The sequence below is a fragment of the Zeus faber genome, assembly GCF_960531495.2.
Source record: "Zeus faber genome assembly, chromosome: 22".
Lineage (NCBI taxonomy): Eukaryota > Metazoa > Chordata > Actinopteri > Zeiformes > Zeidae > Zeus > Zeus faber.
This window is the reverse complement of record NC_137209.1, coordinates 16,875,290-16,944,428: the sequence shown is the minus strand read 5'-3', so window position 1 is coordinate 16,944,428 and position 69,139 is coordinate 16,875,290. Positions and strand designations below refer to the sequence as shown.

At 44.9% G+C, this 69,139-nt stretch overlaps 6 protein-coding genes across 11 annotated transcripts; 4 read left to right on the top strand and 2 right to left on the bottom strand.

Moving 5' to 3' along the window:
- Window positions 1-2,616: 2,616 nt before the first annotated feature.
- On the top strand, window positions 2,617-4,518 carry LOC307247247 (anaphase-promoting complex subunit 10-like). The gene is made up of 3 exons (XM_080023353.1): window positions 2,617-2,736; window positions 3,307-3,435; window positions 4,184-4,518. Exons 2-3 carry the CDS (start codon window positions 3,321-3,323, stop codon window positions 4,276-4,278), a joined length of 210 nt encoding a protein of 69 aa, XP_079879479.1. The 5' UTR covers window positions 2,617-2,736; window positions 3,307-3,320; the 3' UTR covers window positions 4,279-4,518.
- Window positions 4,519-7,077: 2,559 nt separating this feature from the next.
- LOC307247237 (ATP-binding cassette sub-family E member 1-like) lies at window positions 7,078-14,907 on the bottom strand. 3 transcript variants are annotated; one of them, XM_080023339.1, is made up of 19 exons: window positions 14,779-14,907; window positions 14,398-14,521; window positions 13,811-13,896; window positions 12,820-12,917; window positions 12,295-12,412; window positions 11,321-11,458; window positions 11,099-11,168; window positions 10,851-10,947; window positions 10,420-10,509; window positions 10,094-10,215; window positions 9,726-9,850; window positions 9,519-9,615; window positions 9,279-9,338; window positions 8,847-8,905; window positions 8,633-8,743; window positions 8,405-8,547; window positions 8,083-8,205; window positions 7,812-7,923; window positions 7,078-7,709 (listed from the first exon to the last, which is right to left on the bottom strand). In XM_080023339.1, the coding sequence occupies exons 2-19, from the start codon at window positions 14,498-14,500 to the stop codon at window positions 7,662-7,664; spliced, it is 1,800 nt and encodes a 599-aa protein (XP_079879465.1). In that variant the 5' UTR covers window positions 14,501-14,521; window positions 14,779-14,907; the 3' UTR covers window positions 7,078-7,661. The 3 variants fall into 3 exon arrangements, 2 of the variants coding, with proteins under 2 accessions (XP_079879465.1, XP_079879466.1); XM_080023340.1 differs by having other exon boundaries at window positions 14,408-14,521; XR_013844734.1 differs by lacking the exon at window positions 7,078-7,709 and having other exon boundaries at window positions 7,909-7,923; window positions 8,368-8,547.
- A 1,914-nt stretch (window positions 14,908-16,821) lies between these two features.
- On the top strand, window positions 16,822-24,302 carry anapc10 (anaphase promoting complex subunit 10). 2 transcript variants are annotated; one of them, XM_080023352.1, is made up of 6 exons: window positions 16,822-16,940; window positions 20,962-21,090; window positions 21,858-21,948; window positions 22,825-22,945; window positions 23,045-23,095; window positions 23,797-24,302. In XM_080023352.1, the coding sequence occupies exons 2-6, from the start codon at window positions 20,976-20,978 to the stop codon at window positions 23,971-23,973; spliced, it is 555 nt and encodes a 184-aa protein (XP_079879478.1). In that variant the 5' UTR covers window positions 16,822-16,940; window positions 20,962-20,975; the 3' UTR covers window positions 23,974-24,302. The 2 variants fall into 2 exon arrangements, with proteins under 2 accessions (XP_079879478.1, XP_079879477.1); XM_080023351.1 differs by having other exon boundaries at window positions 23,042-23,095.
- Window positions 24,303-29,463: 5,161 nt separating this feature from the next.
- LOC307247244 (uncharacterized protein) lies at window positions 29,464-35,627 on the top strand. 2 transcript variants are annotated; one of them, XM_080023349.1, is made up of 10 exons: window positions 29,464-29,532; window positions 29,965-30,156; window positions 30,747-30,883; window positions 31,086-31,281; window positions 32,193-32,225; window positions 32,499-32,578; window positions 32,896-32,965; window positions 34,068-34,160; window positions 34,469-34,606; window positions 35,271-35,627. In XM_080023349.1, exons 1-10 carry the CDS (start codon window positions 29,502-29,504, stop codon window positions 35,414-35,416), a joined length of 1,116 nt encoding a protein of 371 aa, XP_079879475.1. In that variant the 5' UTR covers window positions 29,464-29,501; the 3' UTR covers window positions 35,417-35,627. The 2 variants fall into 2 exon arrangements, with proteins under 2 accessions (XP_079879475.1, XP_079879474.1); XM_080023348.1 differs by having other exon boundaries at window positions 32,893-32,965.
- A 723-nt stretch (window positions 35,628-36,350) lies between these two features.
- LOC307247235 (GRB2-associated-binding protein 1-like) lies at window positions 36,351-47,902 on the bottom strand. 2 transcript variants are annotated; one of them, XM_080023335.1, is made up of 13 exons: window positions 47,670-47,902; window positions 44,427-44,555; window positions 44,044-44,209; window positions 43,571-43,727; window positions 42,655-43,259; window positions 41,904-41,989; window positions 41,550-41,674; window positions 40,916-41,169; window positions 39,891-39,953; window positions 39,632-39,725; window positions 39,382-39,511; window positions 38,874-39,008; window positions 36,351-38,123 (listed from the first exon to the last, which is right to left on the bottom strand). In XM_080023335.1, exons 1-13 carry the CDS (start codon window positions 47,742-47,744, stop codon window positions 37,968-37,970), a joined length of 2,175 nt encoding a protein of 724 aa, XP_079879461.1. In that variant the 5' UTR covers window positions 47,745-47,902; the 3' UTR covers window positions 36,351-37,967. The 2 variants fall into 2 exon arrangements, with proteins under 2 accessions (XP_079879461.1, XP_079879462.1); XM_080023336.1 differs by having other exon boundaries at window positions 37,991-38,123; window positions 38,874-39,000.
- An 879-nt stretch (window positions 47,903-48,781) lies between these two features.
- LOC307247241 (uncharacterized protein) lies at window positions 48,782-66,833 on the top strand. Its single transcript, XM_080023344.1, has 14 exons — window positions 48,782-49,076; window positions 54,220-54,475; window positions 54,998-55,056; window positions 55,857-56,051; window positions 56,201-56,266; window positions 57,771-57,938; window positions 58,796-58,831; window positions 60,965-60,985; window positions 61,074-61,091; window positions 61,335-61,412; window positions 61,502-61,586; window positions 63,131-63,248; window positions 63,337-63,475; window positions 65,923-66,833. Exons 1-14 carry the CDS (start codon window positions 49,001-49,003, stop codon window positions 66,090-66,092), a joined length of 1,485 nt encoding a protein of 494 aa, XP_079879470.1. The 5' UTR covers window positions 48,782-49,000; the 3' UTR covers window positions 66,093-66,833.
- Window positions 66,834-69,139: the final 2,306 nt, after the last annotated feature.

The following is a 69,139-nucleotide window of genomic DNA, read 5'->3' as shown; positions in this document are numbered from 1 at the left end:
GAAATATGGCGCCAGATACGCAATCAGCTCTGCGACGATGACGTCACTGCTGTGCGATATTACACCGAACCTTATTACAACACATAACGTCATTTAAGTTTTTGGACCATGTTATTATTATGGGTTTTTTTTTTTTTTCTACTTTCTTTTTAAGGTGTTTTGTGGCACGGCGATGCTGAGTCACTATTCTGCAACAGAGCTGTTTTGTAATTTAGGTTTGTTTTCGGTTTTATTTGATTTATTTATTTCTCATTACTACTTAATTCGATTTTTTTTTTTACCCAAATGTTTGGGACCATCTCATGAAAATATTTGTATTATTTTTTTTTGTATTATTTTTTTTTGTATTATTATTATTATTATTATTATTATTATTATTATTATTATTATTATTATTTTCCAAAATGTTCTTTGTTGTGTCACTTTTTTATTGTAAGAATGGACAAACAATCAGTCATACCTGTTCAGACAGAAACACATATAAACAATGGAGCATTCATAGTAAGGAGGAATACAAACTGAAGAAATTGATCAAATAAATTCACAATAAAAAATAAATGAATAAAATTTCCAAAAAATGTAATAAAGGATTACATTTGGTGACAGAGTTCTTCAGAGAAACGTTTCTGAGTACATTATAATTACAAACGTGCTTTTCTTATAAGTCAGAAATTTTGGAGACTCAAAAATAACAATCAATGTAAATTAGTAACAACTTAAAATATGGCATTGAATTCAGAAATGTAGCTTTAGATATTAAAGCTACATGATCAAATAAAGTCACAATAAAAAATAAATACATTAATTAATACATAAATAAATATATAAAAGATTACATTTGGTGACAAACTTCCCAGAAAAACGTTTTTTGAGTACATTTTAATTATTAACGTGCTTTTCCTATTAGTCAGAAATTTTGGAGACTCAAAATAACAATCAATGTAAATATTAAACAACTTTAAAGATGGCATTGAATGAAGAAATGTGGCTTTATAGATATGAAATTTCACCAATCAAATAAAAAGGTTAACAATAGTACCTACATTGTTATCTTTACATTCCAAATAAGGGACAATGTATCCCCCTTCAATGATAACTGCATGTGTTGTTTTGCACAATATATAATTCTCAAAGTCTCTCCAGAATGAGTGGGAGATACCTGAGCCAAATTGATTATAATATAGACATCGAAACATGTACATTACATTTACATTTAGTCATTTAGCAGACGCTTTTATCCAAAGCGACTTACAAGGGAGAATAACATTCAAGCTACATTGCGACAGAGATTAGTGTAACAACAACATTCGTGTAACAATAAATACTGCAAGGTGGTGCTAAGTAGTTGTAGGTTAGGACAGGAGGTACTCACTGAAGAGCTGGGTCTTCAAGTGCTTCTTAAAGACAGAGGGAGGTCCCCGCTCTGGTCATTTTTGGCAGCTCGTTCCACCAACGTGGAACTACAAATGAGAATAGCCTGGATTGCCGTGGCTGTATGGCCGGCAGAGCCAGGCGACGCTCATTTGACGAGCGCAGCATCCGGGGGGTAACATGTGCTCTTACAAGAGCATTTAAGTAGGCGGGAGCATTCCCAGCCATCACTCTGTAGGCCAGCATAAGAGACTTGAACTTGATGCGGGCGGCTACAGGTAACCAGTGGAGCTCGATGAGCAGCGGAGTGACATGTGCCCTCTTTGGCTGGTTGAACACCAGTCGCGCCGCCGCATTCTGTATCATCTGTAGTGGCTTCACCGCACAGGCCGGCAAGCCTGTTAAGAGGGCGCTGCAGTAGTCCAGACGGGACATCACCAGAAACATTTGATAATAAAATAAGACAAGGTCTAATATTGGCTGCGTTACAATCCTTGACTAAAAGTGAAGGAAAGGAAGGAAAGCGAAGTAAAGAGGGAAGCAGTACCACGGTGGGTTGACAAAAGCATTAGAAATAAGAAATAAAGTCAAAATATACCGCAAATAAAGACCTCAAATATCTGTACATTGATGGAACGGATAGTCAATGACAGACGAATGTATTTCTTGGAGAAAGGGGTATGGTGGATTCAGGAGATGAATGGGCACTATGGACCCAGCGTTTGGGTCCTTATTCGTATCTTGTTTTGAAGGCGTCTTTTTGGTCGTCGACTTTTTAAGTACATCTACCTGCCACCCACGACCTATTATTTTGCAAGTTCAGGATTATAGTGCTCTTTCTTTCTTTCTTTTGTTTCTTGTTTTGTTCTTCTGGGCTACAAGTGCTCTTCTTATTGTGCGTAATCACCGGGTATCATGACATTTCACTGCATATGTATGACCGTGTGTATATATATGTGACAAATAACCTTTTGAATCTTGAATCTTGGATGTAATACTTCATGGGCAACCACAGAAAAGATGAGTTGCACTTTCTTGTTCAGTTTTGCCGAAAGTACATTTGTTATGGACCTCTCGACATCTTGAAAAACGCACGTTTGCTGGATACATGTCATGCGATATTCTTTCGATGTATTTCTCTAATTTTAGCATTTGCTGCTCAAAATATCAAGGCTATTACGGGGTCTGTTACCATGACGGGGTACGGACAACGTCCGTCTTTGGCGTGTCACTACTATGCGACGACGGCGGTGCGTGACGTCACTAGCCCGCGACGGAGCGCCGTCAGGTGGGAGGTTCGAAGCAGAAGAGTCAGTTGAGTGTTGCCCGCAATGCGGTGAGATAACCCGTCATTTCATCTCACGCGTAAGTATGTTTTAATAAACCCAAATAGCTGAACAAACTCAGCATTTCAGGCTCTTAAACTCGGTTTTCTGGCGTGGTCCAGCTAGCCAGCTAACTTCCAATTGTTCGTCCTTCTTAACATTGTCAATTATAAGAATAGTGTCCGTGAGCATCTCTCGATTGTTGTGCATTGAAATTGTTTATTACGCTTTAAAGTTTGAACGGATACATGACATTCATATACGTAATACGACATTTACAAAATAACACATACTTCACATTATTTATTTCACAATGTTGTGACCTTGTTGTAATAACATTATTGTATGTGACCATATTTATATACACATTTATATTGTGTGTTTTTTTACTTTTTAGGTTTATTTTCACTGTCCATCTTCAGATTTACATTTATTTAATATTATTCACCAACTGTCAGCTTGGCTTCTCTTATTCTTTGTTAAGTTTTAATTAAGACAATGATTACACTTAAAAAGATGACAATGGGTATTTAACATTATTCATTTAATAGTAAATACTTGAATAATTGTTGTTGTTTTATTCACCGGCTGTCATCTCTCCTCTGCTCAGCGCTTGTCCAGGGGATGGCCACTCCCAGTAAGACCCCGCCCGGGGCCGACCCCAAGCAGCTGGAGCGCACTGGGACTGTCCGAGAGATCGGATCACAGGCCGTGTGGTCCCTGTCCTCCTGTAAACCTGGTATGTGGCAACAGCACCGCCAGCTTAGTTTTTGTTTCCAGGAGGGGTGGGCCGGAATATTCGCTTTTTTGTTCATGTGGCAAACACCTGTTTTCGTCTTTTGTGTGGGTAGTTTCCCGCTGGAATAAGAAGTAATACTTTATTTCCTGTAAAAGGTATTTTGTGGTTTGATAAATTCATGCCATTCAAACGTCTTATGTCTTAGTTTATCATTGGAAACAATCACTGAGCAGAACCGATCATGTAGTTCGTGGGTTAAGAGGAAGCCGTGATGAGAGCTTTGGCTCCTTTTCGAGACTGTTCCTGACGACTGACTCTCACTCACTGCCTCGTAATTTGAAGCAGATTGTCAGGCTCCTAGCTGAGCTGCTTGAGGCCGTGAGTGACTCGCTGCTCACGGCTCTTTTCGTTCAGAAATACAGATTCAGACAGATTACGATTAAATCAAACAAATGTCTCTTTTGCCAGAGTGACCCCAGATCGGTGAATCATTAAAACTTTTTGTTCGCCACGAACAAATAATTTGCGACTCTTGCATCACTAGACAATATGGGTACAACTTAATATATACTGTACATGTATAGAAATACTCAGACTGCCAGTACGGATTGTAGAACTGTTACGAAACAAAGTACTGTTGCCATATTATTTTTGTGTTAGTACTGTGGTACTATGTTGGTACTGTGTGAGTATTGTGGTACTGTGTCGTGCTGTTAGTGACAGTGTATAATTCATCTTTGTGCCACAGGGTTTGGTGTGGACCAGTTGAGAGACGACAACCTGGAGACGTACTGGCAGTCCGACGGCTCTCAGCCTCATCTGGTCAACATCCAGTTTAGGTAGATCCCACCCTGGCAACACACTAGAACAGGGCAACAATATAATAATAAAAAAATATTTATCCCAATTATTTTGACGAAATACCCCGATGGCGTTATTGCAACAATCATTTGTGGCGGGGGAAAAAAGTTAAACTTGTTTAAAAATAGAACTGTCATTCAAGCACAGCTTTATTTAGCTTTCATTGTTTGGATGTGCATCACAGTGCATTGTTGGAGCAATAATAAAAAATTATTGCAAATAATTGAAGGCTGCCATTTTGCGTCAGTGCTTTTGCTATGTACATGTTTGCTAGCCTTTGCCTCTTTGATCGCCGTACTTTCTTTGTATTCCTTTGCGTGGTTACCTCCAAATGTTGGAATATGTTTGCTGTGGTCCCGTGCGACGCCGAGATCGATTCATGACAGGGCTCGAGGAACACTGTTTTTGCTCTGTGTCAGCTGGTTTGTGCCCGAAGTGACACCACACAACTGACGTGCACCCTTTCTTCGGCAATACCGGTTCGTCTCCGTTCATTGTCTCTTGATGCTTCGTTCACGTGACATTGAAGTTGCTCTCTGGATTGACTGATGTGTGTCTTTGAGTCTAGAATTGGCTGTGTTGCTTGAAAGTATAGTAGGTACTTTCTGTGTGTGCGAGTGCACCACTAGTGTGTTGGGAGAATTTTTCAAATTCCACTTTAAAATATGTATGATGCACACTAGCTCCTGTGTTGCAGGATAAAATTTGCGAGGCTGCACTAATTCATGAAATTCTTCAGTCACAGACACAACAGCAGCTCTGTGTTCATCAGAGCAAGCTCATGTTCAAGTGAAAAGAATTGGTAATGATGAAAAGTTTGACTTCTTTTTGAGATTCGGTTCCTGACAAATCACTGAGTAAAACGCACGGTGAGCGAGGGAGGACCTCCTGAACGAGAGTCAGAAGACTCCAGGATCATTCTGTCAGAACTATTTTTATTTGGTGGAATGCAAATTGCAAATCACATTCAATTTTTATTACGCCAAATGCCTCGACCGTTTTTGCCTTGGTCTTGAATTCGTCCGCTGTATTTTTTTCACTTTGTCAGTCGGACATTCACTCTTTGGCCGGGGTGACTCCAAACTTCTGAGTTATTTAAAAGATTTGTTCATTACTACGATTGGATAGGGGTTTGGTGTCGGAGAAAATGTTTGGAAACAATGGACTAGTGGCGGCACTAACCTCCAATGATGGGGGCAAGAAGTTGATTAGTGAAACCGCTGGTGTGTTGATCAGTGTGAATAAATAAAAACCTGTGTGTGTGTGTGTGTGTGTGTGTGTGTGTGTGTGTGTGTGTGTGTGTGTGTGTGTGTGTGTGTCTCCTGTACAAGATGCTGTAAAATATATATATTTCAATTTTTGAAGACGTGGATGTGTACATCCGTGGTCCGCTCGTCACGGACCTGCGACCCAGTTATGGATCGGAGCTACCAGTTGAGAAACTGCCAATGTAGTCTTGTCCTTGCAGTATTTTGTGAGGATAAGGGTCGACTCGTCAAAATTAACACTTAGTGTTCGCGTTTTATAAAGGCCTGTAGTGGCATATTGCCATATTATTTTGTTGGGAACTCTTATATAATATGATATCATATTATATCCTGGAGCCCTGGATGCATCTTTAGACTGTCACACAGCTTTTATAGTTAGTTTTATAGTGTGTGTGTGTGTGTGTGTGTGTGTGTCCACAGATGTGATTATTCTCAGGTGGTTCTTCAACCTGGGAGTGAAGGTGAGAGGACTGTGTGTCTCCGTTCCTCTCGTGTCCTTTTCTAAAAACGTCTCTTCAGTGTGTCTGACCTCATCGTTCTATTTCTCCTTTCGGAATCTGAACGGTATTTCCCGTTTGACCTCGTCGTCTCTTCATGAAATTAATGGTGAAAACGTCTGTGGACCAAGAATGTGTCAGAAAGCTGAAAGTGTGCCTTGCCAAGGAGATTTTAGGAGAAGTTAACACTTACTTATGACATTTGATTGAGATAAAAGGAAGTTTCTCTGGCTGCAGTGTGCATGGTCCGGCGAGAAGCTCACACGTCGCCATTCATCCCCAGTGACTTTATTTATTTAAAGAACCTGCAGCACCACAAATGGCTGCTCTGCGATATGACATCATCCCCAAATAAGGACAATAAGGGAAACTCAACTGATGCTGATTTCGTGACTTCTAATGAACTCAAATTCCCACATTCCAGCCTCTAGATTACTAAGACGTCCTTTGGCCTCCATCACAGACTTGCTGCTTCCTGCCCCTCCCTTTCGAGTCACTTCCTGTTTTCACCGGTGTCCAATTTCTAGCACTTGAAGTTCCACTTGGAGAACCGCTCCTTCTGATGGGACCGTCCCATCTGGTGGGGGGCCCATCGTAGTTCAGCTCGGTGCGTGCGGACATCCCTTGTCCTTAGCAAAAGCGCTTTAAATGGATTTAGAGACTTGGTTGGATTGACCACTGCCTAGCAACAACCGTTGACAACTGCAATCTTAGCTGCGTGTGTAAAAGCCACAGTTTGCCAAATCTGTTGGGATTCTGGAAAGTTGTTTGCGTTCAATGTTTTTGTTTTTCTCAGCTTAAAAAACACTTCTATCCAGAACAAGTTGATCCTGAGTCCAAAACGTTGCAGGTGCACTGTTTATTTGGAATCATTTCATTGACCGGGTTGGGAAATTCATTTTTGCAACGCTGAATCTTTTGATCAAATCAAAGCTTCTCTTCTCACATACTGTCCTACAGAGAAAAATAAAACCGTATACAAATATTCACTATATTTAAATAATTATATAATAAATGCTATATTTTGGCCAATAAGCAGGCGGAATGTAATAAACAAGAAGCAGGAGACAGCTGTTTATTGTAAATACATGAGTATTACAGATTTTATGTATCTTCCAACCACTGTGCCGCGGCACACTAATACGCCGTAAAATAAATACTGGAAATTAGCGCTTGTGTTGCAAGATCAAAATTGCAAGGCTGCACCAATCCATCCACTTCAGCCCGGATACCAAGCTGTGGTTTCAAGTTTCACACAGAAAGAAAGCTGTGATGGTCAACAGTTGTGTTTGTGACTGGGTTTTTGGGACTGTGGCGTGGGATTATGTCATTATAAAAAGTGTAGTGAAACACTGGGTTATTTGCACTGTTTAAAAAGATTTTGCTTTCCCGGCCGGTGAAAGCAGCCCGGCGCCGCCGCCGCTGACCCCCCGGCTCCAGCCCTGGGGGTGGTGCTAGCCATCGGTTTGTGCGGCTCTTCGAGGCTAGCGGGAGGAGAAGAGGAAAAAGGAAAAAAAATAAGCCACGTAGTCGCCGAATGTGGCGAACAGACCCTCGCAGCGCGGCAGGAAGTTGCTGTCGGTCAAACAGGAACTGGACCTCAGTCGCACAGGAAGAAATAGTTCCCACTTTTCTTCTGCTCCTTGTCCTGAGCGCGAGAGAGAGAGAGAGAATACGGTCGATTTACCTTTCCACACAGCTGCTTTGTGGACAGGTTGCAGTAGTGACAAAGGAGTGTGTGTGTGTGTACCTTGATGGAGTGGAGCTTGTTGATTCGAGGTCGGAAGTTGTTCGGGTCTCGTCTGAAGGTGATTTCCAACAGCGATAAAAACTTATTCATCCCCGCTAACAGACCCTGAGGGCTGAGAGAGAGAGAGAGAGAACTTACATTTGAATTCCATATTCTTCGATTTTAATTTCATTTTAAATGATTGTTGTACTTTTCCTTATTTTAATGGCAGAATTAGCTGCACGAAATACCAAAGAACGCACGTGAGCGTGTGTGGGTGCATGTGTATTACGTGTTGGCGGCCGTGCACTTGGACGGGATTCCATCGAACACGATGACGCGGTCGGCCAGGTACGTCGCCATGATGAAGTCATGCTCCACCACGAAGGCCGTCTTCTTAGCGTGGAGGATGTATCTGCGCGCGCACACACACACACACATTGAGGAAATTCCCCTAAAATTTTGATGTAAGCATACGATTGTAGTTTCTAAAGTACATTGTAATACCAGTCATTTATCCTGTGCAATGAATCTGACTTTTTGACTACTTTGCTGTTTCTGTTTAGTGTTTTTTCACCGTTCTACTTGTCTTCCCTCTTCATTTATTTGGCTACCTCTTGATGACCCTGGCGGCCATCAGCCTCTGCTCCGAGTCCAGGTACGCAGAGGGCTCGTCGATCAGGTACACATCGGCTGGTTTCCCCAGGCAGAGCGTGAGAGCCACGCGCTGCAGCTCCCCCCCAGAGAGGTTCTGGACCTAAGGAGGGGGAGGGGGGCGGAGTCTTATTTTGCTGTGTAAATGACTGGACCACCGCTCCCCGCAGCTTGTGCGTGTGTCTTACGTCCTGGTCGATGATGCTCTCGATCTGCATGGGCTTCATGACGTCTGTGATGAACTGAGGGTGTGTGTAGGCGTCGCGGATCTTCTCGTGGAGAAGGGCCCTCACACTGCCCTGCACACACACACACACACACACACCTCCTGCATTGGATCAGTGGAAACATTACAGGGAAACACTGATAATGATGTTAAAGATAATAATTAAGAACGCCGACCTTGAACTTGGGGCTGATGGTCTGAGGTTTGTAGCTGACATTGAGGATGGGAATGTCCCCTGAGAGGGAGAGAGATTTATTGATCTATGTACAAGGGTTGATATTAATAATGATAACGTACAGCCAGCCAGTCGTTACGAAATAACCCCCGTTATTGAGGAGTTTCTGATTTGACAGTATTTCATTAACTCACACGTCTAGTTTGAGCTTCCGCTTCCAACAATAATCCACAAAGTTAAATTGGACATTTCCACATTCACCTCGTCTTCGCAGAGTGACACGAGGGATGCGAAAGCGGGCAGAGAAACGGTCGCCTGTAGCAACGGTCATCACCCAAAGACAAGGGTCATTGTTCAGAAATAACTGACCTCTGCTATCGACCAATCGGAATCGAGCATTCCGCAGGTGTGTCAAATAAAACGCGGGTCTCACCCGTCCCATCGGGCTTGAGTCCTCCAGCCAACATCTTGATGAACGTGGTTTTCCCAGTTCCTGAACACACACCCATTATACATAGATATATAAGCACACACACACACACATTATGTAAAGATATTACACACACACACACACACACACACACACACACACACACACACACACACACACACACACACACACACACACACACACACACACACACACACACACACACACACACACACATTCTACCGTTTTCTCCCAACATGACCATGATCTCAGAGTCGGTGAATTCTCCTTCTTTGATTTCCAGAGAGAACTCTCCCATCGTCTTTTTCATGTTGGGGTACTGAAATACACACACACACACCTTTTTAAAACACACACTGGCCCAGTACAGCCCCAGTCTGCCACCGGCTCGTCTTAAAAAAGCCGCCTTCAAACAGGAAGTGGGCGCACCTGGTAGTGGCGGAGCTTCTTGACCTCCTCCTCGCTGGCCGTCTCAGCGACCTTGAAGACCAGCGAGGTTTCCCTGAAACGTAGATTCTCCGTGGGAACGTAGCCGTCCAGGAAGATGTTTATACCTGGAGGGGGAGAGAGTGTGTGCACACACACACACACACACACACACACACACACACACACACACACACACACACACACACACACACACACACACACACACACACACACACACACGCACGGCGACATTTACATTTTTCTGTTTGAATTGTACTTTCTGTTTGACATTAGCAGTGTAAGGCCATGGCAGCAAAGCCTCCTGGACTGGAGGGGGAGAGAGAGAGCGAGAGAGAGAGCGAGCGTACCCTCTCTGACGCTGAAGGGCATGGTGACCACCCCGTAGGCACTGGGAACGCCGTACAGGCAGCAGATGAAGTCAGACAGGTAATCCAACACACTGAGGTCGTGTTCTACCACAATGATGAACCTGGACAGAAGCACACACACACACACACACACACACACACACACACACACACACACACACACACACACACACACACACACACACACACACTGTTAAATCCATTTATTTTTTATACAGTTGTGTGGGGTTGTTTACTATTGATTTCAATTGAAAACCATTTCCATAGGAGTGGTTCAGAATCCCCCCCAGGACCTTACGCTCTACCTGTCAGGCGTGATGAGGGATCGGATGGTGATGGCGGCCTTCAGCCTCTGTTTGACATCCAGGTAACTGGAGGGCTCGTCAAACATATAACTACAAGCAAAGCGAGGGGAGAGATCAAACTCCAGGTCGAACAGAAACCTCGATGCCACCTTAAAACCAGCATCATTTTACCGTCAAGTGGCTCTCACAACTAAACCACGCCGCCTACATGCTAATGCTAACACTAGCTAGTGGCGCCATCTAGTGACGATGCATGGAAACTACAATGAAGACTCACATTCAAGCATGACTAATTTAACGATTAACCGGTCTCACATTAATAACAATGAATAGGTATGTTGGAAGCTCTTAAACTAGACATACATATCGCTATATTGTACAAAAACAGTCGTATTGAATGACTGCCCACTCCTGGGTGGGTGTAAACGTACATGTCGGCCCTCTGGATGCAGACCACTGCGCAGGCGAACCTCTGCAGCTCTCCCCCGGAGAGATCCTCCACATTCCTCTCCAGCAGGTGGCTCAGATCTGCCCGGCAACATTGTTACATATAAACCACGATACAACCCATTTTGAATACTCCAAACAAAAAGGCGAGGAAAGTGATCGACGTTTGTTAAAAAGTACAAGATATTTCTGTAACATCTGTCGGTGTATCGTTGTGTTACGTGTGTGTTACCTAGTTGTTTACAGACGATGACTTGCGAATCTGTGTCGTCTTTCCTGCTGAGGATAGCGCCCACGGACCCCTAGTGGCATAGACGTGAATTGCAATCAAAATGACAGCAATAAATATGTTAAAAAAAAAAACAACGACAAAAAAAACTATAATACTAATACTTCACAACGCAAACACAGACCCTGACCCAGTAGGACCTGTGCCCCCACCCGCTGCCCTCACCTTGACGGTCCTGGGGATTTGGTCCACGTACTGCGGCTTGACGATGGCGCGCAGGTCGTCCTCCAGGATCTTGGTGAAGTAGTTCTGGAGCTCGGAGCCTCGGAAGTTGGTGAGAATCTCCTGCCAGTCTGGGGGACTCTGGGGGGAAAACGCACCCGAGACCCTTCGTCACGCCGCGCTGCCGCGTCCAAAACCCTGTGCTACGCCCAGGCGCTGGAGCACCGCTGCCTCCGAACATTTTTCAAATTCCACTTTCAATAATTATAATTTTAACGGAAACTTCGGAGATCAAAATTACACGGCTGTAATAATTTGCCTAATCGTTTAGACAAGAGTCGCTCTGGGTGAATCACTGAGGGGAAAAAAAGAGTCGTTGCATTTTTCACAGTCACGTCTTTCTTAACCATTAGTAAACCATAATAATCAGGTTATAGATGTTTCTGACGTTTTAGCGGGGGACAGGAGAGCGGTTTATTTGACAGTGAAAAACTTTTGCCGTGGCAGGAAAAAGGGTTGAAAGCACTGCTCTGGTATCCCAGAAAGCAGCTGGATGGCTTCTCCAACAAGCGACATGAGATAAACCCTCGATAACAGGGACAAACAGAGACCCTTGTTCAGTTCATTCCACTAGAACTAGATTTATTTTCTCAAATAGTGGAAAGATGAAGTGATACACTTTGTAAACAGTGACACAGCAGTTTGTCCCCGGGGCCTTTGTCCGGAGGGAGTTCTTAGACGTCTCGTGACTATGACCCCGAGTCACATGACTGACCTGCGTATAATGATACAGGATACACGCCCATATAAGGTAATAAGCATTTGCATTTCTGCTCGCATTCCATTTGTGAGCGCGGCAGCTACCAGCGACAGAGCAGGGTTAGGGCGTATCTCTTTATACAGAGAACCCCCGAGAGAAAGGGGCTGGAACGTCCTCAGCGCGGGCGAACAACAGGGGGCTTGTGGCAACAACTCACATCAAACTTGCCCAGGTTGGGCTTCTGCTTGCCTGCCAGGATCTTCAGCGCCGTCGACTTTCCGATACCATTCGTTCCGACCAAGCCCAGAACCTCACCGGGACGCGGGATAGGCAGGCTGCACACACACACACACACACACACACACACACACACACACACACACACACACACACACACACACACACACACACACACACACACACACACACACACACACACACACACACACACACGGTTTTTTTTTTCTGTGTTACTTTGCAGAAAGATAATATCGGTCACGGAATAAAGCGATGCAGATTCATTTGCCTCTGAAATATTCCCCAAATGAAAAGGGGAAAGAAATCACAGACGAATGAATATATGGTGACTCCGTATCGATCCTTATTATTAATCAACAACAATATTCCAACAGCTTATCCGAAAGACGCAGGAGAACCAGGGTGTTATTTAACTATAATTAGCAGCGCTGGGTGTATTTGAAGGAAGTCAAGGTGCGACTCAGCGTGTTGTTTGGCGACTCACCGGTGCAGCTTGAAGGAGTTGGGGCCGTATCTGTGCGTGGTTTCATTCTCCAGGTTGCTGGGCAGGTTGACGATGGACAAGGCCCCGAACGGACATTTCTGCAACGGACGTTGAGAAGAAGCTCCTTCAGTCAGAGGTTTAATCTGGGTATAAACTGATACCTCTTTTACTCATAACTGCCTTGAATGCAAGGATACCATTTTATCTTTTCATCATTTCAGCACCTTTTTTTTCTCCCTCCAATCCGATTTTACTGAATTTTTCATTTTTATACATATTTATACATTCCCAGCACCCTTTCTATCCTCCCCTCCACCAAGCACACAGAACAACCCCCTCACCCACCTCAAACAATTTGGCCCAAAATAAAGAAAAAGCCAAACAATAAATAAAAATAAATAAAAAGTAAATAAATAAGATAAAAATAAAAAAATATATAAAACACATCCACAAAGACAATGACAAACTGAACACAAATAGCTTACAAGGAATAACTTGAAGCCATGGGCAAAATTGATGAGCATTAATAAAACAAAAATAGAGTGATAGACATGAGATATGACATATGATAAAAGAAAATTATAAAATTAAGCACTTTTCTTTAAAAGAGAAAATCAGATGAAATATGAAAATAAACATGAAACCAGCACAGGATCGACATTTAACATTTGAAATGTATGGACATATCTCGCATGCAGCTCATGTTTCATGTTGAGAATCAGTCGGCCATGAGCCTAAAACGTGTTAAAACCTTGCACCTCTACATTTCACTGCATATATGTATGAAAGTATGTATATGTATGTGACGAATAAACCTCTTGAATCTTGACTCTTGAATCACATGTGTTGCTTATTCTTCCCTGGAGACTGATAACATTCCTTAGCGTACGTTTCTTTCATTTAATACTTGGACGGAAATTTAGCTTTTAAAACCAATACGAAAACAAGTCTTCATTTCAGACTTTTAGGCGACGGCCTGGGCTCCCCTCACCTTGACGCAGATCCCGCAGCCGATGCAGAGCGTCTCGGAGATCCAGGCGATCTTACTCTGCGGCGTCACCTCGATGCACAGTTTCCCTGGAAACACGCGGATACAAATCACAACGCGCCCGGACACAGCACCCACGCCGCCACGGGTGGATGTCCATGTGGTAGAGAGATCTCGTCAATCATAACGGTTGCAACAGGAGGCCCACAAACCGCAGTGGCGGCGGCAGTTTGCGTGACAGAAGAGAGGCAAAAATAATAAAGAGACGGAATAAAAAATAAATAAAGTTAAAAAAGAATGCGATATAAGAAACGTATAAGAGATATGCAATAAAAACATTGCCGCGCACAACAAAATACAACCCAATGACGAAAATTACACAAAGACTGAAAGAAATAGAAGAAACTCAAAAGACAAAATAAACAGGAAAAACAAGGTCATATACAGTAAATAATGAAGTAAAGCTCACAGTGAATCAGAGATAAAGCTAAAATTTGAAATAAATACATGTACGATCAACCCAATCACTAAAGAACACAGTATCCACAATACCCCAAAACGGAAATTTCTATTCGAGGGGCCACACCCACCCATGCGCACCACGGGGCAGCTCTTCTTGCATTCCTGGCGACATTTCTTGGGTTTACACTTGTCGTGGTTGACGATGGCAATCCTGGTGTTTTTCTCTGCCATGACGGCACGAGAGCCGGGGCGCTGGGAGGCAGGAAGAGAGGGGGGGGGGGGGAGGGCGGGAGAGACAGAAAAAGGGGCAGAACCAAGAAGCGAGTGAGGTTCATTAAAAGTTGGCGTAGAAAATGACAGAAACCAGCACGGCATCAGCGCAACGAGCCAGCTAATGCTAACAGCTAGCTCAAAGCTAACGCGGGGCCCCCGCTCGGTGACAGCAGCGAATCAGCCTCCGTTTGGTGACATTACGCCCGGCGCGTCGGCGGTGCAGGCGCGGCACTCACCCCGGGTCGGCCCCTGTCGGATGGATCCCGGGAGATCGATGGGAATGGATCTGAGAGTCGTTTACCACGTTCTGACACCTACATTTCAACAACGTGTTCCCTGGGAAGCCGGCTGGAAATATGGCGCCAGATACGCACTCAGCTCTGCGACGATGACGTCACTGCTGTGCGATATTACACCGAGCGTTATTACAGCGCATAACGTAATTTAAGTTTTTGGACCATGTTATTATTATGGTTTTTTTTTTCCTTCTATTTTTTTTTAAGGTGTTTTGTGTCACGGCGATGCTGTTTTGTTTACGTCACTGTTCTGCAACAGAGCTGTTTTGTAATTTAGTTTTTTTTTTTTGGTTTTATTTGATTTATTTCTCATTATTACTTAATTCGATTTTTTTTACCCGAATGTTTGGGACCATCTCATGAAAATATTTGTATTATTTTTTTTAAATTATTTTATTATTATTTTCTAAAATGTTGTGTCACTTTTTTCTTGTAAGAATGGACAAACAATCAGTCATACCTGTTCAGACAGAAACACATATAAACAATGGAGCATTCATAGTAAGGAGGAATACAAACTGAAGAAAATGATCAAATAAAGTCACAATAAAAAATAAATAAATTAATTAATTAATACATAAATAAATTTTAATTATTAACGTGCTTTTCCTATTAGTCAGAAATTTTGGAGACTCAAAATAACAATCAATGTAAATATTAAACAACTTTAAAGATGGCATTGAATGAAGAAATGTGGCTTTATAGATATGAAATTTCACCAATAAAATAAAAAGGTTAACAATAGTACCTACATTGTTATCTTTACATTCCAAATAAGGGACAATGTATTCCCCTTCAATGATAACTGCATGTGTTGTTTTGCACAATATATAATTCTCAAAGTCTCTCTAGAATGAGTGGGAGATACCTGAGCCAAATTGATTATAATATAGACATCGAAACATTTGATAATAAAATAAGACAAGGTCTAATATTGGCTGCGTTAGAATCCTTGACTAAAAGTGAAGGCGAAGTAAAGAGTGAAGCAATACCACGGTGGGATGACAAAGCATTAGAAAGATTAGAAATTAGAAATAAGAAATGAAGTCGAAATATACCTCTAATAAAGATCTCAAATATCTGTACATTGATGGAATTATGTACGAATGTATTTCTTGGAGAAAGGGGTATGGTGGATTCAGGAGACGAATGGGCACTGTGGACCCAGTGTTTGAGTCCTTATTCGTATCTTGTTTTGAAGGCGTCTTTTTGGTCGTCGACTTTTTAAGTCCATCTACCTGCCACCCATGCCACGTGACGCCACTTAGTTAACTCCACTAACGAGCTATTATTTTGCAAGTTCAGTATTATAGTGCTCTTTCTTTCTTTCTTTTGTTTCTTGTATTGTTCTTCTGGGCTACAAGTGCTCTTCGACATCGCAGTGGTTTAGGATGAAGCTTTAATGGACTTCAAATAGAAGCTTTGTGACATGCCGGGGCTTCTACTCTGTGAGGTAAGGTGAGTTTCATTTAGGAGGATTTAAATGTATATTTTCTACAACAAAGACCATTAATACGATTATATAAAATTATAATTATAATAATTATAATTATAAAATTATTGAAGCCAGAATCCGCCTGCTCGAGCAGCTTGTGTCGGTTAAGCACATTATAGTATTTTTAGAGCTTATTGTGCGTAATCACCGGGTATCATGACATTTCACTGCATATGTATGACCGTGTGTATATATATGTGACAAATAACCTTTTGAATCTTGAATCTTGGATGTAATACTTTATGGGCAACCACAGAAAAGATGAGTTGCACTTTCTTGTTCAGTTTTGCCGAAAGTACATTTGTTATGGACCTCTCGACATCTTGAAAAACGCAACGTTTGCTGGATACATGTCATGCGATATTTTTTCGATGTATTTCTCTAATTTTAGCATTTGTTGCTCAAAATATCAAGACTATTACGGGGTCTGTTACCATGACGGGGTACGGACAACGTCCGTCTTTGGCGTGTCACTACTATGCGACGACGGCGGTGCGTGACGTCACTAGCCCGCGACGGAGCGCCGTCAGGTGGGAGATTCGAAGCAGAAGAGTCAGTTGAGTGTTGCCCGCAATGCGGTGAGATAACCCGTCATTTCATCTCACGCGTAAGTATGTTTTAATAAACCCAAATAGCTGAACAAACTCAGCATTTCAGGCTCTTAAACTCGGTTTTCTGGCGTGGTCCAGCTAGCCAGCTAACTTCCAATTGTTCGTCCTTCTTAACATTGTCAATTATAAGAATAGTGTCCGTGAGCATCTCTCGATTGTTGTGCATTGAAATTGTTTATTACGCTTTAAAGTTTGAACGGATACATGACATTCATATACGTAATACGACATTTACAAAATAACACATACTTCACATTATTTATTTCACAATGTTGTGACCTTGTTGTAATAACATTATTGTATGTGACCATATTTATATACACATTTATATTGTTTTTTTTTTTAACTTTTTAGGTTTATTTTCACTGTCCATCTTCAGATTTACCTGTTTGTATATTTAATAAATAATTCATTAACAATAGAACATTTATTTAATATAATTCACCAACTGTCAGCTTGGCTTCTCTTATTCTTTGTTAAGTTTTAATTAAGAAAATGATTAAACTTAAAAAAAAAGGACAAAGGGTATTTAACATTATTTATTTTAAGGTTAATGACCCCCGCAAACGAACCGACCACGAGTATGACATGCAGTATCTGCGGCAAGCTATGCAAAAACAAACGTGGCTTAAAAATCCATCAGGTCAGAATGAAATGTTTGGAGCGGGAGAGCGAGGTACAACGCACAGGTCCTGGACCTGGTGAGACGCAGGAGGAGCCCGGACAGGAGGCAACCCACAGATCCCAGTCCCTCCACGTACCAGAGTCTCCCAACCCCAGCAGAGTAGTTCCACAGCAGCGGATTAAATGGCCCCCAGCAAGCAGACGGAGCGAGTGGCTGCAGTTTGACGAGGACGTGTCCAACATCATTCGAGCCACAGCCAAAGGAGACCTTGACAGCAGACTCCAAGCGATGACCACCATCATCGTCAGCTATGGCTCAGAAAGATTTGGTTGGACTGAGAAGGGCAACACCAAGACCACCACCTCCTACACCATGAACCGCAGGGCCACTAAGATACACCAGCTGTGCCAGGAGCTTCGAACCCTCAAGAAACAGTTCAAGGGAGCTGCTGAGGAGGAGAAGCAACCATTGGCTGAACTGCATAACATCCTGTGGAAGAAGCTGATAACCCTCGAGAGAGCAGAGTGGCACAGGAGGCGGGGAAGAGAGAGAGCCAGGAAGCGAGCGGCCTTCATTGCCAATCCCCCCATTTTGCTAAACAGCTGCTTGGGGATAAACGCAGTGGCCGGCTTGAGTGCTCAAGAGAAGAAGTGAACCACTTCCTCCAGAACACTATGAGCGACCCACTGAGGGAACAAGATCTAGGTCCCAACAAAGCTGTCATCAGCCCTGCCCCACCAACAGCAGAGTTCAAGTTGACGGAGCCTAGCCTGAAGGAGGTTGAAGAGGTCATCAAGGCAGCCCGCTCAGCATCTTCCCCAGGCCCCAGTGGTGTACCCTACCTCGTCTACAAGCGCTGCCCAGAGCTTCTCCGGCACCTGTGAAAGACCCTGAAGGTGATCTGGCGAAGGGGGAGAGTGGCCGACCAGTGGAGGTGCGCAGAGGGAGTTTGGATTCCCAAGGAGGAGGACTCGAAAAACATCAACCAGTTTCGGACAATTTCACTCCTGAGTGTGGAAGGGAAGGTGTTCTTCAGCATCGTCTCCCGAAGACTGACCGAGTTTCTCCTCAAGAACAACTACATCGACACTTCGGTACAGAAGGGTGGGATTCCTGGAGCTACCGTGTGCCTAGAGCACACTGGTGTAGTCACACAGCTCATCAGAGAGGCCCATGAGAACAGAGGTGACCTTGCTGTGTTGTGGTTGGACCTGACTAACGCCTACGGGTCCATCCCACACAAACTGGTTGAGCTTGCTCTACACCTCCACCATGTTCCCAGCAAGATCAAGCACCTGAACCTGGATTATTATGCCAACTTCAGGCTCAGGTTCACTTCTGGGTCAGTAACATCAGACTGGCATCGCCTAGGGAAAGGAATAATAACAGGTTGTACCAGCTCCGTTACCCTTTTCGCGTTGGCGATGAACATGGTGGTCAAGGCTGCAGAGGTGGAATGCAGAGGGCCCCTATCCAGATCAGGTGTTCGCCAGCCCCCTATAAGAGCCTACATGGACGACCTTACCATCACAACAACATCGGTCCCAGGGAGCAGGTGGATCTTGCAGGGATTGGAGAGACTCATCACATGGGCTAGGATGAGTTTCAAGCCCTCCAAGTCGAGGTCCATGGTACTTAAGAGGGGGAAGGTGATGGACAAGTTCCGGTTTTCGATCTCTGGTGAACTGCAATCCCATCCATCACGGAGCAACCAGTCAAGAGCTTGGAGAAGCTCTTTGACTCAAGCCTGAAAGACTCTGCTGCCATCCAGGAGTTTGGTGTACAACTAGGAGCGTGGCTCACCAAGGTGGACAAGTCCGGCCTGCCTGGTAGATTTAAAGCCTGGATCTACCAGCACTCCATTCTGCCCAGAGTCTTGTGGCCTGTCCTCGTCTACGCAGTCCCTTTAACAACTGTGGAATCCCTCGAAAGGAAGAGCAGTGGCTTTCTTCGGAAGTGGCTGGGCCTTCCCCGCAGCCTTAACAGCGCTGCCCTGTACGGGACAAGTAACACCCTCCAGCTACCCTTCAGTGGGCTCACTGAAGAATTCAAGGTGGCACGTACAAGAGAAGCCCTACAGTACAGGGTTTCCAGGGACAGCAAGGCGTTATCAGCTGGGATTGAATTGAGGACAGGAAGGAAGTGGAAGGCTGAGAAGGCAGTGGAGGTGGCAGAGTCACGCCTAAGGCAAAAAGCACTGGTAGGGGTCTTGGTGACAGGGAGAACAGGCCTGGGCTATTTCCCAAAGACCCAAGTGAGTCAGGCCCGGGGAAAGGAGAGACACCATCTACTCCAGGAAGAGGTTCGAGCAGGTGTGGAGGAGGAGCGAGTGAGTAGGGCAGTGGGACTCCGGCAGCAGGGGGCATGGACAAGATGGGAGAGCGCGTTGCAGCGCAAAGTCAGTTGGTCAAACATCATGCAGGCAGACTTCCACAGCGTCCGGTTCCTTGTGCAGGCAGCCTATGATGCCCTTCCGAGCCCAGCGAACCTCCATGTGTGGGGGAAGAGCGAGACACCTTCCTGTCCCCTGTGCTCCGGAAGAGGCTCCTTGGAACATCTCCTCAGCAGCTGCCCAAAGTCCATGGCTGATGGTCGCTACCGTTGGCGCCATGACCAGGTTCTGAAAGCAGTTGCTGAGAGCATAGCCTCGGCCATCAGCACCAGCAAACACCATCATGCTCCGAAGAAGGCAGCCCCCTTCATCAAAGCTGGAGAGAGACCTCGGGCATGTCCACAGACAACAACAGGACTCCTCCACACAGCCCCTGATTGGCAGTTGCATGTTGACTTGAGAAAACAGCTGAGGTTCCCCCAGCACATTGCATCAACATCTCTCCGGCCAGACATGATCATCACCTCTGAGGCTTCAAAACACCTGATCATGCTGGAACTTACAGTGCCCTGGGAAGAGCGCATTGAGGAAGCCAACGAAAGAAAACGTGCCGAATATCAGGAACTGGTGGAGGAGTGCAGGGGCAGGGGTTGGAGGACATTCTACGAGCCAATAGAAGTTGGCAGCAGAGGCTTTGCAGGACGCTCTCTCTGCAAAGTCCTAGGCCGTTTGGGCGTGACAGGGGCGGCCAAGAAGAGGGCCATTAAATCCGCAAGCGAAGCCGCAGAGAAAGCCACGAGGTGGCTGTGGCTCAAAAGGGCAGATCCGTGGGTTGCTACTGGGACGCAAGCCGGGGCATGATCAACCCCGGCTGGGTCACCTGGGGAGGGTGTCTGATGTTGCGAGACCCGAAACACCCAATAATCTCAGGATACATCACTGAAGATGCGTCCCAGTGCATCCAGGAGATGTTTCTTTCAAGTTTAATAGTCAATACTTGAATAATTGGTTTTTTTTTTTTTTTACATTATTCACCGGCTGTCATCTCTCTTCTGCTCAGCGCTTGTCCAGGGGATGGCCACTCCCAGTAAGACCCCGCCCGGGGCCGACCCCAAGCAGCTGGAGCGCACTGGGACGGTCCGAGAGATCGGATCACAGGCCGTGTGGTCCCTGTCCTCCTGTAAACCTGGTATGTGGCAACAGCACCGCCAGCTTAGTTTTTGTTTCCAGGAGGGGTGGGCCGGAATATTTGCTTATTTGTTCATGTGGCAAACACCTGTTTTCGTCTTTTGTGTGGGTAGTTTCCCGCTGGAATAAGAAGTAATACTTTATTTCCTGTAAAAAGCTATTTTCTGGTTTGATAAATTTATGCCATTCAAACATCTTATGTCTTAGTTTATCATTGGAACCAATCACTGAGCAGAACCGATCATGTAGTTTGTGGGTTAAGAGGAAGCCTTGATGAGAGCTTTGGCTCCTTTTCGAGACTGTTCCTGACGACTGACTCTCACTCACTGCCTCATAATTTGAAGCAGATTGTCAGGCTCCTAGCTGAGCTGCTTGAGGCCCGTGAGTTACTCGCTGCTCACGGCTCTTTTCGTTCGGAAATACAGATTCAGACTCAGGCCGTAGTTGCCGAGTTACGATCAAATCAAACAAACGTCTCTTTTACCAGAGTGATCCCAGATCGATGAATCATTAAAACTTTTTTGTTCGCCACGAACAAATAATTTGCGACTCTTGCATCACTAGACAATATGGGTACAACTTAATATATACTGTACATGTATAGAAATACTCAGACTGCCAGTACGGATTGTAGAACTGTTACGAAACAAAGTACTGTTGCCATATTATTTTTGTGTTAGTACTGTGGTACTATGTTGGTACTGTGTGAGTATTGTGGTACTGTGTCGTGCTGTTAGTGCCAGTGTATAATTCATCTCTGTGCCACAGGGTTTGGTGTGGACCAGTTGAGAGACGACAACCTGGAGACGTACTGGCAGTCCGACGGCTCTCAGCCTCATCTGGTCAACATCCAGTTTAGGTAGATCCCACCCTGGCAACACACTTGAACTGGGCAACAATGTAATAATAAAAAAATATGAATCCCAATTATTTTGACGAAATAACCCGATGGCGGTATTGCAACAATCATTTGTGGCGGGGGAAAAAAGTTAAACTTGTTTAAAAATAGAACTGTCCTTCAAGCACAGCTTTATTTAGCTTTCATTGTTTGGATGTGCATCACAGTGCATTGTTGGAGCAATAATAAAAAATTATTGAGAATAATTGAAGGCTGCCATTTTGCGTCAGTGCTTTTGCTATGTACATGTTTGCTAGCCTTTGCCTCTTTGTTCGCCGTACTTTCTTTGTATTCCTTTCTCTGTTTACCTCCACATGTTGGAATATATTCCTCGTGTTCCCTTGGGACACCGAGATCGAGTCATGACAGGGCTCGAGAAACACTGTATTTTTGCTCTGTGTCAGCTAGTTTGTGCCCGAATACCACACAACTGACCTGCACCCTTTCTTCAGCACGACCGGTTCGTCTCCGTTCATTGTCTCTTGATGCTTCGTTCACGTGACATTGAAGTTGCTCTCTGGATTGACTGATGTGTGTCATTAAGTCTATGATTGGCTGTGTTGCTTGGAAGTATAATAGGTATTTTGTACGCCTCCGTCTCGGCAGCACGGGATCTATGGAAACATCTCAGTTCAGCTACAGTCCAGCTCCAACAGGGACTTCACTGTTTTTAATGGTTGAAATACTGCAGTGTATGGTCACACGTGCATAAAACGTAATCATAAAAATAATCAACAATTTGTTAACTGATCTGAATGTTGCGGAACCCTTATGGGAATTTCTGGGGTGATAATAGCTGATTTGTGAAATTGCTGTTCAACATCTTGTTGTGCGTAGGAGGAAGACCACGGTGAAGATGCTGTGTATTTATGCAGATTATAAGTCTGATGAGAGCTACACGCCCAGTAAGATCTCCGTCCGAGTGGGAAACAACTTCCACAACCTGCAGGAAATCAGGGTATGAGTATATAGTACCATGTTGTCATACAGCGGAATTAAAAAAAAAACATTACATGCTGGAACATATCTTTAAATATGCACTTCCTCTTTGTAGCAGTTGGACATGGTTGAACCCAGCGGTTGGATTCACATCTCTCTGCTGGACCAGGTAGTGTGTGTGTGCGTGTGTCTGTGCATGTGTGTGCATGTGCACCACTAGTGTGTTGGGAGAATTTTTCAAATTCCACTTTAAAAAATGTATGATGCACACTAGCTCCTGTGTTGCAGGATCAAATTTGCAAGGCTGCGCTAATTCGTGAAATTCTTCAGTCCCAGACACAACAGCAGCTCTGTGTTCATCAGAGCAAGCTCAAAGAGAAAAGAATTGGTAATGAAGAAAAGTTTGACTTCTTTTTGAGATTCGGTTCCTGACAAATCACTGAGTAAAACGCACGGTGAGCGAGGGAGGACCTCCTGAACGAGAGTCAGAAGACTCCAGGATCATTCTGTCAGAATTATTTTTATTTGGTGGAGTGCAAATTGCAAATCACATTCAATTTTTATTACGCCAAATGCCTCGACCGTTTTTGCCTTGGTCTTGAATTCGTCCGCTGTATTTTTTTTCCGCTTTGTCAGTCGGACATTCACTCTTTGGTCGGGGTGACTCCAAACTTCCGACTCATTTAAAAGATTTCTTCATTACTACGATTGGATAGGGGTTTGGTGGCGGAGAAAATGTTTGGAAACACTGGACTAGTGGAGGCACTGACCTTCAATGATGGGGGCAAGAAGTTGATCAGTGAAATCGCTGGTGTGTTGATCAGTGTGAATAAATATAAACCTGTGTGTGCGTGCGTGCGTGCGTGTTAGGTGAACAGTCCCATCAGGACCTTCATGATCCAGATCGCAGTGCTGGCCAACCACCAGAACGGCCGGGACACACACATGCGGCAGATCAAGGTCTACACCCCGGTGGAGGAGAGCTCCATCGGAAAGTTCCCCCGATGCACCACGGTGGACTTCATGATGTACCGCACCATCAGGTGATCGGGAAGGAGAAATGAAAAAAACAGGATATATATGTTTTTGGACATTTTTGGTGTGTGTGTGTGTGTGTGTGTGTGTGTGTGTGTGTGTGTGTGTGTGTGTGTGTGTGTGTGTGTGTGTGTGTGTGTGTGTGTGTGTGTGTGTGTGTGTGTGTGTGTGTGTTTCGTTTTGTACTGAACTGTTAATGGAGTTGGTCAAAGCTCCATAACACAACTATATTTCATGTTTTTTTTAATTAATGTTTCTTCCATACTTTTACATAAATCCAGACAATAATTTAACTAATAACATACAAATAAATGGAAATGTTGAAACCTCCTCATCTCTTGACGTCTCTTGAAGAGACTTTATGACTTTTTTTTATTAAATTTGTCCATTCGGAAAGTATTGCATCCCCTGTATTTACCTCCTGCCTTTCACCAAACCAGAAAATGATCATTTTTGCAAAAAAGAAAAACTTACCAATGTGTTTGCACAAGTATTTCATTCAGTATGAATTAATCATCACTCATCACGACTCAGACTTTGAATCCTCCTCAATAAAGTTGGCCGATTCATTTCAATATGACATTTCTCAACCATCCATTAAGCTTAGATTTTCAGACCGCTCTTATGGGTCATCCCTGCTGTACCCCCGTGGACCACCAGGGGCTGACAGCCCCGCTGTTCAACACCAGTTGAATATGAAATAAATGCCTTGAGGTTAAACATGCTCAAATGTCAAAAGTAAAACATTGTGTTGCATCCTGAGTGCCTTCGCTTCTTCTGGCCTGGATTCCAGTTTCCCGTTCAAATCTATTGGAATAAAATGGAATTACTCAAAGTGCTTATACTTTTAAATAACAGCGCTGTTTTCAGAGTCATCTGTGTGATGCACTGTAAAAATGTGTGTCAACCTGAGTTTTTAAAGTTGTGCTGCGTCCGCCAGAGCTCGCACTGGGAACGTTTTTCAAATTCCAATCAGCTCTTGTGTTGCAAGATCAAAATTGCCAGGTTGCACTAATTCATCAGTTCCCGTCGCAATAGGAGCTCTGAGTTTATCAGAACAAGCCCAAGTTCCACACCGACAGTGAGGTTTTAGTAATGCCATAATAATATTAACAATAAGAATAATAACTAGCACAGCTGTACGTGTTTGTGAAGAAATACTGGTTTATCTAATATTTAACTTGTAATCATCACAATATTATATTTGTAGGTAATTATATCAACGGACGTTTATTGCATAAAGTATTTGTGAGGGAGTGAATGATGGAGTGAACTACAATAACAGACTATTGTAATGCACTGTTTTCAGATATGTGTAACGCGTGACTTAACAAATGAAAAGGGTAAAAGCCCGAATAACTCACATTTCTCTGTTTGGACCCCGGCCGCAGTTTACGGTGCAATAGCCACCACTCTGGGCCAAGAAGTGACCTGAGGGCAAATTTTACGAAAGTACATAATTCATGAAGGAATGACTTTACCTCGTCACTACTTCTGCTTCTACAGTATTTTCACTAAATGACCTTGAGGAAGGATTTGATGAGGCTGCCGTTAGGTCGGCGATATCTATATCAATACTTTATTTCCCGACCAGAAATGCACTGAGGCAGCGGCAGCGACTCCCTGTGTCTCGCATTATTATCACCAGAGCCAAGCTGAGCCACTTTGGGTGGATCGAGTGCCAGTCGTTCCACATTGAGGAGGGCGGCGCACGGTCGTGCTGAAGTCACAGCCGAGTTTCGTGGTTCTGGGTGAGTTTGTTCAATTCAATAAACTACAGTGAAAGTACAAAAACCCTGACGCAACATAAATCTCGTGAAAGAGAAAGTACCACATTGACCTTTCTACTTAAGTGAACGTATATGAGAACGTGCTCTTCATCATACACAGAAGTATTAAAAGTATATCAAAAGTTACTTGTCTCATATAACAGTAACAGCCCATAATACTTCATAAAGTGCTACTGTCGCTTATTTTCTGCTGATGAGTGCAAAGAATCAGCATATACACTTATGTTTTGCTATCGTATCATATAGGGTTTTTATAACATCCTATAGGATATTATAAATAAATGGAAATATTATAGGATACGCTTTTGATACAGTATATAGAAATCTTTTTTTTTCCTAAAGTAAAGTAAGAGTAACTTACTCATGAAAGATGTTGCTTTAAAATATGGTAAAAAGTAAAAATCGAAAAAAAATATTCTTGGAATGAGAATAGATGGATGAACAGAGAGAAAGACACATTATATAAATAGATGGACAGACAGACTGGTTGATAGATAGACAGATAGATAGACACAACAGACGGATAGACACTTTTTCATCCCCAGATGGAAATTGCAGCGGGACAGCAGCTCACACAACAAACTGCAATAATAATAAAGCAATAGAATAAAACATGAATAAGAAATGGAAATGCACAATAAACCTCAGCGTTAACCAGAGGATGAAACAGTGAAAACGTACAATAACCATAACCATTAACAGCAAACGAGAAATATATGCAATATACAATAAACATAAACACTAACTAGAAGATGGACACATCAGCCCTGTACAATAAATCTCACACAATAACGATGAAGTTAAGCGAACAACAATAAACCCAAAAATCAAAGCTAAAATAAGCAATGAACTGTAGAAAATTGGCAATGTGCAATAAACCTAAGGATAACCAATAACTATACAGAACCAATAACTATACAGTTTATATAAATTGACCAAAACAAAAAAATAAACACCCAACGGGTTTGTTATTATGCCCCACAAGGAGGTGGTATCCCGACTTACCCCGCCCTTCCTCCCTGTGTGGAGTCTTCCTCTGCTCTGCCTGGGCGTCGGCTCCTCCTTCCTGATTGGTCACTGAATCAGAAAGGGAAACATTCCGGGTGTGGTGATCACTTTTCATTTTTGCTGGAAAAAAATAAAAATAAAACGCACACATTTATTGAATTGTTTTTGTCATTTATTTTGTATTTTACCAGGTAAGTATCACACACATTCATGTATTTGTTTGTTCATTTTGATCTAACCTGTACGTGTAAATAACCTATTCTCGAGAAGAGGAGGAACTTTATAATTTGCTGATTGGTTTGAGTCCGTAGTCTTTGCATCTGTCTTTCTGCCTGTCTGTCTGCTGAACTTCCTGTGTGAACTAAAGCTCAAACTAGCACAGTGGTCGATGATTCACTACTTCCTCGACACTGATAAACTGCCAGGAAAGAGAATTATTATGAGAATAATAATAATAATAATAATAATAATAAAAATAATAATAATAATAATCCCTTTATCAATCATCCAACAAAAATTGAAGCCTAGCCGAGTGTAGCATCACTCGTTAAAGAAAACAACTCATATTTTTTATGTCTCATCAGTGAAATATTTACTTGTTATAAAATAATAATAATAATAATAATAATTAATAAATCTCCTAATCTAAAAGTTGTAGTCCGTAACATTATTTTGTAAAAAAAAAAAAAATCACATTTATTTATTTATTTATTTAGCCGGCACTTTTTGAGAAATCGTCATTCAATGTCTTTGCATTCTGCATGTTACTCCTCTATATGCTGCTCCTGTTGTTGGCAGGGTCTGCCACAGGCACAGAAAGAGAAAGCGCAGCCGCAGTGAATCAACCAAAACAGCTTAGTTTGTTGTGGTCAGTAAACTGTCAACATTGAACAAAGATGGATAAAAAAAAGAACGACAAAGTACCACCAGCATCTCAAATGAAAAAATAAAAATAAAAACGAAATGTCGTTAAAACATTAAAAATATATATATATTTTTTCTTTCTTTGACGACACGTTTGTTATGCAAACATAAAGTTGCGTTGGAGTGAAGCGAGTTGAGAGATGCTGATGGTGCACGCTAACCACACATTCTCTCCATCGCACAGAGAGAGAGAGAGAGAGAAAGAGAGAGAGAGAGAGAGAGGAGAAAGGAGAAAGATCACAGCTACCACAGGAAATTCACAGGTTAACAATGAGGGAATCATCCTGGACTGAGCACAGCACCTCCACAACACCCCATACACTCCTGAAAGTGTCCAGTTTGCCGGTCAGTTTGTAAAACTAACACTCCACCCTGAGGCTGGCTGAGAGCAGACCAATCGTCATCAGGGCCAGGTCCACTGACCCCTGACCCTGCACAGCGTTCCTTCTGCTTTTCCAAATGTCCAGCTTGGCCACCCCCGAAACAGTGTTCACCAGGACATGGACGGATTTGTTTGACACCATGTAAACAGGACCGAAAATAAAGAGTTTAAAGCAGAAGCTCTCCCCCAGACCCCGAACCCACCGCTCCAGTTCGAACAGCCCCCGCAGCCTAGGACACAGAACAAACAGGTGCTGCAGCGTCTCCCTCTCAGAGCAGAAGACGCATCCCGCCCCCGTGCTGGAATCCAGGTGTGCCAGATACCTGTTTGTGGCCACCGCCCCATGCACGATCCTCCACTGGAGGTTGCCCACCCGCTTGTCGATGGGCTTGTACATAGCCGCACCCCTGCCAGAGAGTGTAGGTGTGCCACCTTGATGCAGGTATAGGAAGCGCCTCAAACCCCCATGGCTTGGGAGTGGCAAAGGTCAGGAGGCTGTCCCGCTCCTCCTCCCACTGCACAGCCGGACAGACCGTCAGCGAAGGACACACAACCTCGCCCTCACCGTCCCATTGGTCAGGCAGAGCATAGCTGTCAATAAAAGCCCCATAGGCCACTGGCAGTGAAGCACAGACTTCATCCACCAACCTGAGCAGCAGTCTGGAGGACCTGATGCCAGCTGTCTCCATGAGCTGCTCCGCGGACGCCCTCAGCAGATGACCCAGCTTGACGCACCTAGCCTTGTGCAAGCTGGAGCGCAGGCTGGAGGAGGAAAGGAGGCCAGAGTCCAGCAGTGGGTTCCCAAACAAAGGCTCACCAAACAGCCACATCCCAGGGGCAGTTGGGGTGTCACAGTGGACCTTAAAAACCTGCCATGACTGCAGCACTGACTGGTAGAAAGGAGTCAGCCCTGTCAAGTCCATCCCCTCGGTCCGCAGCAGAAACAGCTGCTTGTCATAAGAGAGGCACCCCGCCCGCCTCAGCAGCACCTTCGCTGTGTCCAGCCAAAGCAGTCCACAACCGTACAACAGCCTCTGCGCCGTTTGGAGGCGGAACGCCATGACCTTGAATGCACTGTCAATGAGGCCTTGACCCCCCCTCCTGGACCGGCAGACAGAGGACTGCAGCCATTTCCACCTGGACAGTCTGGCACACACCTTCTCCACCACACCAGCCCGGTTCTGCATCTGCTCCGAGCCCAAAAACACCATTCATTTAGAGAGAGAGAGAGAGAGAGAGAGAAAGAGAGAGAGACTTTTGACTTGAGAGAGAGAGAGAGAGAGAACACAACAGGAAGCAGCACCCAGCAGGGCGTTGAAGTTGTACGTTTTCATTTTTTTTTTATTGTTTCTTATGAGAGAGAGAGAGAGAGAGAGAGAGAGAGAGACGTAGGGAGAGAGAGGAACTCGGTGGTGCTCTGCTCAGTTGCGGGTACCATGAAGTTCTGGAGCGGCGTCTATCTGCTCGGTGAGTTCGACGCACATTTGAATGTTGAAAATTATGTGTTTGAGGAAATATTTGGGTTTTCCTCGTCATATTTTTCTGCAAAATGGAAATAAATCTATTGTCTGCAAGAAATATTTAAAATGAACAATACACATCTTCCACGGTTATAACACGAGAAAATTATTTTTATTTTTTTTAATTAACAATTGTATTGCTATTATAAAGGATTTACCCTTAACTTTCATATTTATCATACAATAACACTATTTACAAGATGTGTAATTTGGCGGCTCATGTATAAATGAGCCGCCAAATTTTTGGCTGTGGGTTCTATGTTCGTGGTTTTTAGTGCGTACGGTACATGATCACATATGGTCATGGATTTGGTAACAATTTACATTTGCAGTGGATTTTCTTCACCTATAACTTGACTATCGGGAACCCCTCCCTCAGGCCTCGTAGTGGGACTCCCAGTTGCCGAGGCCCAAAAAGAGGAGAATGTCCCCAGCGGCAACGCGACTGTGCGGCCTTCCAACGCGACTGTGCGGCCTTCCAACGCGACTGTGCGGCCTTCCAACGCGACTGTGCGGCCTTCCAACGCGACTGTGTGGCCTTCCACCGCGACGGCTTTAAGTTCGGAGAAAGGTACGGGACCTGCCGTGTTGGACCATCATGCTTTAATAACAACGCAACGCCGTGCCGTTGGAGGGGGAGGGGGAAAAGAAAAAATAACAACTCTCAAATTCCGCTTCAAGAGCGAGTAAACAATAGGGATCTTGTGTCGCAACATCAAAGGCTGTGCCAATTCATCGACCGCATTGGCTCCAACAGAGCAGCGGCTCCGTGGCGGCTGTTCGTAGTGTTGAAAGGTTTGACCTTTCTTTCTTTTGAGGTTCGGTTCTTGATGGGACGCTCCATTTTTTGACCCTTTGCTCATTTGGTTCCGTTGGTTGAATGCACGGCGATGGAGGGATGATGAACCAGAGTCCATTTTTTGGACTCCCCAGTCATTTAAAAGATTTGTCGCCGGCGAACGGTCTGGCATCACTAACTTGGAGTAGACCATAATAATAAGCACAGTTTTACAAACTTCTGACATTTTTCGGTGGTTAAACAGGACAGTGGTTCAGCGCCGAAAAGGTCTCACTGTAAAAGAAAAACGATGCCGTCGCGCCCTCCTTTTGAATCGGGTTTGTAAACCGCTCTGTTCCCCTCCCGCCCGCTCTCGCTTCCAGATGCACGGACCCCGGAGCCGCCCACCGCGTCCGGGTCCCCGTACGGGACCCCGGACGGGACCCCCGAGGCCCCACCGACGGAGGGAACGGACGGAGGACGGCCCCCTACCTCCTCACCGGGTCCAGACACAGCTAGGGTGCTCACATAGTCGTCAAATAGTGACCTGCTCTCGTGAAAACCTTCTTTCTTTTTCCATTGACTTCCATTCAGTCAGAGGTGTTTTTTTGGGCCTCTGTCTCGTAGCCGTTAGAGGAGCTGCAGGTTAAAGCACTTTACGTCACAGCGGCCGCCTAAAACACGTCGGTTTAAACGTTGCGCGCTGATTCATCTTCCTGCAGCCCACCACAGGAAGCAGCGGCAGCCGGCAAAACAGCACAGAGCACTTCATGTCCGTTACCATGGAAGCGACGAATGCAACCACCTTCCCACAATCAGCGGTGACCCTCAATCAATCGGACGGAGGTGGGAGCGTTGAAAGGGATAAGACCAACGAATATGAATCGGTTTCCGTGGGGTCCACAACGACGAAAGCAGGTGCACACACACACACACACACACACGCACATATGCACACACACACACACACACATACAGTACATACACACACTTCCTTTCGTACTAGTGCAGTACATGTTTTCCTGTCAATCTAACCACATCACACTCTGCTTCTGCTACCTCATACCCGCCCCCCCCCCCCCACACACACAATTTCAATTTGTGCGTATTTGGCAGTTTGTATATTAATTTCATTGCAAATTGTCCGTAGAGGAACACTATCTTTGTTGGCATTTTATTCTAGATTTAAAAGCTTGATTCACACCAAATGCGTATCCTCATCTGACAGTTGGATCTTACCCCTAGTGGCCGTTGGATGAACTGTGTCTGGGTTTTCCTGTCACAAAGTATGTAGGGGGGAAAATGGTAACGCGAGGGGTTCGCTCAGCTGAACCTTTCCCATTTTCCACGAATGAGAGTTTAAAACTCCCTGTTCTAAAGTGTTTCCAAAGTGCAAACCAAAATAGAAAAAACATGCACGACTGACGTACATAAAAAGAGATTTGTTGACGGTGAATATGGGGAAATCCAATGTTAACGTGAATGATGTCATTCTTAAAGCCCCGTTCCGTTTGAAGGCACCCCTACCAAGCCCCGATCTGAATTGATGTCACAGCTTTTCGTGTGGAATCCGACTCGCCATAGGAATGAATGGGACTTCCAGTTTGTCCTTGCTGTTTCTCATATTCGGTGTGAATCAGGCTCGAGGATTTTCTTTTCAATGCCAATTGTCTGTGGAGAAGGATATCTTTTTTAGTTTTTTTTTAAATGTATTGATATCTCTCTTGATGTCTCTTTTGTTATGATAATTGAAAAGGTACTCTGGTTGTGACATTAATCATGAATGTCTCTCCCTCTTTTTATCGCTCTCTATCGCTCTCTCTTTTCAGAAGACGATCCTGTCGTGAGCGGTCAACCTTGGGGTAAGATTTGGTGCTAAAATGTTTTATTAAAGTGGTAATCCGTAACATTGTTTTGTTTTTAAAAATATCTATCTATCTATCTATCTATCTATCTATCTATCTATCTATCTATCTATATATCCATCCATCCACTATCTTTCTATCTATCTATCTATCTATCTATCTATCTATCTATCTGTCTATCTGTCTACCTGTCTGTCTGTCTGTCTGTCTGTCTGTGTCCGTCTGGCAATCCATCTATCCATCTCTCTCTCTGTCTCTCTCTCTCTCCAGGTTATGCTTTGCTGGTGTTGTTGGTCTTGGTGATCATCTTCCTTTGCTGCATCTTGTACATCTTCATAAGAAAGTCCAAGGTGAGACCCGCAGTCTTTTTATATAGAAAAAAATACATTTATATTATTATCACTTTTATTCGTGTTAATATTAATAAAATATATAGTTTGAAGCATTTCGTTGACATACTTAACCAATGTGCTTTAAGATTAATTTTATTGACTGAACCATGGTGTGTGTGTGTGTGTGTGTGTGTGTGTGTGTGTGTGTGTGTGTGTGTGTGTGTGTGTGTGTGTGTGTGTGTGTGTGTGTGTGTGTGTGTGTGTGTGTGTGTGTGTGTGTGTGTGTGTGTGTGTGTGTGTGTGCGTGTGTGTGTGCGTGCGTGCGTGTGAAGCAGAGCTATTCGTTCGATCTCCACCGTCCCGTCCTCCTGACAGACCCTGTTGGTACCTTTGAATGTCACATGGGTAAGTGTGTGTGTGTGTGTGTGTGTGTGTGTGTGCGTGGTTTAAAAGCACAATTTACCTGAACACATTTAACATCGCACTTCAGATCCTCAGGATACATCAGTGTCTTCAACATTTCTAATTAATCTCATAATTGAATGTCCTCATAATTTAGTGACAATATAACTGAATGTCCTCATAATTAATCTCATAATGTTATGTCTTTATAATTGAATGTCCTTATATTTTTGTGTCTTCATATTTTTTTGTGTCCTCATAATATCATAATTAATCCAAGGATTTTGTATCCTTATAATTTAGTGTCCCCATAATTTAATGCCCTCATTTAATTTCCTCAGAATTAAATGTCCTCATAATTTAGTGTCCTCATAATCTCATAATTAATCTCATAATTTAGTGTCCTGATAATTTAGTGACCCCATAATCTCATAATTAGTCTCATAATATAATGTCTTCATATTTTAGTGTCCTCCTGATTTAATGTCCTCATAATTTAGTGCCCTTATAATCTCACAATTAAGCGTGCTTATAAATGAATGTCTTCATAATTTAGTGTCCTCGTAATCTCAGAATTTTGTGTCCTCATAATGTCATAATTTTGTGTCCTCATCATTTAATGTCCTCATAATTTAGTGTCCATATAATCTCATAATGAATCTCATAATTCTGTGTCCTCATAATTTTGTGTCCTCATAATTTCATAATTTAGTGTCCTCATAATCTCAGAATGTTGTGTCCTCATAATTGAATGTCCTCATAATTAAGTGTTCTCATAATCTCTTAATTGAATGTCCTCATTATTTAGTGTCCTCATGATCTCTTAATTGAGTGTCCTCATATTTGAATTTCCTCATAATTCAGCATCTTATAAAAAGCTTTTGATTCTGTTTAAGAAGTTTAACAATTTATTTGCGTCTCTTGATTGACTCATGATTCAGAAATGTTTTAAGTTTTAAATCGACATAATCCCAGATTTTTAAAGCTTTTTCCAGAATGTAAACACACTATACCTGTGTGTGTGTGTGTGTGTGTGTGTGTGTGTGTGTGTGTGTGTGTGTGCGTGTGTGTGCGTGTGCGTGTGCGTGCGTGCGTTGTGGTCTAGCTCGTACAGCTCAGGTGGACCTGGATATGGTGCCGATGCAGGTCGCCAACGGGGAGTGTTGGCCGGGAGAGAAGGGCCCTGCCGGAGACAAAGGTGCAGGGTTTAAGGCATCGCAGCAAGATGGCAAAGCTCAAAGTTCAAAGTTCCAAATAGGACGGAAGCGACTGGAAAAATTGAAAAAACACTGTTTAGCCCAGTGTTTCACACCTTTGATAATACAAATAACTCCATGGCGCCAAAGCACAAACACATACAACTGTGATTAATCAGTTTGTTGAGTTATTACACCAACATCAATTTCCATTCATTTAGTTTGTTGAATAGAAATAGCAGCTGAAAGTCGACCAGGATTGACGTTAGCGCCCTCCCTTTAAAGCGCCGCTGTTCTTCCCCTCCACCAGATGGCGCTCTGCCTTCCGCTTGTCAGGTGAAACTGGAGGCGCCGTCCTCAGGTGTAGGACTCCAATTGGGGGAGAGATCCGACCAATCAGATGGCGGTACCCCGTCCCCGCCTGATACTGTGGAGGAGCCACTGGATGGTACAAGCAGGCTATCAACACTACTACTACTGCTAACACTACTACTACTACGACTACTACTGCTAGTACTACTACTAATACTATTATTACTTCTACTACTACTGCTACTCCTACACTACTACTATACTACGACTACTTCTTCTACTGCTACTAGTACTACTACTACTACTACTACTGCTACTAGTACTACAACTAATACTACTACTACTACTACTACTAGTACTACTACTTATACTCTTACTTCTGCTATTTCTACTAGTACTATGAATATGAGTACTACTACTACTACTACTAATACTACTGCTTCTAGTACTACTACTACTTCTACTACCCCCACTACCACTACTACTAGTACTACATTATTACTACTACTGCCAATACTACTACTAGTGCTACTGCTGCTAGTACTACTAATACTTACTCCTACGACTACTACTAGTAGAAGTTCTGCTACTAATACTACTACTACTTATGCTACTGCTACTAGTACTGCCAACACTACTACTACTACTCCTACTATACTACTACTACTATACTACTACTACTACTACTACACTACTACTTCTACTACTGCTGCTACTACTACAGTACCACTAGTACAGCTACTGGTACTTCCTACATATAGCAGTAAAACTCTCCAGTCACCCCTTCTTCTCCTCCTCAGGTGTTTTTCTCAGCGAATGTTTTGTTGACATCGGTCTTGATGAGCAGACGTCATGGAGTGATGACCTCCTCATCCCTCCTTTATCTTCCTGTTGCGTCCTCCCCTCCTCTCCTCCTCTCTCCGTCTCCTCCTCCTCCCTTTCTTGAGGTGACCTCCCGTTTTCCTTGGTTACCACTCTGGGTCATGGGCATTTGTCAAATCCTCAGACTCTACCGTCATGTTTCCATCCAAACATCAGGGGACTTGATGAGGAAGCAACGGTCGACATTTCAGTGAAAGGAAGGTGAAGTCGGTGCATTTCACCAATGAAGCGTCTTCCTGAATGTACACATTCAATGTTCAGCCCCAATAAAGTCTAGTTCCTCACAAGGTAGAACACGTGTTACTCCAGTGTTTTAATCTTCTCCAGAACACTTATCACCGAAAACGTGATGACATTTATCCCGTTACGGTATTGGGAGTTATACTGAGGTCAGGTGTTGGTATTAAATGTACACCGGTATTCATTTGTGTCGGCAACTCCAAATCCTGCCATTTTTAGGGTGTCGGCCATTTTTAATATTCCCCAAAAACAAACTGTCCTCCTTGGAGATTTGTCTAATATTAACAAAACAAACTTTCTTAGTTCCTTCTTAGTTTCTTAGTTCCTCCCATTGTTCAAAATGATTTATATTTTTTAGGAGTTATAACAATATGGCCTCCACATGCATTACAATGTTGTCCTGTAATGCATGTTGTATTGTAATACATGTTGTATTGCAATACATGTATTGTAATACATGTTGTATTGTAATGCATGTTGCATTGTAATACATGTTGCATTGTAATACATGTTGTATTGTAATACATGTTTTATTGTAATGCATGTCGCATTGTAATTCATGTTGCATTGTAATGCATGTTGTATTGTAATACATGTTGTGTTGTAATACATATTGCATTGTAATACTGTTGTATTGTAATGCATGTTGTATTGTAATACATGCTGTTTTGTAATGCATGTTGTTTTGTAATGCATGTTGTTTTGTAATGCATGTCGTATTGTAATGCAAGTTGTATCACATGTGATCACATTTTATTTTATTTCAGTAGAATCATTCAGCAAGATACAATAAACCTGCATTTTAAAAACAGTGATTAAACTGCACAAACTGTGGATGTAATGTTAACCTGTTAACCTAGTTATCCTGTTAACCTGTTACACTAGTTAATCCATGGTGTGGAAGTACTGTAACTCACCAAACACTCGTGAGGAAATGGTGATGGTGTCCGACTGCACATTCCGAAACTTATGCACATGATTATTTAACCAATTTGCAGAGATTCCAACGCCCATAAAGAAAGAACTGTACAGTGTGCAATGGTTCCAATGGGACATTGGAGAGAACTTCAACATTGTCCTTCTAAAGTGCTGTTGAATTAAGTGGGATGTAGTGTAGGTACACACCGATCAGCCATAGCACTAAAACCACCACTAATAACCACTTATATTGTGTAGCTGTCCCTCGTGTCCCCAAAACAGCTGTGACCCGTGGAGGCACAGACTCCACAAGACCTCTGAAGGTGTCCTGTGGTATCTGGCACCAAGACCTTAGCAGTAGATTCTTTAAGTCCTGGGAGTTGTGAGGTGGGGCCCCCATGGATCAGGCTTGTTGTTCCAGCACATCCCACAGATGCTCCATCAGATCGGACCCTAACCCCGCCCGTCCACAGGATGTAGAAGACATGTGAATCATCAGACCACCACCTTCTTCCATTGCTCCATGGTCCAGTTCTGATGCTCACGTGTCCATTGTAGGTGCTTTGGGTGGTGGACAGGGGTCAGCATGGACACACATGGACCCATTTGTGCTACAGTAGTATTTCTGTGGGATCGAACCAGACGGGCTGGACTTGGCTCCCCACGTACATCAATGAGCCTTGGGCCCCATGACCCTGTCGCCGGTTCACCGGTCGTCCTTCCTTGGAGCACTTTAAGTAGCTAGTAACCACTGCATACTGGGAACACCCAGCAAGACCTGTGGTTTTGGAGACGCTCTGACCCAGTCGTCCAGCATCACAATGTGCTCCTTGTCCAAGAGGCTCAGATCCTTACGCTGCTTCAACACATCAACGTCAACAACTGAGTGTTCACTTGCTGCCTAATATATCCCTCATATAATAATAATAATAATATATAACAGTATATATATAAAAATAATATATAACAGTATGTGTGTGTGTGTGTATATATATATATATATATAGCAGTATATAATAATAATAATATATAACAGTTTATATATAATAATATATAATCACAATATATCCCATATATATATATATAAAATACAAGTTTGGAAGGAGACGATCGCTAAAAAATGTAAAAAAGTATAATGTTGTTTTTACACTATCTTCACACCATTAATATCTATATTTAATTATTTTTCGAAATTGTTGTTGAATTAATTGGGACAAAAATCTCTTATTTAGATTGATAAAAATGCTAATTTGGAAGGAGATGACCTCTAAAAATGTAAAATCAAACTAAATGTTTTTACCCTCCGCTGCCACAGCACGATGGCGTGCGATTTCTATTTCCTTCCCGTCTGTAGTGCACGAACAGACCGCACCCCCCCCCCCCCCGTGCAATAGATGCTGGGAAATCTGGGAAATCCAAGCGTCCTCCACGCTTCGGGCGCACAGCCTGGCGCTTTGTCACTTGTCCTTGTCGCTGGATGTTCTCCCATCATGCCATGCCTCCCTGGTGTTCCTCAGGGCCCTGGTCCTCTCCGGGTCCACCACCACGTAGTCCACGCGCGCACGCTCCTGGCCCTCCCTCCCTCCGTCACACTCCTCCGCCACGCCCGCCGTCTGGTAAAAGCGCGCACACACACACACACACACACACACACACACACACACACACACACACACACACACACACACACACACACACACACACACACACGTTCATTTATTATCATTCTGCCCTCCCCTGTCACTCCTCTAGCATCGCTCCATCATGCTGTTTCCCTGTCACTCCTCCATCATTCTGTCACTCCTCCATCATCCCTCCATCATGTTGTTTCCCTGTCACTCCTCTGTCAACCCTACATCATGCTGTTTCCCTGTCACTCCTCTATCGTCCCTCCATCATTCTCTCTTCACCTGTCACTCTTCTGTCATTATGTCTTCCCCTGTCACTCCTCCATCATCCCTCCATCATGCTGTTTCCCTGTCACTCCTCTGTCAACCCTCCGTCATGCTGTTTCTCTGTCACTCCTCTATCGTCCCTCCATCATTCTCTCTTCACCTGTCACTCTTCTGTCATTATGTCTTCCCCTGTCACTCCTCCATCACCCCTCCATCACTCTCTCTCACTTGTGTATCATCCCTCCATCATTCTGCATTCCCTGCCTATCATCCCTCCATCTTCCCCTGTCACTCCTCCATCATCCCTCCATCCATCCTTCCCTGTCACTCCTCTATCATCCCTCTATCATTCTATCTTCCCCTGTCACTCCCCCATCATCCCTCTATCGTACTGCCACCCCTCTATCATTCCGTCTTTCCCTGTCCCTGGTCCATCACGGACAGAGAGAGCAAGGGAGCAGCCTTCACCTGTCCTGTCGGTGTCTCTCGCCAGGTGTGGAGGTCCAGGTCCAGATATTCCACTGTTCTGTCCCGTGCTGATCGCCATAGCAATGGGCTGCTGGCGCCGCCGTCCGACGCCCTGTGCACCATCAGCCTAAGGAACTGATACACACACAAGTGCACACACAGAGCGTGAGCAAAGGAAGGAGGGGAAGAAGAAGGTAAGGAAGGTGGAAAGGAATCAAGAATGTAAGGAATCAAGGATGAAAGAAGGAAGAAAAGTGGAGAGGAAAGAAGGGGTGAGGCGGTAAGGAAGGACGGTGGGAAGTCGAGAAGAAAGCAAACAAGAAACAAAGGACTGCGGGAAAGGGAGTAAGGAAGGAACAAAGCCAAGAAGGAAGGAAGGTTGGAAGGCAGGAATGAAGGAAGAAAGGGAAGAAAGGAAGCTATCAAGAAAAGAACGGTGGAAATGAATAAAGGAACAAGGGGAAGAAGGAAGGAAAGGAGAAAGGAAGGAAGGATGTACAGTGTCTACCGGGCGGCCGCGGTCGAAGCTGAGGCCGGAGGTCGTCATGGCGATGATGCTTTCATCGGCATCTTCGGAGTCAGAGGAGGGGGAGGAGCTTCGGGCGGAGCAGGGGAGGATGGACGCGCTGCTGGATGGTCTGGAAACACACACACACACACACACACACACACACACACACACACACACACACACACTTTAGACAAATTCAGGCGACTTACAATCCCCCCTTAGTAAAAGGATCCATCAAGCGACTTACAGTCGTGTGAAGGTGCGAGTGACAGGTGACCTGATTGGAGGCGGGACTTCCTCCCATTCCTGCTGGGGGCGGAGGTCAAGAGGAACTGGTTTCACTGGGGGGGAGAGATGGAGAGATGGGGATTCAAAACATGGCAGCTCACAGTGTGTGTGCACGTGCACGCGCGTGTGTGTGTGTGTGTGTATGTGTGTGTGTGTGTGCGTGTGTGCGTGTGTGCGTGTGTGCGCGTGTGTGCGTGTGTGTGTGTGTGTGTGTGTACCCCTGACTCGCTGGTTGGGTTCGTTCCTCTCCAGTGGAGCTGGTTGACTGTCACTAACTTCCACTGAAACAAACAAGAGATAAACATCTTTAGTAAAATTGAGAAAGTATTGAGCCTTATAGTAACTGAAGTATTAGTAGTACTTGTATACAGTATATATATTGGGTCATCTGTTGGTTTCTGAGGGGACCTTTTGAAGCCTTGAGGGAACGATATATAAGGGTCCGAGCCCACAGAATCTGCGTTTTGACTTTTCACACCCGTCAGTCCCGGTGTGGCATTTGATATTCTATGGGTCCCGTGCATGGGCGTTGCAAAATGGCTCGCTAGCGCCCCCTAGAAAATTAAAAACAATTTGAAAACATCAAATCTATTCACTTTTTTTTTTGTGGAAACTCACGAAATTCGGTACATTTATGAAACATCACTAGACTTTAAAAAAAAGTGTATGTTGGCGCCATGACCTAAACCCAACAGGAAGTCGGCCATATTGAACTAAAGATGTAATTTTAGTCGTCACTTTTTGGTCTTTTTTATGCTCTGTTCTTTCACAAACTCCTCCTAGGCCATTTATCGGATCGGCTTGAAACTTGGCGAGTGTCTACTCAAGACCTTTGGCATTAAAAGCTGGAAAAAGATTTTATTTTTGTGACACGGTGTGGGCATGGCCAAGCCTTGCATTTCATGTATGAAAAAAGGCTCCGTTTACGTGACTTTTATGTCACTTTTTATTGTATTGTACTTTTATGTATTTTCGCAAACTCCTCCTTGACGATTTATCTGACATCCCACCGAAACTCGCATGTCGAGGACCCCGTCATCGCTGCTTGCAGCTTTAATTGACTTCGTATTTCCAGTGAGACGTTTTGTCTTTCTCCATGGACTTTCACTGAGTGACAGGTTTTCTAGAGCAGCATCTAGTGGCCATTAGAGGAACTGCAGGCTAAGCACTTTTGCGTCGGTTTCAACACTCGGCCATGATGGCTGCTGCGTCTGCTACCGGTCTCCCCTGCGTCTCTACTCACCCCGGCATTGGGGTTTGAGGTTGCGGTGTACGGGCGGGGGGCGGGCGGCGTCGGTAGACTTGGCCGGGGCGCGGAAGCCCAGGTGGGCAGGCGGGGGCACCAGCCTCCCCAGGGTGGCCGGGACATGGGAGAGGTTGGAGGGGGCAGGAGGGCGAGGCGTGAGGCAGGGAGTTAGAGGCGTCATGGAGACGTAGCTGGGCTCGTGATGGCGAGGTTGGGGGTCGGACACACTGGAGGGAGGGGGAGCCGGCGGCCTGAGCAGAAAAAAAAAATATATGAAAGTCATGATCAATTTAAGGACCGCACAAGGCACAACGGGTTCTGTTCCAAACCGATCACTAGTTCTCTGTTTAGCAGACTCGCTGAGATGTCAGCCATTTTTGGGGCTGTGGCCAAATCAAATTAAGGAAATATTTACTTAAAGTATACTACAATTGACTGAAAGTGCCCCAAAGCACCCCAAAAATGAAGCAGCTCTACAGCAAGAAAAGCTGAAAATTACTTCCCCATGTAGTCGACAAAAAAGACTTGGGAGTAGTAAACTAGAACTATTAAACTAGTGAACTATGCAGATTTTACTATGTAGGGACTAGTGAAGTACATGGTTTTGTCTTATTGTAATGACTGAGGTCACCTGGTGGGGGAGCTGTGTGCAGGGATGGGAGGCTCGGTGGTGGCTGCACTCATTGGAACATAGTTTTCATCCATGTTGTCGTCCTCAGAGCAAAGGCCGCTGAGGGGGACCATCCCTTTATTTAACTGATGGAGAGAGAGGAGGAGTATGAGGATTGAACTTATTTACTATCAGCACTATCAGTACTATCAGTACTATCAATACTATCAATACTATCAGCACTATCAGTACTATCAGCACTATCAATACTATCAGCACTATCAGTACTATCAGTACTATCAGTACTATCATCACTATCAGCACTATCAGCACTATCAATACCGTTCTGGTTCTGCCGTCTCGTGTCTCACTTACAAAGTAGCTGTTGAAGCTCTCGCTGAACTCAAACATGCTGGCTCTCTCCGACCGAGCTGATCTGGGAACCGTGTAGAACTCCATGCCTGCAACACAAGGCATACCCCGAGTCAGCCCACTGCGGTCGCCTGTCTGTCTGTCTGATGCGTCTGTGTCTCCATGGGGTATGAAGTCAGTCAGGGATATCGTGCAGCCAGCGCGTTCAGGTCTCATATCACTTTGAAGGGGGTTCTTTTGCGATAATGTCCGGCTGGCTGCATGTTACCGCGCTTATCACACGGCTATTTGCCAAATGAAAGAATACATTGAGACGTAATACTGATTTGATTGATTTTAAATTGTTTTATAATTAGTATGCCTTGTCTGACAGCTTCTGCTCAGAAAAAGAGTCCCACAACACTGTGTTGTTCGTCCTACAAAAAGACCCTTCAAATATTGTGGATGTTAAATTGGACATCCTGGTTCATCTCTTCAGGTCTGCGGTTGTATGGCACCACTAGTGTGTTATAATAGTGTTAGCATTTACATGGAGCTGGAGTGATACGGGGCAAACCAGGCATAGGAGCGGCTGTCCATGGCAACGGTTATTATGAACAGATCAGCGGTCATTAATTCAATAAAAACTGACCTCTGGTTGCCGTTATTGACCAATCAGCATCAAGTATTCCACAGAGATAACACTTAATAAATTGATATTAATTATTTGATGCTCATTAAGTAATTTGTGTGTGTGTGTGTGTGTGTGCGTCACCTGTCTCAGTGCTCTCCAGCGTCGCCACGGTGTTCCTCCTGTACATCCCTGATCTCGCTTGCCCACTCCCCTCCCTCACTCTCTCTCCCTCCCCCGTCACCCCTCCATCGGCGGTGCAGCGGGGCAGTGTGGCCGTCAGTCTGTCCAGGACGGAGCCCTCTGCCTTGGGTTTGGGCGGTCGGGGCGGCGGAGTCAGGGTCGAGGCGGAGATAGGGCTCTGGGGCGACGCCTTGCTCAGGGGCTCGACAGTGGAGGAGGTGGAGGAGGAGGAGGAAGAGGAGGAGGAGCTAAGAGGGGGGTAGGGCAGCCGGGTGTGGACTGGGCGTGGGACTAGGTAGCCGAGGCTAGAGAGCGGGATGGCGGCCGGTTGGAGGCAGTGGTGCAGGGAGTGTTTCCTGGGGTGGGGGGAGGGATGTGAGCCGGGCCAACGGCCATCCCACCATCGGAGGTCAGAGGTCGCGTCAGAGTCAGACTCCAACTCCAAATCCGACTGGCCCGGGTGGCCCGTCGTCATGGCGGTGCTCCAGGATGCCGTCCAGGCGTTGGAAGAAGGAGGAGCTGTTGTTACTCTTTTGGGGTCGGGTGAGGAAGAGGAGGGAGGAAGGCTGGGAGGGAGGGGGAGAGAGAGAGAATTATTTAAGGCTTTAAGTCGTAGAGGTGGAGTTGAGGCAGAGTAGAGGTGAGGTAGAGTCGAGGTGGAGTGGAGGTAGAGTAGAGGTGGAGTAGAAGTAGAGGTGGAGTAGGTAGGTAGAGGTTGTGTAGGTAGTTAGAGTAGAGTATGGGTGGAGTTGAAATGAGTAGAGTACAGGAAGAATAGAGGGGGAGTAGAGGTGGAGTAGAAATTAGTACAGTACATGTGGGGTCGAGTAGAGGTGGAGTAGAAATAGAGGCGGAGTAGGTAGGTAGTCTCCGCTACCTGCTGTGACAGTGCGACAAAAGCAGGTATTCCTCCTCTGCGCTGCCACCGCTCAACCCCGGCTGCCTCTCGGTTGCCGGCACAGAGCCCGTCACCACGGAGACGGGGGCGTGGCCATGTACCGGCGGGGCGGAGACAGGAAGTCCATCTGTGTGGACTGAAAACAGCAGAGAGAAGGGGGCCAGTCAGTTGTCAGGGTTATGTGTAACTGTCAACTACACATGAAAACACAAGTGATATACAGTAGGTCTGGGCTCTCTGGCAGGTTGCTGTGGTTTCTTGTTACACCGCCCCCTTGCTGCGGTGCGTGGTACGGCAGCTGGAGAGGGCCTGAAAGTGACTGTGTAGCTCTAAGCGTTCCCGTTCCTCCGCAAGGTTTTGTTTCGGCCCTTAAGCCGGCTTTACACCGAATCCGACAAACGGCAACAACAAACTGGAAGTCCGTTCGTTTCAACGAACGAAGCCGCCTTTACCGTCCTCCGTGGGACTGAAGCCGCAGAGCAGGCAGATGGCCGCCACCCAGCGGTTCATGTCGTCCTCGCTGTCGGCCACCAGGTACCATGTCCTCTCCGAGGTCCTCAGGTCAAACACGAAGCTGCTCTCCAGCTCCTTCTTGGTGAAGGAGAGACCTGCATCCACCTGCAGAGAGAGAGAGAGAAAGAGAGAGAGAGAGAGACGGGTCAGCGGTAGAGCGACGGGGAGGCGGAGATTATGTCAGATCCCTTCACCATCATTAAAAACACAATTTCCCGCAACGCCGCCTGAAAACAAAAAAAGAGCGCAGGAAAACAGAGAGCCGGTCGGATCACAAACACGGACCCGTCTGTCCGTCCGCCTGTCTGTCCACCCGACTGACCTGTTCACAGAGGCTGAGGTTGATGGTCCTGATGGGTTTTCTGGCCTCGCTGTGCTTGTAGTACTGCAGGACGTCCGGGTCTCCGGTCAGCCTGCCACTACGGAGCATGAACCAGCGCCTCTTCCAGGCCTGGAAATGGGGGGGGGGGGGGAAACGACGGAGAAGAGAAACAGTAATCGCACGCGCTACTGATCAAATGTTTCCTCGACTTAAAAGAAAAAAAGAAAAAAAAGAGAGATTTGTTCAGTGTTTCGACCGTTTTCCATCCGATTCAGGTCGGCCCGCTCCGAGACGGGAAAGGAATTCTCGCACGGTTCTTTTGACCCTGTGGAAACTGTTTATTTAGGTGCAATACAAGGTGTCAATGGGTCCTGATCAGTATGAATTGTGGCCCCCGAAACCACCTATTTTTCCCCGCGTGAATTCGGCCCTCCCTCAAACGATCCGAATCCTGTGTGTGTGTGTGTGTGTGTGTGTGTGTGTGTGTGTGTGTGTGTGTGTGTGTGTGTAAGCAGGTAAAATAAAAAATGTTAAATTATTTCATTCTTTCCCACACACACATTCATGAAAGGCTTTCAGTTCTAAAGAAAAACATTTTGTCTTGGGCAGTACAACGTGTGTGTGCGCGCGTGTGTGCGCGTGTGTGTGTGTATGTGTGTGTTTGCGTGTTATAATTAGGAAAACCAAATCCGTCTTGACCAATCCCGTTAAAACCCTTTCTCAAGGGACCAAAGGCTGTGTGTGTGTTTGTGTGTGTGGACTGAGAAGATTTGATCAAACCAAAGCAGTAACACACACACACACACACACACACACACACACACACACACACACACACACACGCACACACACACAGTCTATTACGTTCCACTAGTTTCTCTCTCTCTCTCTCCAGGAAGTGTTTACAGGAAGGAGATGGAGCCAAGCAGGGGCCGATATTTACTCAGAGATGAAGGTTTTTGTTTTTTCTAACTGTCGTGCCTTTACGAGGGAATTTTTCGATGTGAGACGCACGGCACAATGTCCCAAATGTTCCACTAAACACCACCCCTGTAGGAAGCGTTGTTAACACTTTTTACGATTACGTAATCCCACGGCACTGCACCGCCATCCTGTTTGACGGCCCAAAACCATCGAAATGTGTTTATTATTATGGTCTACGGACAGTTAGCGATGCAAGACTCGCAAACGATTCGGTCATTTCGAACAAATCTGTGTAATGACTCGGGAGTCACTCCGATTAAAAGAGTGGCTCTTCAGTTCACTACCTGCGGCTCTCGTTCACAGCTCAGGGAGTCGTCCCCCGGCTCGCCGCACGTTACACCGATGGAACCAAATGAATGGAGAATCAGAAAACCGAGTGACTCTTCCAGGAAACAGATCTCAAGGAAGATTGGAACCTTTGGTCACTGTGCAGCTTCAACCCACGAATCTGATGGATTTGATCTTGTCACACAAAAGCTAATTCCCATTGTCTACTTATTTTTTGCCGAATAAGAAAGGACGGATGGACGGACGGCTATGCTGGATCCGTTGTGAGCGTTTCCTGCTGTCGGCCAGGGGTCACAGGCAGCAAAGGGATGAAAGGCGTGGCCGACCATGGAGGAAAGGGGGAGAAATAAGAATCAAACGGGGAAGAAAGGACGAGGACTGAACCGGAACAGAAACCGCTCTGCGGCTGTAAAACGTGAGGCCAGTCCAAAATGGCGTGCTAGTGCCACACCGCCCACGTGTCTCCGCCCCTCGTCCTTTCAGAGCGTTGTCATGGTGACAATGCCCCCGCCGCCGCCGCCTGGAAACTTTTACCGGCGTCTTGCACCCCACAATGCATTGTGATACAGGTCGCCTCTCGTGTTCTCCTTCAGATGCTGACAACGAGAACCACTGCCAGAAGCACCAGGTTCACAGACTTAACCCAAAGATGTGTGTGTGTGTGTGTGTGTGTGTGTGTGTGTGTGTGTGTGTGTGTGTGTGTGTGTGTGTGTGTGTGTGTGTGTGTGTGTGTGTGTAAATCTTAAGGGAAGCCCTTTCCACCGACAACAAAAAAGACCCGGCTGAGAAGGATTACTTTACTTACATAACAATACAAACACACAAAAGGTGATAGAGAGTTGGGCAACCTTTGGCCAAATGACTAAAACACAGCGCACACACGCACGCACGCGCACACACGTATGTGACAAATAATCCCTTGAACTTGAACTTGAACACACACACACCTTCCTCTCAAAGACAAGAAAATCCTTCCTCTCCTTGCAATACTGAGCCCAGAGGAAATGTAGAGATCAGGGGGGGGGAGATTATTTTCCACTATTTCCCAGAATCACCACTGAGGTATTCCAGAAATGTGTGTGTGTGTGTGTGTGTGTATGAGTCTATCCATGTGTATGGGGGTGTGTGTGTGTGTGTGTGTGTGTGTGTGCGCTGAGTTCCTTGCAATGCACATGCGCTGCCGCCCGTCCACCGGTCGTGTGTTTGTGTATTTATGTCTGTGCGTTTGTGTCCATCCGTGTGTGTGTGTGTGTGTGTGTGTGTGTATGTGTGTGTGTGTGTGTGTGTGTGCGCGTGCGCTGAGTTCCTTGCAACCCACATGCGCTGCCGCCCGTCCACCGGTCGCTGGCCTTCTTTGGCTGCGTCCGGATCTATGCATGTGAAAGCTGAGACCACTTCTGTACGCAGAACAAGGACAGGAAGTGCGTCCGTCCCCACAGGAAGAGCGTCTCACCGAGGCCCCCTGCTGGCCACGTGCAGAACCACTCCCAACCGTCGTTTTCCCTCTGAGGCCACTTTCCCAATCAAGAGGCAAAGGCCTAATGTGTTTCTGTTTGAGCCGGTTTGTCTTCAGACAACCGCACTGCGAGGAGGTTATTTGGGGACGGTCGACACTAGTCGATCTACGTAGATCTTCATGGAACCGAAATCCGTTTCAGTTTATTCCAAAAGTTTCAAACAGGAGGTTTTTCTGGTTCTGTGCGAATTGGTTTTCCTACTCGGCAAAGAGCGTTAAATAATGACAAAACTGAAATAAACCCTTTTAGAAGTTTTGATCATTGTAATATATGGACCAAAATAGATTCAATATTGTTATTATTATTATTATTATTATTATTATTATTATCATCATTATTTTCAACAAAGTGATGAATATCACAATAACAATTGCTTATTTGTCATTTGTAATTTAAACCAGTATCCATTAGTCATAAGTTTTTCCAAAAAACGTGAATGTCCTTTTTAACTCACATAACGGCGAAGTTTTTTCTCCGGGGGGGATTTTCTCAGCCAGCCCTCACACACCGCCTCCCCGGAGCCGCTCATCCTGCCGCCGGTTGAAAGTTCCGCCGCTCCGGTAACGCTCCGGTAACGCTGCGGTGACGCTCCGTCGACGCTCAGGTAAACGCTGCGGTGACGCTGCGGTGACGCTGCGGTGACGCGCACGAAACGCCGAGGTGACGCTCCGTAGACGCTCCGTTGAGGCTGCGGCAACGCTGAGGTGACGCTCCGGTGACGCTGAAGTCCGAAAAACGCCCTTAAGGGTTCATCGATCAGTCTGATTTATTGATCAATCCGATGAGGTTCCAAGCTCTGACCGCAAGCCCCCTCTCTCTCTCTCTCTCTCTCTCAATCTCCCCCCTCCCCTCTCTCTCATTCCTTTCCCTGGCCCTTTCAAGCCGGGATTTGGACACCCCCCCCCCCTCCTTTCCTCCTCTCCCTCCCCTATTTCATTCCATTCCTCTTAAACTCCAGAAACTCAATTCAAACTCTTGAATTCATGTGCAGTTTGTTTTCCCCTTTGTCTCTGATGCAACATGACTCCGGTGCTGTAGTGAAGTACATTTTTAGTGTCTTGACTTAACTTTTCTAGACTTTTAATCCACTACATTCCAAATCAAATAGCTTTACTTTTTACTACATGTCTTACTTAAGTATAAAAAAAAAAATAATAATAATAATTAAAATAAAATCATAAATAAAGATGTTTTTTTGATCTCCTATCGGAAGAAGATCCTCTCTTACATACAACCCCACCCCCCCCAAAAATAACTGTCGTTCCGGTAAATCGGAATTCGGATTGGGAGGAGCGGTCTGACTCCTCTGGGGGAGTCGTCCCTTTCGAGTCGGTAGATCGAGATGTTTCGACATGTTTGTAACACTGGCGTTCAGACTGATAACGAGTGAAGACGTTGATGTTTTGCCCGTCGTCGATGACAGCTCGTATTCCGCTTGTTTTGCTCGGCGTGGTTGAGCAGAAGGGGGACGGCTCCCTCGGTGGGAGGGACACGCTGACAAGGACTTGGTCCAAATGACTCGTCCGACACTAGTCGGGGCGGAGTCGTGAAAAGCCTTGGCCGGGATTCGGCTCTTTACGCCGCGAATGTTCTCGGGCTCCGGGCGACGTTGCCTCGGCGGCTCACGACTCCAGAGTCACTGAAAAGGTGGAGTCGTTCACGACGACTTCCGAGCGACAAGCGGCGCGATATCCAATGTGACGCCGTTATCGTTAATACCACCGTTATTATTAATATTATCACCGTTAGTATCAATATGATATCCATATCTATTTTTATAAATCCATGAAGAGTTCCCTACCTCCGGTGACCATGCGGTCCATCGGGACCTGGCTGCTGCTGTTTGACTGGCTGCTAACAGGTTGGTACCAACACTTGTGTTTATCTCAAACCATATAGACATAACAGTTTGTGTTGACGTTTTGTGGTTTTAGTTTATAATCACAACAATAATAATAATGTTATTAATAATAATAATAATAATAATAATAATAATAATAATGTAGAAGGTCCAAGCTGCTTGGATGCTACATCGCCCCTGTTGCCAAGACGCGCAACTGTACACACGCTGTGTTGTCCAAAATATCTGTTTTTCTGTAGATATTGTGTCTGAATGTTTGAAATAGTGCGATAGTGGCGCCGCCCCTAGCGGTCGCCTGCGCCGGCGCTCCGGTTACTTTCTCACTCTTTAGTATTTTTTTCCGCTTACAACGACGGACTTGTATCTGGTAACATAGACAATTACAAAGCGGCGTCGTACAATCTGCGGAGGGCGGTGAGGGACGCTAAACGGACGTACAGAGACACCGTGGAGCTGCAGATGGAGCGGGGGGGACACAAGACGCTTGTGGGAGGGGCTGCGAACAATAACTAACTACAAGAGCAGCTCCTCCCCAGCCACGAGTGTGGACGCCTCCCTGGCCAACCAACTGAACTCCTTTTATGCGCGGTTCGAGTCTGGCAGCAGCACCGCTAGCTCGCCGGCTAATTGGAGCTACACCGCTGGGGATGAGCGCGCACTCTCAGTGTCTGTGCACGAGGTCAGGGGGGCTTTGATGCAGGTGAACACCAGGAAAGCTGCGGGTCCAGACGGCATATCTGGGCGAGTACTGAAGACCTGTGCTAACCAGCTAGCTCCGGTGTTCACCACAATATTCAACATCTCCCTGGCTGAATCAGTGGTCCCGTCCTGCTTCAAGAGGTCCACCGTCGTTCCTGTCCCGAAGATCACCTCTCCTGCCTGCCTGAATGACTATCGTCCGGTGGCCCTCACCTCGGTGGTCATGAAGTGTTTCGAGAGGCTGATTATGGATTACATCTGCGCCTCCCTCCCCCCGCACCTTGGACCCGTTGCAGTTCGCGTACCGGCAGAACAGATCCACGGATGACGCGGTCTCCCAGGTACTGCACACCACGCTCACGCACCTGGATGGCCAGAAGGGGGCCTATGTGAGAATGCTGTTCATCGATTATAGTTCAGCTTTCAACACCATAGTTCCCACCAGACTGGCTGTCAAGCTGATGGAGCTAGGACAGAACACCCGCTGTGTGCTTGTATCCTGGACTTCCTCACAGGCCGCCCCCAGGTGGTCAAGGTGGGGAAGTACATGTCAAGCTCCCTCACCCTGAATACAGGATCCCCCCAGGGCTGCGTCCTCAGCCCCCTACTGTACTCCCTGTACACACATGACTGTGTGGCCAGGTCCAGCTCCAACACCATCATCAAGTTTGCTGACGACACCGTGGTCATGGGCCTGATCACCGACTGCGATGAGAAGGCCTACCGCGAGGAGGTGGCTGACCTGTCACTCTGGTGCCAGGACAACAGCCTACACCTGAACGTCAGCAAAACCAAGGAGCTGATTGTGGACTTTAGGCGTGGATCACAATCGAGGACGCACGCGCCCTTGTGGATTAATGGGACTTCTGTCGATAGGGTGAGCAGCTTCAGATATCTGGGAATCCACATCACAGAGGACTTAACATGGACTGTTCACACAGACACTCTGGTGAGAAAGGCGAGGCAGCGTCTCTACCACCTCAGGCAGCTGAGGAAATTCCGGGTCTCGGTGAGGATCCTCAAGTCCTTCTACTCTGGAGCAGTGGAGAGCATCCTGACAGGCAACATCACTGCCTGGTTTGGGAACTGTACTGCCCAGGACAGGCGGGCCCTGCAGAGGGTGGTGCGTTCAGCTGAACGTACCACTGGAACTACCCTCCCCCCCTTGCAGGAGTTATACACCAGGAGGTGTAGTAGCAGAGCCCGTAGGATCATGAAGGATCCTCATCACCCCAACAACGGACTGTTTCAGCTGCTGCGGTCAGGCAAGCGCCTCCGCAGTCACGCAGCGAGAACAGAGAGACTGAGACGGAGTTTTTTCCCTCAAGCCATTAGAACTGTCAACGCTGACCTCACCAGGGGTCCTAACTGAGCCATGCACTAGGCTCCACTACCTACTGTACTGTATGTAGCATACTGTACCGCATACTGTGTCACTGTTCAGGGTTGTTCGTGATGCCGTATTTCTGCGCCGTACTGTTGTATACTGTGCTGTATTATCCCAAACACTACCTCACTCTATTAACATTCACATGCCACTTTAATTCACATGCCACTTTAAATGCACATATCTGTATATACATAGGCATATTCCTTCTAGCTATTCCATTTTATTTCAATTTATTTTTATTGTATTTTATTCTATATATTTTTATCTTATTCTATAAGTATTCCACTTACTGTATTACGTTTTAGGAGTCAGTTAGTCGGTCTATTAGAAAGGAATTTTCTACTTTTTATTTTATTTTATTTTTTATTTTTTTCCTAGGACATATTGTGTGCTATCACCGGGTGCGTTGCATTACATTTCACTGCATATATGTATGGAAGTATGTATATGTATGTGACAAATAAAAATCTTGAATCTTGAATCTTGAATCTTGAAACTGCTTCAATACTCGTTTTCTGCCCCATCGACGCACCGGTAGCAGCTCCTCCCTTTCTCTCTCTCTCTCTCTTATCTCTGACAGTGAGTCACACACCCCTTTCCGACGGGCCCAAATGACGCGGTCACGCCCGCTAACGTGTGTTCTTTGTCGCCAGTGGGAGAGGAGGAACACGCGATTCAGCCCGAGGTCGAATGACCCGGCAATAGGGGGTTTTAATGGGCTCCGCCTCCTGGTGGCTCTGTGAACATGCGAACGGATGACTAATCGTGTACATAACATTACATTTAGTCATTTAGCAGACGCTTTTATCCAAAGCGACTTACAAGGGAGAATAACATTCAAGCTACATTGCGACAGAGATTAGTGTAACAACAACATTAGTGTAACAATAAATACTGCAAGGTGGTGCTAAGTAATTGTAGATTAGGACAGGAGGTACTCACTGAAGAGCTGGGTCTTCAAGTGCTTCTTAAAGACAGAGGGAGGTCCCCGCTCTGGTCATTTTTGGCAGCTCGTTCCACCAATGTGGAACTACAAATGAGAATAGCCTGGATTGCCGTGGCTGTATGGCCGGCAGAGCCAGGCGACGCTCATTTGACGAGCGCAGCATCCGGGGGGCAACATTGTGCTCTTACAAGAGCATTTAAGTAGGCGGGAGCATTCCCAGCCATCACTCTGTAGGCCAGCATAAGAGACTTGAACTTGATGCGGGCGGCTACAGGTAACCAGTGGAGCTCGATGAGCAGCGGAGTGACATGTGCCCTCTTTGGCTGGTTGAACACCAGTCGCGCCGCCGCATTCTGTATCATCTGTAGTGGCTTCACCGCACAGGCCGGCAAGCCTGTTAAGAGGGCGCTGCAGTAGTCGAGACGGGACATCACCAAGGTTTGTACCAGCAGTTGAGTGTCATATTGGGTCAGGTACGGCCTGACCTTTCGGATGTTGAGTGCGAATCGGTGTTGTAGTGCGAATCGGCAGGACCGGGAGACGGCGGCAACATGGTCCGAGAATGTCAGTACTTTTGGCCCCTGTAACCGGCGCGATGCGATGACACGCGTTGAAATTCCGGACGCTGGCGCAAACGGGACAGGAATATCCGTGTGTCATTCCATCATTTCACAACCCGTTAAGACTCCAAAATCAGAGGTTATTGACTTTTTTTCCAAAGTACCCCCCCCCCCCCCCCCCCAACTTTTTACAGTTTTATGTCGTTGTTTAAGTTGCTGTCTCCAGTCACACTGGCACCACGACACGCTCCTTTTCCGGCGCGTTCTGGACGTCGAACGTCACTCGCCAGGGTGGGGGGGGGGACGCCATTCCTCCTGGCAGGGGAAGGTGTCAAACGAGTTTGATTTTGATTTTGGCGTGAAGACGGCAACACCCGCTGCAGTGGCCACCGAGCCCTGCCTCCTCTCACTCGCTCGCTGCCTCCACCGTCCCATTCGTCTCTCAAGGTGTTACCTCGTTACAGGTGGCACACGCAGAGCCCTTGTGACAGGAGTGCTGTTTGGAAATATTGGGCATTTGAGGCAAAACATAAACTCAGAATTTGAGTTTTATTTTTTATTTAATTTTTTTTCTATCCTGTCCTATCCGTTCTTTTTAATTTTGGGTTTAGTTTTTTAGTTTTAACCTCAACGCCCATTCACGCTTCAAAAATGTAAAAAAAAAACAAACCAGCGCATTAAAAGGGAACCCACCGCCCGCGTTTGCCTTCCTCTGTCTCCCATTGCTTTCCGTTGCTATGGGACTTAATTTAGTAAAAACTGGATGTTTTTGTTTCAATGCTTTACTTGTTAATAATAAATCAACAGAAACAGGGAGGCTGTTTTCCAACCAGACTTTAATATGACACAGTTTTTTTTATTGTTTATAATTCTCTGTTTTTCATTCACAAGTTTTTTTTTTGTTTGTTTTTTTGATTACCTGTGGACATTTATTAAGTTGATAATTTTTTTTAAATTTAAAACAAGTGCACTGCAGAGACAGTGCACTTGTAGCATTAGTGTTAAATAGATGTTCATTTCAGTCCAGCAATTTTATGTCTCATTTGCTATTATTGTTAAATTGCTGTATTTTATCAGACGTAAAAAAAACAAAAAAACACAAGAGTCCGTTCAGCCCTGATTTATAATGGAATTCTCACAGGATTCATTTCTGTCAAAATTCTGTCAATGATTTGTGCGTAATCACCGGGTGTCATGACATTTCACTGCATATATGTATGACTGTATGTATATGTATGTGACAAATATTCTCTTGACCTTGACCTCAAATCAGTCCTATTCAGTATGAATTTTGGAATCTTGGACATTAATTTAGTTCAGTGATTTCAGTTTGTGATTCGAATATTTACTCTGTTGACAGTGACTCGCGAGTCATTTCAAAGATTTGTTCGATATGACTGAATCATTCGTGAGTCTTGGATCACTAACCCTTAGTAAACCATAATAATAAGCACAGCTCCACATGCTGTCACTGGTTCGCGGGAGTTCAGTTCCGTGGGCCGTCAGTCTCTTAATTTATATATTGCTCTTTTCATTCTCTGGTGTTAGCTCGGTGTCAGACGGAGGCGGTGGTGGTGGTTCCTGGCAACGATGCGGTGCTGCGCTACCCTGGGGCTCAACCCCGCGACACTGTGATCTCCGTGGAGGTGAAGAACACTCAGACAAATCGAACGGTGCTGGTCTTCAGAGGACAGATCCTAAAAGATGAACAACATTCATCATACGTCGGCAGGGTGGACATCCTTGAGGACGGCCTCTCCCTGAAGCTGTACAACGTCAGTCATCAGGACAACGGCACCTACAGGTCTGTGCGGTTGATGTGGTTGTAATTCCTGTCTGTTGACTGTAGAAATGTATTTTAACGGTGCAAAGCGGCGGCACTTTAGGATGAGTTCCACTGAAGTCCAAACTGTGGAAAAATCTGTGAAAGCACAAAGGAACGGCCATTTAAGTCTGGATCCTCAATCTGAATTTCGGGTCCAGATCGCTCTGGCCCAAGTTTGCCGAGATGATAAACCCAACATGGCAGCACGGTCTGACTTGCATCTTAAATACTCATTTAACGTTTTTTGTTTTTTTTACATACGTGTTGTAGCTTTGTACAATTCACAAGTTTGCCAAACTCACATGTTCTGCGGGCGTCCATGTTTTCCCAAAGACAGATAAGAGAGCACCTTTAGCTGGGAAGTGGAAAATACTGACATGGAATGACCGAATTTCAACTTTTTATGGAATGCAGCATTATCTACATCCCGGTAATCGCGTGCTGGGCCGGGGGTGGAATGTGCTGGGACTAAAATACAACTTATCTGTCGTTGTGTTGCAGCTGGCTGGTTCATCTAGCAAATGGAAGCAGGAAAGAAGTTGCGATGCAAATACAAGTTGGTAAGACGTAAAACAGGATAAAATGAATGGCCACTAGGCTAACTCCTCGGGAAATGACCAGTAATTATCCAGCAATCAACTGGAAACAGGATAGTTTTCAGCCCAGGGATAATGTATCGCCAGCCGGCCGTTATCGCAGAATAGCGCTCGACAGAGTGATCAGGGCCCGGTATCATTCTGAAGGTGGTTGTTCTGTGATGGCCACACATTATCCAGCCTATTACACAGCGATTTACTAAATAAATGACTATGTTTAGTCGAAATATATATATATATTTTAATGATTTTATAATAGTCAAGAGTGTTCACAACAATGTTAATGAACACTCTTTGTAATGCCTACATTAGCATGTAGGCAGAGGTCATTATTCAGAAATAACTGATGCTGATTGCTGCTGTCGACCAATCATAATAGTACAAGAATACATACAAGAATAATGTGTACTTACTTAGCGCTATCTTGGTAGTGCCCCTATAGATAAAGCTGAATCAAAAAAAATGTTCTATGATCTCAATGCTTTGAATGTATAGTTTTACCTCTGGTTATGCATTAATTTTATATGACAAAATTATTTGGCCATTGCTTTGTTTTCCATTTGTAGTTTATCTCACCTGTTTGCTATTGCTCTGTAATATTTTAACTTTATACCTTTTTTTTATGGAATAAAATACAAATTAAATTGAAATAAAAATTAATAAAATAAACATTTTAATAAATTCAGTTTAAATAAAAGAAAGGTTAAAATATGGATTTGTGGAAAATTGTAATTAAATTCAACCATGTCATTGTTGTCCCCCAGTGGTGGCGTCCAAGCCCAGGCTGTCCCTCTACTCAGCCCCGGACTGTCAGCAGTTCCTGGTGTGCGAGGCCCGTGGCTGGTACCCCATGCCGCAGCTCTCCTGGCTGGGCAGCGACGGTGGACCTCCAGATGTCTCCGAAAGTCAAGGCCACCTCTTCAATGTCCGAGTGAACATTAGCGCAGCTGCCGCTCAAGGTCTGTCTGGGTTTGGTGGTGGTGCTGAGGAGAGTGGACACAAGTTTATATACTGTCCTCTATGTTCTGCTCCTAACTGAGCGGCCTGTCCTCTCCTTGGGTTCTGCTCCTAATAGTGTCTCGCACTTGTGTCCTTTCTTGTCTCCTAGGTACGACTCAGTCCTGCGTAGCCACTGTTGGGAGCTTCAGCCTGACTCAGGAAATTCATTTAGAAGGTAAAATCTTATGGATTTCTACTTCTAGTTAAGAGCTAGGAGACAGTCAAGGATCTAGAAGACAGTCCCGCAGCGAGGAGACAGTTGAGGAGCGAGGAGACTGTTTAAAGCCGCTTTTACACATGCACTCCGGACAATGTCCAGATAATCAGGTCTGGACATTGTCCGAAGTTGCCATTTCACACATGTAGCTCACAACTGGAGATTGTCCGTGTTAGACATGTTTACACTACTTGGAAATACTCTGTTTGGGCTAAGGCGAGAGGCAGAGGCTTGGGTAGAAGGTGCAGGACATGGCGCTGCAGAGTGATAGCACATCCAAGATGGCGGACGAGGCTACCGGCTTATGTTTTTTTGGAGTTGATACTTGGACGTAATATAAATGAAAGAGTGGAAAGGAATATTAAGCAAAGCGGAAAGGCGTACGCAGCAGCCACGCTCCGTGCACGAAGATCCGCATGAAGGTAAATAACTGGCGCATGAGACGTCATCAACACGCAACACGCCCACTCACTCGCTGTGAATGATCCGGACAATCACCTACTCTATTCACACACACCGCTCAATCAGACACTACGGGGACGTTGTCCTAGGGTGCTGGCTGGGTAAAGTCCGGGTCAAATGACATTTCTAGAAGGAAAATGGGATTTTTCCAGATTCGTGTTCCTTTGTGTTTTTTTATATCTCTCACCGTATTTTCAAAGCCGAGTTTGATTCATAAATAGAAGAAAAATGTTTAACCGTGGAGTTAAATATTCCCATTAGATTACATGGGGCAACACAGGTCACTTACCGAGACGCTGAACAACACCGATCGATCGTTTCCTTTAAAGGGACCGTCCAGGTGAAGATCATCCCTCCATATTCCATGTGATGTGAAGTCATAATGTGAAACCGTTTTGATTAGAGTCTAACCTTTTAAATCTTAGGTGTTTTATACACACACCTGGATCCGTGTCGGTGGCGTAACACGCAAAGAAGAAAAGCCGACGTCACTTCCGTAAAAAAGACGCGGAGCCCTCAGAAAACTCTGAGGGCTTCTGGTGTTTAATGTGACGCAGATCTCCAGAGCAGTGATGGCTGGCACGGTGGCGCAGTGCATTGCACTGCTGCCTCACAGCAAGAAGGTCCTGGGTTCGATGGCACCGTGCTCCAGGCGGGTTATCTCCCAAATAGGAGCCTTTCTGTGTGGAGTTTGCATGTTCTCCCCGTGCTCACATGGGGTTTCCTCCACCTCACGTCAGTAAGGACCCCCACCAAAAACATGCACCCATCATCGTCTGACCAGCGATGGACATTTATCATCTGGTTCCCGGGCGCGTCCACGTATGCTGCCCACTGCTCCTGGCTGTGCCCCCGGAGGAAGGACAAGCCAGGATGGGTCAAAAGCAGAGGATCCATTTCACCGGCCACCATCAAAGCATGTGCATGTGTTGTAGTGTGGTGTGTTGCGTGATAAATAAAGACTGTTTCTTCTTCTTCTTCTTTCTGTCTCTCCTCCCAGGTGTCTCCGGCCCCAAGTGCTCTGGACAGACTGACCAGACTCTCGCCATTGGCTATGACCCTACCACAGTCATAGCCATAGTCGTAGCCGCAGTCGTAGCCACAGTCATATTCTCGACCGGTATGGGCTTCAAGGAGCTGTGGCAACAGAAAAAAGAACGCTTTAGAGGTCTGTTTGCATGCTGCCTGTCTGTCTGCCATCTGTCTGTCTCTATGTGTGGCGTGGACGTTTATTGAACCTCATCAGCAACGTTTGTTGTCCGATTAGAAGTGTTTTTAATTGTGTTTGATCTGCTCAAAAACAATTTTAATTTGAATTACAAGCGTATTCAACCTAATAAGAGATGGATTATATCCCATTTGATTAGAAGTGGTTCTGATGTAAGACTATTTAATATGGTCAGATGTCTTAATTTTATCAGAAATGGAACCTGGCAAAAAAATGTACTTAAAGCGATTTCCAGAAATGTTACCTTATTTTCCATTTAGCAGTGATGTTGTTGATCGATAAATAAGACTTTTGTTTTTTACCTTAACCTAACATTAAACTAACAGGGTATCCTGTTAGTCCCAATATTTTTAATCTACTAAATTATTATTTTATTTTCCATTTATCTGTGATGTGATTGATCGATAAACAGGATTTTTATTTTTATCTTTATCCAAATTTGTCAGTGTGTGGTGTGAGTGGCAGTATTTTGAATCTGCTATAGTGTTATTATTTTATTTGACATTTAGCAGTAATGTTGATTGATCGCCTATATCCAACCTTCAGAGTCACACGCCAAATTTATGTTAATTTTCTGAAATCCTAGTGGTTGTGAAAAGTGCCAGGATGATGTACCATAAACAGCATGCAATATTGTAGCGTTATCACCAGTTAACGAGAAAATCATATTTATTGATCAACAAGTCGATTATTGCTATTATTTAACAGTTTTTGTTGTGTGTGTGTGTGTGTGTGTGTGTGTGTGTGTATGTGTGTGTGTGTGTGTGTGTGTGTGTGCGTGTGTTCCTTCCTTCCAGTGTGGGCCCGCATTAAAAACGGTCGACGTGAATCCGGTAAGAAACACACCATTATTAATTATTCCTGCTAATTTTGGCTGAAATGAAAGTTTCTACGAGATTGATTCATAAAACAAATAGGTGGCTTAGAAATACAAAAAATAGATAAATACAGGATGCACCGATTTAAAGAAAACAGTTTCAGTCAAGATAAGTCGTGAACTGCAAACTAATGTGACAACACAACAAGCTTGCTGCAATAATGTCAAGGTTTCAAAAATGATTCACAGTCCAGGATATCCATTTAACTGCTTGATTAGTTGAACATCCAAAACTCCCTGTGGAATCCCTGCTCACTCTCTGATACGTACTTGACTGCCCTGACTCTAGGACCCAAAGTAGGTGGCCCTCTGACTGCCTGACGACAATTTACATTGCCTAACTGATAAGAAGCATTCACATCACAACATTTTCAATCAATAAATGTACCAAAGTACTTCAGCTGAGAACAGTTTGGAGGTAAAAGTACTTTGAGTTTTGAGTTACAGACATTTTATATCAGTGTTTCAGTTGCATCTGACCAAACTTCTGTCAGATAACCAGGTAACCAGACCCATTTAGTCCAGTTCTGTACTGATGTGCACTGCTGAGGTACTTGTGTTTTAATAATATAAAGTCTATGTAGTTGTTATTGATTACAAAGTGCTTCACAGAAACGCAATAAGAAACAGCTGTTAACTCTGATATAATCTAGATTATTTTAAAATCAGTCTTTCAGTGTGATTTATTTCTTTCAATGGAGCAAAATAAATATAATTATTTATTTCCTCAACATTTAATTTTTTTTTTATTGTTAAAAGGTTATTATTATTATTATTATTATTATTATTATTATTATTATTATTATTATTATTATAAAAGTAAAGCAACAACAATACTTTAAAACAGTTGAGGTTTTTTTTGTTTGTTTTTTTTACTATGAAAATGTCTGTTTCAAACAAAAAGCATAGGCTATTGGCCAAATTTGTTATCTTCAACATCGGTATCCGTATTAGGCCAGAATTTCCCAATCGGTGCATCCCTTCTAGAAATATAATCATTTAATAGATAAAAATACTGTGTCCGATGCTCATGGAAGCAGATCTATACCAAAATAAAATACAAATCAAACAAGGAATTAAGGGAAATATTAGTATATATATTTATGTTTTACGTGCATTTATTGTGTCATGGTTGCTATTATTAACAAACACCTTCGTTGCTGGTTTTTATTTCATTTGCATTTCAAAATGTACATGCGTTATTCGTGCCAAAATGAAATGCAATCAGCGATCCAAACACAACTGGGGGCGTGGTCCAAATGGGAGGCTCCGTTCTATGTCCTGACAGAGCGTTGCCCCCGTGCGTGCTGTGGCTGTCTCTGATCTCCCACAGCCTGCCGCTCGTAGGAGGACGATACCGATTAATTTCTCAACTAAAACGGCTTGTCTAAAAGTTTAATAACATCCGCCTGTGGCGCACAGAACTCCCGAATGTTGTAAAACTTTGAAACGAGCCGTTATAGATGAGAAATTAATGGCTTTTCAGCTTCTGCACGGCCTATTTCTCGCCTCAAATATTATCAGAAACATTTTGTTGGACTGTTTAGGAGGAAATGGAGATTCGAGAGTTATTGGCTCATGTAAAGAGAGAGAGAATTAAGTTAGCTGTTATGTTCAGTTTAGTAACTATTGTGCACAATCTCCGGGTGCGTGGCAAAGACATTTCACTGCATATATGTATGAACATATGTATATGTATGTGACAAATAAACCTCTTGAATCTTGAATTAAAGTAGGATACACCCAGCCCCCAAGCTTTGACGGCATTTCATATTGGCACAAATAACACAAGTACATTTTCAATTGCAACAGCTTTGCATTGAGTTTGCATTAAGCCGCCCCCTACTGGACCAGAGTGAAATGCAAAATCAAAATAAATATAATAACATGCATTTGTTTACACCTAATCCCTTGTTTGATTTGTATTTATGATGATTTGTATTTTTGGTGTAGATTTTAGATGTTTGGATTCTTTTGGAATTTAGAATTTTTTGTTTTATTATTTTTCAGTTATTTTACCTTAAAATTATATGACAGCTTAAACACCAGACATTTTTAATGATGATTATTTTTTTCTTCCTGTTTCCAGTGCTGCCTCTGCTAGACCGAGGTAAGCTCCTCCTCCCTCCGCCTCATCTTCCTTTCACACCATCGCACCACCACCCTTAACTCAAACCTCTCGCTCTCTTTGTTTCCAGGTGAATCCAGATACTCAGGTGAGAACCACAGCGTCTCAGCTACGTCCAAAATGAGGATGTAGTTGCCAGTCGCGCTTTAGACTGAGAAAAGTATGAATCAGTTGAAGATGCAGGAAAAATAAAAGATGCATTTACATGCATTGAAAATTATATTACATATCCAAACAATTTCTCCAGTGTATTTATATAATGAAAAATTCACCTCCTGTAGAAGGTCGATTGGAATAGATCCAGTTTGATCCAGTTTTGGTGTGTTTTCAGTTTACGGGAATGTTCTCCTTCTGGAGACCAGCGGCGCGTCACAGGACTTTGCCAACGCCAACAAGCTGCGAGAAACGGGTAAGGCACCGACAGAAACAGTGTTTTTAAAACGACAACGTCTTGGTTTCCTGTTGCCACGGTTTCCTTTCTGTTGTCCGTGTTGTCAGGTGTGAAGGCGTCAGAGCAGTGCGCAGAGAGAGACCTGCCCGAGATGGAAAAATACAAAGAGCCCATCATCGATGTCGCAAGAAAGTAGGTTTTGCTTTCAGCTGCTGCACATGTCCTGTTGGCAGGATAAAGAGGCCGTTCTGGATGTTACTTTACATGGAGCAGAGTTGTTTCTTCAACTTCTTGTCGTGCTTTCTCTGCGGAAGATTTTCTCTGGGTCAGCAGAGACGGATGAGTGCGGAGAGAAATAAGTCAAAGTTCTACTTCTTAAACTTTTAAGTAAATTTAATACAGCTTGGTACCGGTATCGGTTCGGGGGGGGTGGGAGATCTTGCAACTTTGGCGCCCAAAGTGGGACACTCACAAAGGAGGACGGCAAGCCAATCTGGTGTACTATTTTTTTGGGAAGATAAGGAGCCTGGTGCCTGGTACTGCCTTGTACACAAAAACATTGAAGAGGAAGGGAGTATGCACAAAAACATATTGCTTGTATAAAGCATATAAGAATATTATATGAAGTGCAGGGCTCCAGACTGCAATCATTTAGTCACATTTTGCGCCAACTTTTGGAGACAATGCAGAGCACAAGCGACTTGCAAATATGCCGATCTTAATTTATTTATTTATTTTTCTTCTTTTTTAAATCATCGTATAGAATTGGTGTGTGTGAGTGAGATAGTGAGTGATTAAATGACCCTGCAATAGACCCGGGTTTCTATCGGCTCCGGCTTCGATCGGCTCTGATGTCAACAGGACACCGGGGTCGACTCATTTTCGCCACTTTTACTGGCGCAATGCGACACGTGTTGAAATTCCAGAGTGTGTAAATAGACAGGAATATCTGAGTATAATTGCATCATTTCATATCCCATTTAGAATCCAAAATCAGAAATTATTGACTTTTTTTCCCTCATGATGGACCATGAAATGTTTTGAGCGTGGGGATGAAAACCCCCCCTTGTGCCCCATCGGGCTCAGAGCCACCATAGCACCACCCAAAGCCTGTCTCCGAGCCCGAGGAGCGTCTCCGTTCCTCGCTGAAGGCCTGGATACTCCATGCTGCTGATACTAGAGTGTGGGGTGGTTCATGAACGATCCGATTCATTTGAACAGCTCAAAATACTTTTTTTTTTTTCCCCCAAGTTTTTTTAGTTTTATTATGTTGTTTATTTAAGTTGCTGTCTCTACTGTTTTGTTCCCAATCACACTGGAACCAGGACACGCCCCTTTTCTGAAGTGTTTGTGACGTCGAACCTGACACACCAAGAAAAAAACTGAATTTCTCCTGGCAATGGGAAAGGAGTCGATCGCCTATTTTTAGCAGTTTACCCGTGTTTAAACGACCCGGATAAACCCGCTAATTTTGGTGTAAAAACACTAACAGAGACATGAATAGCTGAGGCTCTGGCAGTGTCCACAATATCAACATTGACCGCCACCTATTCATTTTCTATATATATCTAGTTTCACTATTTAAAATGGGTAAAATCTTATTTCGTTGTAGAGCTGCGTCTCTCTCTCGACCCTCCTGGGATGTGTAGCCCTGAAGTGTATGGATATCGATTGTATAAGTGAGCGTAAATAAAAGGTCATTTGAAAATATATCTTTCACCTCCTCTCTCCATCAGACTGTCAGTCCATCCGGCATTGATTGCTGCCATCATTTCCAGACAATCTCGTGCGGGAACTGCACTCAAGGCAGACGGCTTCGGAAAATATGACACCAACTGCTACGGTCTGATGCAGGTGTGGTCTGTGGTATACAGTTCACTCCATAAAGTGAGACGTGCGTGAGATGAACACGACATTGACACTCTGACCCCTGGTGTTGCAGATCCACAAGCACTACCACCCAGTGAAGGGTGGACCTTACAGCATAGACCACATCGATGAAGGAACCACTGTTTTGATCCAGGCCATCAAGGCTATCCGCAGACGCAAACCAGAGTGGACCCTGGAACAGCAGCTTAAAGGTGAGGGAGGGAGATGGACCCATTCAAGATTCAAGAGGTTTATTCGTCACATACATATACATACTTTCATACATATATGCAGTGAAATGTCAAAGAAGTGGTAGCCCTCAACACATAACTTGTATTTACGGGGTAAAGTGATGGGAGACGGGAGTGCGGGTTCAGCTGCTGGAGCACATTCTCAGGAGAGAGGGAGGTGTAAAACATAGCACACAGCTCTGTTGAAATGGCTTCAACGGCCTGTGAATCAACTTAAACGGTTGTTGAAGCCACTTGAACAGAGCGTTGAGCGTAGGCGCCTGGGCTCCATGTGGCTGCATGCCGTCTCCCGCCGGGACAGCCTCTGGCTGATGTTCTTAGGTTTCATCCTCAAAAACATCCTCACCTGCTTTTTTCTGTCCTGGATTGGACGCACCAGACCCATGGCCAAACGCACACTTCTTCATTGGGTTCAGAGCTAATGGAGCAAACACCCAATCATTTGTACAGGTCCCTAGACCAGTCAGAATTCCTTTGGGTATCGCATCTGTGCTTGAGGGAGCCAAACCACCTGGGTCCCCCTGGGTGTGTTCCAACCGGTCCAGGGTGGCCCACCCAATGAGGTCATAGTCTTTGCACTGCCGCTTGCGCCCGTTTGATCACTCTTGTCATGCAAATTCCACAGCATGCTTCTGAATCTCTACTCGTGGACCCAAGTGTGAGACAAACCGATAAAGTTTTGAATACACAACGACTTTTTGCCTTCGTCTAAGTCTATTTGAGATGGTTGCAGCCACCGCAGAATCAGAATCAGAATCAGAATAGTCTTTGTAAATTGTAAATTTCCCCGTTGTGGAACTAATAAAGGTTTATCTTATTTATTGGCAAATAAGTTTACACGAACAAGGAACAAGGACGTCTTGGTGTTCGGTGCATACACGAAACATAAATGTAAAACAATAAGTCAAATATTAGTGAAATATATAAGCATATGTAAAATAAGGCTGTTTTTTTTTGGGGGGGGTTTAATAAAGTTGTACAGTTCAGTACAGTGTTCAGTATAAAGTGTAACAGAATGTGCAATGTTCACGGATAAAGTCCAGAGAATGAGGAATGGGCGTTAATGTAACGCATTGACATATCCATTCAGTTTAAGGCGTGGGGGGGGGGGCTTGTTGATGAGGAAACTGTTGAAGAAACTGTTCTTGTGGCTAGAGGTTTTGGCCTTGTTTGACCGCAGTGTTTCAAACAGTTTTTGTTGTAACCCTAACCCTAACCCTGCACGCCTCACAGAAGTCCCATTAATCACCAACGGTGCATGCGTTCTCGGTTGTAATCCCCTCCTGAAGTCCACAATCCGCTCCTTAGTTTTGCTGACGTTCAGGAGGAGGCTGTTGTCCTGGCACCAGAGTGACAGGTCAGTCACCTCCTCACGGTCGGCTTTCTTATCGTCGTCGTTGATCAGGCCCACCACGACGGTGTCGTCAGCAAACTTGATGATGGTGTTGGAGCTGGAACTGGCCACACAGTCGTATGTGTACAGGGAGTACAGTAGGGGGCTGAGGACGCAGCCCTGGGGGGATCCTGTGTTTAGGGAGAGGGAGCTGGACATCTGCCTCCCCACCCTAACCACCAGGGGCCGGGCTGAGAGGAAGTCCAGGATACAGGCACACAGCGGGTGTTCTGTCCTAGCTCCTGCAGCTTGACAGCCAGTCTGGTGGGGACTATTGTATTGAAAGCTGAACGGCAATCGATGAACAGCAATCTCACATGGGCCCCCTCCCGGCCATCCAGGTGCGTGAGCGTGGTGTGCAGAACCTGGGAGACCGTGTTGTCCGTGGATCTGTTCTGCCGTTAAGCGAATTGCAGCGGGTCCAAGGTGGGGGGGGGGGGGGGAGGCGCAGATGTAATCCTTAATCAGCCTCTCGAAACACTTCATGACCACCGAGGTGAGGGCCACCGGACGATAGTCATTCAGGCAGGCAAGAGAGGCGATCTTCGGGACAGGAACGACGGTGGACCTCTTGAGGCAGGACAGGACCACCGACTCGGCCAGGGAGGCGTTGAATATTGTAGTGAGCACCAGGGCTAGCTGGTGAGCACAAGTCTTCAGAACGCGTCCATATATGTCATCTGAGCCCACAGCTTTCCTGGTGGTCACCCGCATCAGAGCCCTCCTGACGTCATTCTCAAGACACGGAGAGTGCACGCTCATCCCCAGCGGTGTAACGCCAATTAGCTGACGAACTAGCGGTTGCTCTTGCTCTTGCCTGACCACCGCTTTACGTCCCTCATCACCACCACTTCACGCACGATGCACGATGATCCGTAATCATTTCGAAAGCAATCACTAGGATCTAGAGTTTCTGAGGCTATGTCTATTATTTGCCACCACAACGCCACTACCCCCAATGGAAGGACAGATGTTTCCCCCGCCGGCGTCTTTTAACCTTCTGTCTCTGTTTCAGCTGGTATCGCAGCGTACATGTGCGGACCAAACAAGGTGGAAGACGTCTACGAGCAGATCGATGCCAAAACCCCATACGGCGACTTCGCCAACGACGTTGTGGCCCGAGCAAAGTGGTTCGAGAACCACGGCTTCTCCGCGCAGATCCATGACGAACCACCTGGCCTCTGAATCTAGATCATCTTCATGTAGAATTGTTAGGGGCAGGAGGGAATCCAGTCTTTCTAGTTACTGCTTAAATACAAGCACTTACACTGTTTAATTTAGCTCTACTTATCTTGTTACGATGACCATGTGACTTTGCACACAGGTCAGTAGAATCGCTTTGACACAAGTTTGATGTTCAAAAAACCAGGAGTCTGCAGTCTGTTATACAAGAACAAGCACAAGGTTGCCGGTGCCGTACGATCAAAGGTCCAAGATGGACTCACTTGCAATTCACTTTATTAAGTTAAGGCAAAGTTTTCTAATGTTTTAACGTCTTTCTTTCCAGACGTTAATCAACTGAAGTACCTTGAATTTATATTTCACTTTTACCTAAGTGTTTTATATATATACTGTGTGTGTGTGTGTGTGTGTGTGTGTGTGTGTGTGTGTGTGTGTGTGTGTGTGTGTGTGTGTGTGTGTGTGTGTGTGTGTGTGTGTGTGTGTGTGTGTGTGTGTGTGTGTATATGTGTGTGTATATATATATATATATATATATATATTCTATATATATATATACACACAAACATATGCATATGTACCAAACTGAACTAAAGGCCAAACTTTAGCGGAAATTATTTGTATCCAAAAATTGTTTATGACTTTAAAGTATTATCATTATCTGCTCTTATTTAATCATAAATGCAACATTATGTAACCAAAGAAAGCACTAGTGTTATTTTTTATGTTTTGAATTGTCGCATTGCTGGAGACTTTGTTGAATGTGTGAATTATCTGAAATAAATAGTTTACTTTACCAAAGTGACTTCTGCTTTGGTTGTGTTTTATTATTATTTCACTTTCTTCTTAGAGATTAGAAGTCATGAAAACGCTGGTTTCGTTGAGTGTTCTAAACCTCAACATCAACATGACAAAGGAGTAGATAAGATCCTGGGCGTGGTCTTTGACGGTGCTCTACAGTTTGAGAACTCGACGCCTGTGGCTCGACTTTACTTCGGCATCTCTCCATCGTCTCTTTGCCCGTTTCACCTTGTTCCCAGTGCTACAGCGAGGCCATCGTCCAAATCAGGGTTTACAACCTTTTCACAATGACATGATCCCCGGCCGATTAAAAACACCAGAAGCCTGGAACTGCTCATTATGATGGTCTACTAATAGCTAGAGATGCAGGACTCAGTAGATCAAATAGATAGACTCAATATCAAAATCAATAGCTTTGACAGAATTGAATGATTCTTGTCTGTTGATCAGATAAAGATAAAGATACTTTATTTATCGCCAAAGGGAAGTTCCACCCCCAACTTGTACACATAATGTACAAAAACACATTGTTTTTGAGTCAACCAGCGGAGCGGAGCTGAAGGAGCCTCTGGCTGAAGACACTCTGTTGTCCAACCAGTAGGTTGATCCTCACAGTGCTTCCTGCTTTGTTCAGGTGAGAGTGGGTTCGAAGTTGACGAGGCAGGTAGATGATGATGTCAAGTCAACCGTTCGGTAGTCATTGAGAGCAGATTAGGGTTATTAGGGTTTTTAGGTACCGGGAAAAGGATGGATGTTTTCCACAGCACAAATTCCCCCGGCAGACAAATTCCCCCATAACGCAGCAATAAAAAGGCCTCTTCAACTCTAAACTTGTAGCGGGTTTTTTTTCCGCCCCCAACTGGAGCCACAGCTTGGTTGTGTGAAGGAAAGAGGAAGTTTAATTGATGTGTAGAAGGTTTACAGAAGAGCACCATGGAGTCAGGGCTCCTCTCTCTACTACGTAAGTTGGATTCATTTGCTCGATTCTTTTGCTTACTCACGTACGAGAAACGTTTGAAAAAAAAATTAATTTGCCGGTCATCCATTTCTCCATCCAATGTAGTGTTAACTTCACCTATGATGCTATTATTGATCGTCCCGGCTGATGGGTGTGGTAAGTGCGCAAACCGTGGTCTGGTTTGCACGTTTAAATAAATGTTCTTTACCGAAGGCGCAGAAAGGTGCCGTATTGACCTCATCAAGCTTATGGGAATGAGTGAGGCATAACATGCAGCAAATGAACCCCCTTCAGACTGATCGAGAGTCATGGGTTATATTGTGATAATGACCGGCTGGCCGCACTTTATTCCTCACTCATTCCCATAAGCTTGATGAGGTCTATACGGCACCTTTCTCTCCCTCCATCAATCTGTAGATATCCAGCTTCTTGTTTTCTTTGCCTCCTTTGTGAATGTCCTTTTCTGACCCTCCAGGTCGACTTGGTGTCTCTGATCCGGACGTCCACCCCTGCAGCTCTCAGCTCTTTCAATATGAGAGTTTGACCTTCTACTGTAGAGTTAATGGACAACTGTTAAAACAGGGGACGACACCAACACCAGGTTGCATTCAGAAAGGAATGGAATGTAAAATAGGGGAAGTATTTCCAGGAGACAGCGGTGTGTACAGGTGTGAGTCGCCTTCTGGAGGACACAGAGACAACATTACCATCACAGTGACTGGTACGTGCCTTCAACATCTGTTTTCACAGAGTCATCCCGTCATACACCCAGATAACAGGATATATCCATCCATCCATTCATTCCATTCAGATAGTCATGGACCTGTCACTAGCCTGTCAAGGACCAGCCGGCCATTTTAAGCGGCTGCATCTGTACAACTAGTTACACAACTAGACATACTAGTTAAATAACCCCCTCCGGCCGGTTATTTTGTGATCATGACCGGCTGGCTGCACATCATCCCTTACCCGTTTGGCGCTTTGATGTGTTCATCTAGTTGGTTCAGTTCTCCTGGAGAGTCCCGTCCATCCTGTGGCCGAGGGAGACGCTGTGACGCTGCGCTGCATGTACAGGGCCATTACGACAAGACCTTCTCCGAGGCTGATTGCTACGAACACGACCACCTTCTATAAAAATGGCGCCTCCATCCCTGTGGCTCCATCAGGAGAGCTGACCCTTCATGCGGTGAACAAACGCGATGAAGGCTTCTACAAGTGCAACGTCAGTGGCGTCGGAGAGTCACCGCAGAGCTTCATGGCCGTCAGAGGTAGGAGGCAGCGCGTCATGTCCTCA

Excerpts from the sequence above, each read along its gene's own strand:
- LOC307247247 (XM_080023353.1), top strand. The coding sequence starts at position 3,321 with ATGGCCACTCCCAGTAAGACCCCGCCCGGGGCCGACCCCAAGCAGCTG. Across the intron at positions 3,436-4,183 it reads CCTGTCCTCCTGTAAACCTG|GGTTTGGTGTGGACCAGTTG; the intron begins GTATGTGGCAAC and ends TTTGTGCCACAG.
- LOC307247237 (XM_080023339.1), bottom strand. The coding sequence starts at position 14,500 with ATGGCAGAGAAAAACACCAGGATTGCCATCGTCAACCACGACAAGTGT. Across the intron at positions 9,339-9,518 it reads GGTCATGTTGGGAGAAAACG|GAACTGGGAAAACCACGTTC; the intron begins GTAGAATGTGTG and ends GTGTGTGTTCAG. Across the intron at positions 8,906-9,278 it reads ACTCAAGCCCGATGGGACGG|GGGACATTCCCATCCTCAAT; the intron begins GTGAGACCCGCG and ends TCTCCCTCTCAG.
- anapc10 (XM_080023351.1), top strand. The coding sequence starts at position 20,976 with ATGGCCACTCCCAGTAAGACCCCGCCCGGGGCCGACCCCAAGCAGCTG. Across the intron at positions 21,091-21,857 it reads CCTGTCCTCCTGTAAACCTG|GGTTTGGTGTGGACCAGTTG; the intron begins GTATGTGGCAAC and ends TCTGTGCCACAG. Across the intron at positions 22,946-23,041 it reads ACAACCTGCAGGAAATCAGG|CAGTTGGACATGGTTGAACC; the intron begins GTATGAGTATAT and ends TCCTCTTTGTAG.
- LOC307247244 (XM_080023348.1), top strand. The coding sequence starts at position 29,502 with ATGAAGTTCTGGAGCGGCGTCTATCTGCTCG. Across the intron at positions 30,884-31,085 it reads CGGGTCCAGACACAGCTAGG|CCCACCACAGGAAGCAGCGG; the intron begins GTGCTCACATAG and ends ATCTTCCTGCAG. Across the intron at positions 32,226-32,498 it reads CGTGAGCGGTCAACCTTGGG|GTTATGCTTTGCTGGTGTTG; the intron begins GTAAGATTTGGT and ends CTCTCTCTCCAG.
- LOC307247235 (XM_080023335.1), bottom strand. The coding sequence starts at position 47,744 with ATGAGCGGCTCCGGGGAGGCGGTGTGTGAGGGCTGGCTGAGAAAATCC. Across the intron at positions 41,990-42,654 it reads GCTGGAGAGCACTGAGACAG|GCATGGAGTTCTACACGGTT; the intron begins GTGACGCACACA and ends CTTGTGTTGCAG. Across the intron at positions 39,009-39,381 it reads GCTTCGACCGCGGCCGCCCG|TTCCTTAGGCTGATGGTGCA; the intron begins GTAGACACTGTA and ends TGTGTGTATCAG.
- LOC307247241 (XM_080023344.1), top strand. The coding sequence starts at position 49,001 with ATGAAGAGTTCCCTACCTCCGGTGACCATGCGGTCCATCGGGACCTGG. Across the intron at positions 56,267-57,770 it reads TCAGGAAATTCATTTAGAAG|GTGTCTCCGGCCCCAAGTGC; the intron begins GTAAAATCTTAT and ends CTCTCCTCCCAG. Across the intron at positions 63,249-63,336 it reads ACTGCTACGGTCTGATGCAG|ATCCACAAGCACTACCACCC; the intron begins GTGTGGTCTGTG and ends CTGGTGTTGCAG.